Genomic DNA, 57,251 nt, shown 5'->3' on the forward strand with positions numbered 1-57,251 from the left:
TATATGTTTGTATAGTCAGTAAATTTCTAATAAGCTCTTAGCCTCTATGTTATCGTCAGTATTAGCTTAGATTTAATATTTTTAATTTGAATGGGTCGCTATAAGTTTCGTGTTCCACTTTTCTATTTCGATTATATTCATTTCCACCAATACTTGTAGTCTTGCACATGCTACGTTAATACTATGTATTAAATTCATTACTTAAACTAACCATCACGAAAGTTTTATCAGTTCTTTACCCAGTAGGAAATGAATATGACAGTTTTCAAAGTTAATGAAACGTGAAGTACAAAAAATCTAAGTGCTATCATTAAAAGTATACTGCATCTTGACTTATCGCATGTTTTAGCTATCTGCAATTTTTTACGATTGTTTTTGATCTTTAAAATTCTAAATGCGATGAATGTATTTACTTTCCTAAACTTCACAACACAATTGCGTCTGAGAACCATTTCCTGTAAAACTGCAGCCTCGGCATCCGATTGTGACGATTGGGAAATGCGAGGTTATCTGGTTAGTCACGGATGGCAGAGAACTATTCGCTTGAAGGACTCGTTCGCGAGATTAGTTCTGTTGATGACCTCTCAGTAGGAACAGTGCGGAGTTGTTGACACATCAAGATGGTTCAAGTGGGATTATTGTTAGTGATGGTAATTTCTGTTGTGGCTTACAGGGAAATCGAGTTTAAAAACTGCAAAACTGCTACCGGTAAGTCCAATAGCTACAGATAAATACTGGCTTGTGAAAAAAGCAAGTCTCATGACATTTGCGAAACTTTGAAATATTATTAGGCAATGATTCAGTTTAACAAAACTATCAGTATTAATATAACTCATGTGATTCTAAGAGTATGAAAAACTTAAGCCAAAGTCTATCACGATTTTACGTAAAACTCAAAGTCTAAGACATAATTTCTGGATTAAACTAAGGAGTTATAAATGTATAAAAATATCACTTAGAAATAAGCAATATAAAAAATAACATGCATAACCTAAAAACAATTAAAACAAGTAGAATTGTCATCCCATTGTACATTTTGAAGCACGTTTTTCGTGTCTAGTTCATGTACGGTGACTGGCTCGCGCTAGTGTCGTCAAAATTTTGTTTCTATTATTGTAGGGTTAATTTCTTGATTTGTGCTTTACTGTTTGGTTATTTAACTAGGAAACAAGTTATTGTTTATGATTAGATCGTATTATTTGGTTAAACGAGGTTTTAAATGACTGTAATAACGGGAAACAAATTGTAAACAAAACACGACCTCTACATAAACTGTACAGAACTAACAATAAAATTTTCTTCAGCTGTTCCATAAGGATGAGAAATCTACTTTGGGGGAGTATGTTTTATCTATGGTTATACTAGCTGGCCCGACAGACGTCGTCCCGTCCTAATGTGGTTTTATGTCAATGATCGTTCATTTTCAAGATGAGCTCGTTCGCATGGCTCAATCATGTCCTGGTTGAAGTTCGTTTTTGCTACACTCACTCACCTTTTGGTTGCAAATTATCTGTTGTCATAAATAAAAAAATAATAATAGTGCTGCACCCTGATGGTAAACCTATTAACTTTTTAATGCTATTGAACATCACAGATTCAAATTGTTTTGTTGAACCAGCTGTGAAGATTCTTTAATTCTATTTAAATATGAGTACTTATAAGGTTAACATTGGAAACTCCAGAGCCACTGGAGCGGAGCCCTTTTGACAGATCTGCACCAAACTTCACACAAACCATCCTTGAATAATGCTTAATAATGCCTGAAAGTTTCATTACAATCTGTCGAGCGGTTTCGACAGGACAAACAAACAAAGAAACAAACATACATTGGATTATATATATATATCGACAGGGTATATAAAGGGTACATATATAGCTTTTTAAAATATGATTTTAAAATGCTATGATTGCTGAAATAATATTTTTTTTACAGGATCACTCACATGTAAGGTGAAAAATGTGAAGATAAATGGTTGCATGGAGCCTTCTACATGGGTTGGTGAGTTAATATTTTTATTTACAAAAATAGAATATTCTAGACTTTCTGTCACATATTTTTGTTATCTTCAATGTATATATATATTCACGGGGTGTCCCGTAGGCAATCTGCCAAACTCTGGGAAATCGTCCTACGGGTCAAAATAAAGAGAACCCCAAGTACAACATTTTTTTCCAAAACTGCTTTGTTATCAGGTATCCGCCATTTTGTTTTTTGCACATAAACATTTTAATATTTGAATGTTTTTAAGAAAACATTATGAAACTTGGTACTTATGTTTAACCACTACACGCCAATGTTAGAAAAAAATATCTTAATCGAATACAAAATTTCAAAGTGGCGATCATTTTAATTTTTCAAATTGAAATTTCTAAAAAATTTCTAATTTTATGAACAATATTTTAGAACACTTTTATTTTACATTTAAAACTTCCTATCAAACGACACAAAGTTCAAAATCGTCGAATAAAAATAGTATTTTTTCTAGTTTGTTGTAAATAGTCTTAGTACTTATTTATTATAGATAAACTTATTTCAGACAAGGATGGCTTTGTTATCGAATATGTATCTGGAAACGTGAAGAACCCATGCGGAATCGACACTACTTCTACACTCAACTTCAGCATAACATTTGAACCAGGTAAAATCTTTAGATTAAAATCTTCAAGTGGATTTTTGTGGAGAAGGGGTGAGAGAGAAATTTCAATAAAAAAAAAATAGTGAACAAGTTTTCTCCACCTTAAAGAGGGGTCCTGGGCCTTATTAACGCATAGATAGGTAGATCGGCTATATATCTGATTTGTCACAGATATATAGCCTAGTGATAACATAAAATGTATGAGTAAGGCTAACAATTCTATGCACAATAGACATTGAAGATCACTTGTAAGATACAATATTTTATCATGAATCTCCAAGACCTGGTGTCAAGTACACTGGTTACTATACTAGATCGGTTCAACACTCGGGTTTCACTTGTACTTGGACCATCAATTCATGATGCTAGGCCCTATCCAATAAAAAGCTTACGATACGCAACCAGAAGAATGTAAGAAATCTCAATAGTGAAAAAAGGTATAATATTGCCACAGCAAACCTGCTGACTAAGTGAATTTCCATTTGAATGATTTGATTTTCAATTAAATCTATTTAAATAACACTAGGTTTAACAAATACCTAGGTTTGCTGCTACAAGAAACCAATAAAGTGTGTTTATAAGTATAGTATTAATAGCTTAGTACAAAATAAATAAATTTGCCAAGTTTGATCAAAATATTTTCATAAACAAGCAAAATATAACATTTTACAATATTCTCCATAAGAATAACATAGGAATTTAACATGTTTTTATTTTCTCCGTTACCAATAACAAAAACACCAATATGCTAAATTATTTGCTTTTTAAGCTCTTTAAAAAGTTCCAGAGAGAAATTGGGAACTTTTGTGTTTTGAGGGTCAGAAATGAGAAAAACCAATGCAATGTCTGTTTTTATGGTCCGAACTCATTCAAGTTCATCACGCCTTACACCTTTAAACCAAATTTCATCAAAATCGGTTGATTACTCAAGTTATCGCGCTCACGGACTAATATATATAAGATTTGAACGAATTGTGTTTTTGGCCTTTGGGGACATCAAGATGAAAACGTTAATCGGTCCCGGGCCTAGGTCTTAGCGTGCCGCCTACGGGAATAGCTACTTCCCTGTAGGGAAATCCGATAAAAATATTGTGTTAACATTCAGAAGGTTGGTTTAGAGACTATTTCGAAAAGAACTTCTAGTTCACATTTTGTAGTGCAGGGTGAGGCAGTGAGAACACCCCAATTTTCTTTTGTTGTCACACTATAAGTAAAGCAACAATGAATGAACAGCTGTGCTTATGACATCAATTAAACTATGCTATTTTAGTAAATATTATGCCTGATGCTATTAACACTGAGATTTTGATTTAGAAACCTATTTTTAAAATAGTGATCCTTTTGCGAAAACCCAGAGATTGTTTGGACCGCATTCCATCCTTGGTCAACATGGCACTGTTCCAGATTGGAAAACAATGGTGAACTGGGTAAAATTATTTAGGATAAACGCTTAAACCTTAAAAATAATCGGTGGATGTCGCAAAACCCTTTGTACACCAGCAAATGTTGAAAGAGTGTGAGTCGCAGTGACTCGGCAAGTCCAAAGAGATTTACCAGGAAGCTTTTGTTGTTGAAAGCTTACGTTCACTCTTTATTTATATATATTGTTTTTTTTTTTTTTTTTTGGGGGGGGGTTATTCTAATAAGCTACTTGAAGTTCAAGGTTTTTAAAAGCCACCCCACAGATTTGCTTGAACCGAAGCTAAGAATTGCACAAAAACTAAAGTGATTCCTGAAGAAATGCTGGAGGAGTATTTTATGGGGTTTTCAAGTGACTAAAAAGGAATGTCTAGTAGGACAAGAACGTCACTTGCAGGACTTTGTTTTTAAGAAATGGAAAAATGACTTTGTTAAATTAAAATGACAAAATATAAGCTGTGTTTTGATGTGCTATTTATATCCATAGGGTGAATATTATTGAGTTTGTACTACTTATACATTTGGGTGCTTTCATTGCCCCACCCTGTACTTACTATAACTATTTTTACCCCTGTTAGGCTACAACATCGACACAGTCCGGTCCCAGTTCACCGTGCCGGACATGCAAGACTGTTGGCGTATCCAGGACGATGCCAAGTGTCCTGTTGACATCGGTCCGGAATCCGGATGCTCTCACACCAAATGTCCCCTACAGTCCGGACGGCAACAACGGTACGAGACCTCCTTGTTCGTCAATCCAGAAGTTGCCAAGAGACCCATCAACGACAGGGTGAGTTATAGAGGTTGGCATTATTTAGCGTAACATGATAAATAGAAGTGCGACACCCTTCATAGATAGAATTAATGTCTTGACAATAGAGTTCTGAAAATACCTCGTGATTTTGTAACGTTTAAATAAGGGAATGAATTAAATAATCATGCTTATCGTGTACTCGTACCACTAAATACACTTTTCTAGGTGAAAGATTAATGAGCATATCGTATAATTTTTGTAACGTATTCTGAACTGTCAAAACAAGCGAATGATATAGCAGGGATGTTTATATCTTATTGACAGACACCAGCTGAAATTTACTGGACGTATTTTTTGTATATTATTGTACTTATTTGTTGTATATTATCTGGAATTTATTGTTAGGTGATGGTATTACCCATCTAAAGGTGAGCTACGTACGATATCCTGCGAATATTTGTACGGAATCCTATTGTTCCCTTATTAAATAGCATTTGCAGTCCGCATGACATCATCGCATTTTGTTACATTATTATATTGTAACTTTACTAATAGTATAATTGTTTATTTTTTTGCTCTTGTTATATTTTAACTAAAGGCAATCATTTTATGAAATGTTCTTGCACACTAGAATACACTAATGTCTTCTGTTTTAATGTTTTGTAAATTTGAAAAATATTAGTCCAGATATCGATATTCTTAAACTGTTGTTTATCTATGAATTATTGTAACTAAAATGTAAGTCAAACCCTGTTCAATTCACTATGAAAATCAATATGTGCGAAATATGAATTACGCAAAAATAAGCTTCGGACTTGTAGATAGGATGAGAAGAATGTGTTAATATACAAAATATATTATCGTTTATAACGTGTATTAAATAATTTTTGTCGCTGATATTTTCCAGAAGATTTATCAGCTGAGGTGGAAACTCTGGAACAACAAGGACAAGAAACACAGCTGCTGTTTCAACATCCCAATACAGTACTAACATTGAGTGGACCATTGTAAATCTGCTGTTTCTCAAACATGTTATCATGGATATACAAATTAAATATATTTGAAATAAATACTCATTTAATTATATGTTTACGTTTATTTTAATGTCTGCAAAAATCGAACATATTGCACAAATTTGGTGAAGCTCTTTCCACACTTCTCCTCGGAGTATGACACATTTGTTATCTTCCACACTCTCAATTATAAAATGTAATACAGTTTATATAATCAACGGTACACCACATGAAAAATAAACATTCTAAATCAAATAATATTTACATTTAAAACTTAGGGACATTTCCAATAGTACTTTTTTTGTGTTCAAAGATCCAAAACAATACCTTCTGTAACATTAAACGAAACCTTTTTAAGCCAGGGCCGGTACATCGGTTGACAACAACCCCGTATAAGAACATAGTAATTGTTTGTACCTAGGCACAGTTCATCTTTGTTTAGTTTGTCTTCTTTTTTTGTTGCTTAACAGTGCAGTTTTTATTGAAAGAATCACAAACGCCTTTGAAGGAAAGCGGTCCAAACCCCTACAATTCCTATGAATATTCCAGGACTCGAACTTACTCTTTTTCGCTTTGAAGTCCAAGAGGCTAGCCATTAGGCTGGCAAATAACCCAAAATTAAATAATTTAATCCAACTTGTCATCAAACCTTTAATGAATCATTGCACAATGTTTTATTTGATTTTTTAAAGAGTTTTTAGCATTAGACATAATCAGACATAAAATACGCCAAAGCCAGCTTCAAATTTCAAACTTGCAATATCTTAAATCAATGGTAAAACATCTTTAAGACAGCTGCATTATATTTTTTTCGACACACGCTCAAAATGTTGCCTAACCATTCATTAGAGTGCAACGACCCTAACCAATTCAAGTCAGCTGATAATGATATCAGCTGCTGCGAAGCGAAATACATGTCTGCTTCCTACTACGTCAGCGAGTCGATATAACATTTTTTGGGTCAAGTGACAATCGTTTTAACTATTACAAATATTAAAAATTTACTAGTATTTATGTGTAGAGTAAATTGTCACTTTAATTTAAACCAGACATAATAGATATAATAAGTATATTGATGTCATATACAATTAAATTATTTTAAATAAATATTATCACTTTATAAATTGTGTCGATCGCAGTTTTAGTACCTATAATATGGTGACAATATGCTACAATCCTCGCAGAATGTTACATATTTTTTGTTGGGTGACAGTAACTATTATAAACAGTTATCAGTTTATAAAAATCCTAGTCACCTCGTAAGCAACTTGATACATATTAACAACAAAATCATTCTCTATTTCTCCAACACTATGGGGTTGCGAATTTTGTCAAACCTTTATACAAGAATCAATTAACACATGATACAATATACTTAACACACGTTTTATCATGATTAGTCTGATGGTTATAGAGTTCCTAAATTGGTTGCTTAGTTCTTATAGTAAAAAAAAAAACACAATAAAAACAGATCTATGATTTTCAGCCTCATATGCATCCATACGCACAGTATAAAAAATGCATTAATTGCATTAACAGCAAACATCTGTTTGGTTTGTTGTTTGTTCGTGTTTTATCATACTTTTAGTATTATTGTCCCTAATGAAGTGTACAAATTGTATTTACTAGCATATTATGGTGATGGAGTTTAATTAATGCAAACTAGAGTATTCGAAACATATCAACGTTCATTCATTCATGATTTTTATAGCAAACATGAAGGCTACATGAGATTTTCATCAACATTTCGATCAACATATTAATACTTCAAAAGTTTTTAATGTACCAGTACAAATGTATAAAATACATTGCACCAGCAACATTACTAGACAAATATTTGGCCTAATGCAATTAGCACCATTATCATCTGTTATGTACGATTGGTAATCGGACATCGGATATTGGAGGCCGTGGTCGGAAATTAACCAATAATGTTCCTCTACCGTTCGACTTGCTAGATCTTGTTAGCATTGTGTCCATTGTTGACTTCTGTGGCAGTGTTCATTACTCTTATAAATATTTCACAACTATTAAATGGATACGAAAATCGTCGTACTCTTACCAAACCAACTTTTAACAGGGATCAATGCAAAACTACTTTCAATTTCAATCATGAAATAATAGAGCTCATTTAAATATTATACCCTCTAGAGTCTCGAGGTTTTTGTTTCAAAGCATGTCCAAACCAATAAACTTCATTTAAACATATTATAAAAAACACACACACACAAACACCAAGTTGTTATATAATAATGCAGGTAAAAGTATGATTAATCAGCATAATACGTGTTACTGTAATAATTTTACGGATAATAATTAAAAATGCGTCTAATAGCACTTGAAACATATATTTACACTTAAGACGGTAAATATATAGAAACGATGGTAATGGTGATCGATTTCGATTGGGCACTCCTATCATCATCAGACCCAATAGGCGAGTGACAAAATTAAGTAAGGTAATTAATATTCTCATCGTATGATGTGCAAGTAAGTAACAAGAACTAATAATAGACAATGTTATCGGTTTCCAAAATAAATAGACATTGATTGGTACCTTAGTTCCAACGTTGAAAAAATAAAAATTATTGTTAATCTTAACAAATTTAAATGTGTTATGTAGTTTTAAATTGTATTTTTGTGCAACTCTCTCGTTTGATACAATTCTTTGGATGTTGAAGATATGCAGTGTTGTTAAATGAGGTACACTATACTGCTGGTGGACTAAAAAAAATCTAGTCATCGGCATTGGTAACTCATTGCAAGGTAGAAGTGGAAACATTGGTTGTAAGCCTATCTATAATATTAAAATAAATTGTTCAAACATTTCTAAAATCTACCGAAAGCATCGATCTGTATTATTACTACAGAGAGATCGATGACCAAAAGAAGGCAACCAAATGTGTCAAGACAATGTTTGCACAAAAGACTACACCAATAAACAGTCTAGTGAGGAATGTTTAAACTAGAAACATTTGGAAGGACTGATTGATTTGATCTGTTAAGATATTTAGGGTTAACAAGGAACATCACTCTTTCTTTATATTGAGTTCGTTGGGCCAAGATGATGAATGATGTAACTTACTTATGCAAGCGGATTTTGCTCTCTTGAACATAGTTTGTTTATTTATTAAAGTTTAATAAATATTGCTATAAATTGGCTAAAATATTGTGTACTCTTGGTTTTGAAGATTCTTTACAGTTGTTTAACAATTCGTAAGATTTTATAGTGCTACACTCTTTTATCACCAGCATTTCCTTATTGAATTATAAACGTAATACTCTTGAATAATCATTAGGTAAAACTCAACAAGCTAAATATAACTTGTCATTGTAAATGTTATACTTGTTAACCAGACTTGGTAAGAAGGCGAGTAGGGACGAACGGTCCCAAGAAATATTGTAAAGGATCTAAATAATAAATGTTTAAAAATGAGATATACTCGTTTTGTAAAACGAATATTTGTTCCATATTTGAATATCATAAACAACTAGGCCTATATGAAACTCCTAATTTCATTGCCATGATATCATCCAAATGTATCGCTATGTTTAGTATATGTATTAAACTGGAGAACATCACTTTCCCGACTCATTGGAATTAAGTTTGTAGGGTTTTATTGTTTTTGAGTAATAAAGTAGCAAATACCAGATAGTAAATACACGTTAATTGCCTTTGAACATTATACTAATAACATAAAACATGCAAAACATTTAAAATTAGAGTTATAAAAAGTGTTATTTCTTAACACTTTATAATGCTTAAATATTTTGTTTATATTCATATCGTTAAAAATACTTACAAGGGTTATGCAATTGAAATCTTATGCTTAAAAAGCGTGTGTTCTTCTTATTTTAACCTTAAACTAATTTCGATCTACAAGATAATTTTATTTTAGTATTTAGTTATGCTCTAAGTAGAAAGTTACAATATTTTACAGTAAATATGTATGTTTGACTTATAACATTTAAATCTTCAATCATGTCATCATAGTGATAAGAAACAACACTCGTTACAAATAAAATTCGTACACATTTTTATTGTAGTTAAATTTGATTATCAAGTGCTCAGACATTCTTTCGCGCTCTCAGAAGTAACGGAGCTTAAATACGAAGCAACAATTTTCCTTTTTGTTTGACTTGTTCCACAGCTTCCACTGAACGTTGTACGCTTTCTGAAACACAAACAAACTCGATTAAAACCGAAATTGAATTGTACTCAAACCAGACTGGGTAGAAACTCACGTTAAACATGTGAAAGTATTTTGAAATAACTTACTTATTGACTTGTGCATTAGAAACTGTTTGATTGCAATACATTTCAACCTATAGTACAGCAACTATCCATCTATTAATAGGCAAGCATGTTTCTTTAAAACCTTTTTCCTCAGCTCGTGTGCATCGCAGGGAAAATCTACGCACACTGTTGGAAATATATTTTCCTGTAGATGTACAGAATCCCTTTATAAATTAAAATAGGCTCAAAAATAAGCACAAAAAATGAATTTAAATTAAATAAAAAATGCATGGACCTTATGGGATGCCATGCTGGTGAAGAAATAACAACACACAAAATAAATAAATGAATGTATCAAAGATTGCCAGGTTATTTACATCATAATAAATTGAAATTCCACTGAAACTTAAATGTTAAAAGCCAAAATTAGTTGTAAACAAAACGTGAGTTTCCTTTGAATTGCTATTACAATAAAAATAAAGTACACCAAGCTGTGGCTTGGTCCCCAGGTACTATAGTCTGACGTCTATGTAGTCTTTATATAATCAAGACTATTGTATACCACTATACGAGGGTGTTTTTTTTTTTTTTTTTACTAACTGAGTAACGTTTTTGCGTATAAATCAGTAGTATACTTGGGCGCGGCAACGAGGATCCTTACCTCACTTCTACACTTCGCTGTGTGTTTTAAAATTGCTTCAACCATTGAATCCACCCGGTAGGTGAATCGACGGTTTAAAAATGTCAAAAACACAAAGCGAAGCGTACATGTCAGCTACAGAGCTGCATATGGTGTCGGTGTCGTTATGTTCAAAAATGATACCAGAAAGTGGCAAGGCACCCCGAACTTCGGATTTATAAGCACAAACAGCTCTTAGTTTAAAATGCCCCCTCCGCAGCAAACCTGCCGACTACGTGAATTTCCATTTTTCAGAGTATAAATAACATTAGGTTTAACTAGTACCTAGGTTTGTTGCTACAAGGAAACTTATGAAGTGTGTTATTTAGTAAAACATTAATATCTTGGTATAAAAAATATTTCCAAGTTTGATCAAAATATATCCATAAACAAGCAAACAACAACATTACAATATTCTCCATAAGAATAACATGGGTATTTTAATTTAAATTGTTTATGAACTTTCTCCATTACTCTAATAACCGTACAAAACACTTTGATATAGTAAATTATTTGTTTTTTAAACTCTTTAATAAGGTCTAGAGATAAATTGGGAAATTCTGTGTTGTGAGGGTCAAAAATTAGAAAACCCATTTTTACCCCACAAAACCCCCCGTAAAACCCCGTTCCCATGCTAGTTCGCGAACTCCTTCAAGTTTATCCCACCTTCGACTGTAATCCAAATTTCAACAAAATCGGACAAAAATTACTCAAGTTAAGCATGTTCACGGACGTTTACGGACGTGTATATATACAGGGTGATTTGTACTCAGTGTGACAAAATTTGTTTGATGTAAGTACAAAGTAAATGAAGTGTGATGATGCATATCAAATGTTCCAAGTCTCAAAATTAGCATCCCGAAAAATTATTTTATGTTTTTCAAAAATAACCATGCTTTTAAACTTAATACAGCGATTTCTCAATTACCTGTATATGGACTTGAGTAGATAATGTCATTTTCGTGTTCTACATAAAATTTTGAACAAGAATAATACAAAATGACAGAGGATCAGTTGTAAAAACTCCATTTTAAATAGATTCAAAGATAAAAATTAAAATGTTTGATAAAAAGTTAAAAAAACAATGGTCTATTGCATTTTTCATACCCTGTATACAAGAAAGTGTCGGAATATGTTAAAAACTGCGCCATTTTATAAGCTTTCCAACCATAACCTACGTTATTGAGGTTTAGATATTTTTTTGTTTGTAAGAGTGGTTTGAATACCAGAAAACAGGGAACTTTTTACTGTTTTTACTGTTCAAGCTGAATCAAAAATACAACTTTTGCTTAATACATGCCGACTTTCTATGTTTTAAATGTTAAATACACCATGCTTTGCAGTCTTCAAACCATTAAAGCGCACATAAGCAGACATAAACCTCAATAGTGTAGCATATCGTTGGAAAGCTTATAAAATGGCGCAGTTTTTAACATATTCCGACACTTTCTTGTATACAGGGTGTGAAAAATGCAATAAACCATTGTTTTTTAAAATTTTTATCAAACATCTTAATTTTTATCTTTGAATCTATTTACAATGGAGTTTTTACGACTGATCCTCCGTCATTTTCTATTATTCTTGTTCAAAATTTAATGTAGAACACGAAAATGACATTATCTACTCAAATCCATATACAGGTAATTGAGAAATCGCTGTATTAAGTTTAAAAACATGGTTATTTTTGAAAAACATAAAATAATTTTTTGGGACGCTAATTTTGAGACTTGGAACATTTGATATGCATCATCACACTTCATTTACTTTGTACTTACGCCAAAAAAATTTTGTCACACTGAGTACAAATCACCCTGTATAAATTTGAGTGAATGGTGTTTTTGGCCTCTGGGGACATAAAATGAAAAAGTAAATTGGTCCCGGGCCTAGGTCTTACCGTGCCACTCACGGTGATAGCTACTTCCTAGGGAATAGGGAAATACGCTAAAAACCGCCCTTGTAGTTAGAAATCACCTTGTGGGTAAATCTTTTAGGCACCGACATTGCATGAACTCGTGTAGAACAACGTGAAAATATCGTCAACATTTATTTTATGACATTCAATGTGTCAAATAGTTGTTAATACGAACAGTCTTGCCAGACAGCACATGACTTGCATAAAGTTTAAGCTTCAAAGCTCAAAACTACGGAAGCAATTTCAACGTAAAAAATCGTAATACCTTAGCAATACTAGAGTCCGGGTTGATCTTGATGTAGTCAGTGACCTCCTGGGTGATGTCGACTCCTATAGGACATGTGTTGCCTCGACAGCCGTTCCTCACATACTCTCGGAACAGGCAGTGGCTCGCACCACCCTCTGGGGTACAGTCTGGTCGAGGAGTGTCTGCTAGGGTGAACTGACTGTACAGCCGGTCTGTCGAGAAACCTGGAACGTCGTGTGGTTAGATTTTAAACACTAGTCAAGTTAATAATAAAAGTTACCAGATAATGTGTGAAATTCATTCTTTTAGATCACAAGTTTTTGTAATTTGAGGGATTATTGTCAAATTTTCCATCACGAATTTGATTAAGCTAAAAAGGTAAGCTTTACGATAAGGACAATGCATAATTACACTGCCAATAATTATTTACTTAGTTGTCACATAGTTAAGTGTGTTATTTATTTCAGACTTCTTAAAGCATTTAGTGATGTTGATGTGACAAAATAACAGAGTGCTTTATCATTAAATTAAACGAAGAAAAGAGTCATCATCACATATAATCACATACAGCCAATTAAAATTAGAACTCAACTGGGTTCGTGGTTCGTTCAACCCACATATGAGTTCGAGAATGAGTGAGGAATAGAGTGAGATGCCTTGTTTAGCTTTATCACAGAAAACGACCAGCTGTTTCATTAGTCAAGATCATCATTGAGGCTCGTGACAATCAAAAGCCCAACCATCAATTGACCAGCTGGTAAACTGTAGTTAAGATCCATGAATGGGTCTTTGGCGTAATATTTCTGTTACACATCTTAGAGGTTAACAGTTTACATACCAGAATGTATCGCGATTGTGAAGTTGAGTTGTGTTTTCTTGTTTACATCGCAGGTAGATTTTCTGAGTCCTCTTCTCCAGTTTTCTGCATTAGTCTCTGCTCTAGGAATATCTAAACATCAATAGAATATGGATAATATTGTGTAATTCTTCATCCTGCGTTTGGCATAAAGAAAATGTTAGGTTGTTGAATGAAATTTCACGGCAATTTTCTTGTTAAAATCATGGACAAAAGTTACAGGACTAAAACAAAAATAACAAAAAGAGCACACAGTCGAGTATTTAACATCAACCGTTTCATATTTATTTATTTCTTAAAAGATAATATATATCAGCAACTATATACTTATCTGCATTTTATATCACCAAATGAAAAAAAAACATCGTACTATATTACCATACGAGTTACGTAGTTTTTTTTATTTGTGTCCGGTATAAATAGGTGTCTATTTATTAATTTGGATTTGTTTAGAGATAGTGTTAAAAAATTAGTTCTTTACCTTTAATTACCAAAATTATTTAAACAGTCCAATAATTTGATTTTAGATCATTCAATGGTTTAAAGCTAAGGGAAAGCAAGTATTTGTCATTAGATAGCAAAGTTTAGGGGTAGTTATATAAATCATAACCGTTACGTTTTTACTTCCAAACACAAAATATTTGAATTGTGTAGAATTTTTTTGATTGTGAATATGGAATATTTTCCCATGCAATAAATACTAAAGGTGCTTATGGTTTATAACATAAAAACTATCATTTGTACGATATTTAAATATTTAAATTTCTATATATTTAGAATGAGATGCACTGTTACCCTAATCATAAGTGCAACCAGTTACAATCAGTAATCTCATCATCTCTATACTACTACTTACGATTCATGTCATGGGTTCTTTCTTTTTGACATCCCTCGACGAAGACAGTCTTGACCTTGCATTTTGGAATCCCTGCAAAATACGAAAAGGTTCGTAAAAAAGTATAATCTCTTAAAAGTTATTTATGTTGAAACTATGTAACGTTTTAAAAATTTAAATAAATTTTTTAAGGGAATGCATTGCAATAATTTTACTTTACTGGGGTAACACAATATGTGGAGATAACGTAAATGATAATTGCCCCTTTTTTCTATATCGTACCTTTTCAACTCGAAATACATTAGACGATTGAAGTATACTAAATGTTAAGAGATACGTTTACCATAATTGCCATATTGAAATCTATTTGCACTAAAAAATAAGCACTCCGAAATCAACTTATCCAGTTTTTATTTCTATGCAACTGCAATCGCTAATACTGTGTAGTTTACATAACTTGATTGCCATTTGATTAGGTTTTCAGAAAGATTACTTAAAATATCAAGTACACTGTACTATTTTAGAGCTGACGTAATTAATTTATAATAAGAGTAAAGAAAACTCAAATTTATAATCATAGGTATATTGATATGTCCCCATCAAGTGAAACTTTATTTTTAATAGCAGTTTTGACTGAAGTGTAAAAAAAATAGATTTCAGTAATAAACTAAACGTAGAATGGCCATTGTGTGCATGACACTATAGTCAGTTATCAGCAAAAAAGTTACAACACAACAAAACAGAATCATATAGTAGGCTACGATAGAAATATAAATTCTAGATTTTCCTAGATATAATCCACACAACGGACTTGTACCTCAATTCAAGTCAATACAGAGACAATATTTTCTCAGAAGGAAGTTTCAAGTGACTACTACAAAGCAAACTCTTATTTCATCTTCAAGGGACTCAAGGTTAACAAGTACTAAGCAGTGCAGATTACTCTCGCTTCGTGTGCAAAGAACTCACCAGAAGGAGTCTTGCAGGATTTGAAGGCTATCTCAGCTCTGTCGACGCCCCATACTGCGGTGATCACAACAGATAACACTAACAGCTGTAGCACTCGTCCGTCCATGGCTCTGGTATTACTGTACTGACCCTCTCGCTCAATTGTCAACCAATTTTGTCTCCCTCCTAGCCCAGTTCCCCTTCCAGCGGTAGAAAAGTGTGCATTCAAGCACAAAGCATTGTAATCAGCAAGCAAAGAATCGTATGGCAAATCCCAATTAGATAAGCACGATTTCTGATTTGAAACAGTACTTTTTGACCAATAAACGAATCATTTTAGAGTATCCACATTTAATTGTGTACTTCAGGTTATGTACAGTACGAACCGTCGAATAAGGACTCGACCCAATTGTAAAAGACTATCGGTGCTTTTGAAGTGGACATAGATTTCTTAACAGAAGTCTTGCCCTTGGCAAAGCGGTCATCTTTAATTATTTACTATGATTAAACCATTACATTACAATTTGAAAAAACATTTTTGTGACCTTAAACCCCTCAAAATACGACAAATATTTTACTGAAATTAAAACATTAACCATACCAGTTGCACGTGTACGTCAGTCGGTTGATAGTTGCAGGGCTGTTTGTGTTTTACGTTTGTAGCTCTGTTTAGTCAGGACAAACATTGAAAAATGTGCCATTTACAATTGTATACGCTCATTCCTTGATACAGATTTCAAAACATATACAACATGGTGAATAATTTTACAATTTGACACCATGAGGTCTAGGATACATGATTAGACAACGTTTGAACTACAAACGAATGTGTCATGACCACATACAATATTAACATTTAATGTACGTATACATTGAGTTTTGTAAACAAATGTATAAACATTATTAGTTTTTCGTTTCAGTATAGAAAAACTAATATTAGCCTAAAGTAGTTAAGAACTCGTGTTTGTGCACTATCGTATAATCTTGTGGTAGACGATTGGTTTTGGTAATAGTATACGTAAAAGTTCAGTAAGTTGAACTAAAATATTGTTCTTACGTGCAGGTAGTCTCAATAAATATTTTCAAAAGAAAACTTCTTGCATAATATGCATAATGGTATATTATACCATTCTCTCAGCTAATAAAAATGTATTTATGTAAAAAAAGAACCAACCTTTTACATATATATAACTTCTAAATTGATTATATTACTTGGAATTGAATCGAAATACAGATTAATTAATGGCCGAGCTTTTACGGATGATTAAGTCTGGCAAAACGCTGAATAAGCCGCTGACCCCCTCCGATTATTGCTTCAGCACTTTAGTTGAATTAGTTACCACTGATTGAATCATTCACCAATTTATAATGAAGACTAGTCTTTGCTGTTAAGTCAAATATATTCGGATTCATGTTCTCGGTATGTTCAGAAAGATGAAGATATGTAATAATTTTAATAAATGTAATTATATTACGATTTCCAAGAGAGATTTTGAGAAATGATATATTCTTTACCTACGACCGTTTTTTAAAGTAGCCATTTCAGTTCAGTTCTTAGAATTGAAAAGTTTCACTTAACAGCGGTTTACTTTCATATCAGCATAGTTTCATTTCATATCAGCATAGTTTTTCTCATATCAACACGGGTAACGGACCAATGAGGTTCAAGTATTGAGAGAAAAGAATTAAAATTGTAATGCTTCGAACGTCAACTAATCAGCTGATCAGCTGATCAGTTGACCAATTTAATTGTTGATCTGACTTGTTCCTGTTGATACTCGCGTATTCTTAACGTAAGTTTGTGGAAGTTAAAGGAAGGTAGATTAAACTGATTTAATAATGTCAGTTAGTGAAGGTGAAGTTAACGAGATGGAAATGAGAGAACAAACTGTTTATAATATTCTATAATATTCGATGCTGAGATCTAACTGTTTCACTATAATCATTCAGTTGTCAAAAACAAAATACAAAATTTTCCTAATTGTACCTGAAGCAGTATTTATGTTAAGAATGCTGCTAGCAGAACACATTCCCTGAAAAAGGTAACGTATTTTTTTAACGAAGTTTTACAAACACGTAATTACAGGAAATCAGCTGATTATACAATAAGTCGTTGCATCACTTTCCTTTCATTGGCACTGACAATAAACGAAAACATAACCTCTCTAAGAAGTAATGAGTAGTGATTTTTAGTAATTAAAACCAGATTATTAGTAATTAAAAACTGGCGTAGGTAAAGTAGTGTACGCAACTCGCGTTAATAGTCTTTACGACACTCGTAGAAGTTTTTAAATTTAAATTTTCTACTCGTGTCGTAAAGACTAACTTAACTTGCGTAAACTACTATTTCAGGCTTTATATTTATCAACAGCTGTCTTCTTTTATTGTCTATTGCTCATATCCGCTATGGTTATATGATTTGGTTGTTGTGTGTTTTATTCTGTGTATACGTAGACTACCAATTTCGTCAATCTAAAGGTAAACCTTGAGAATGAAAGACAATTCTATTATGGAATGATGATCAAATTGCGTGGGTCATTCACATTAGACTGTGTCATTTCTTGAAGTATCTTCTCGGGAAGAACCTGCCATTAGAATCTCTTAACCTGGAGGCAAAATCACTGAAAAATTTTCTTTAACACTCTAATACCATTTGGGTAGTACTTAATGTTCTTCAATAAGATAATTTGTGAAGAAATTGTTATTGGTCCAGGAAAAAGATAGAATGACTAGGGCTTAACGATGTATCACAGAAAAAAAAACGTGTTTTATATTTTAACAAAATCTCAATAACAGCAACATTAAAACTAAAACTAAGTTTCTATAGCCTACTAGCATTGACTTTATATCTACATACAGGGTGAATAAAAAGTCAAGACCCCCCCTCTAATATTTTTTCATGTAGATATACAGAGATATCCTTTTGGTGGTCGAGCAATTTTAGCAGGATGTTTCATTTTATCATTTTGAAATTTTTGAGTGTCCCCCCAAAAGGGGGGATTTGGGGGGCAGCTCAAATATTTTACATGTAAACCCCCTTCAAGTGACACCTCATTTTGAAGTGTTTACAAAAACGTAAAGAATGGTGAAAACTAGAGGTTGCTATCTCTTCTCTATCTAAAATGGTAGCCCGTCAAATGTTGTGGAAAGTCAATGGTAAAATTGTTAATATTGGTTGCCATTTTGGAAAGAGAAGAGATAGCGAGCTCTGGTTTTCACCATTCCTTAAGTTTTTGTAAACACTTCAAAATGAGGTGTCACTTGAAGGGGGTTTACATTTAAAATTTTTGAGTGTCCCCCCAAAAGGGGGGATTCGGAGGACAACTAAAAATGTTTCAATAGAAACCCCTATCAAGTGACACCTCATTAGATGTAGATCATTAGTGTAGATATAAAGTCAATGATGCTACTAAGCACAGCTTTTAAACACACATACAATTATGCTTGTCTCTCCTGTAAACCTAAAGATCTATAAGGGTAAAATAAAAACAAAACATTTACCTACTCCGGCAAGTAATCCAGGAATGTTTGGGAGACAAATCGTAGTCATGTATCTTGAGGGCGGCGGAGTTTATGTACAATCTCGCTTTTAAAACCCACCTGAGACTACCAAGGGACTAATGTGGACTACACTTTACAATTGTTCCTGTGTATTCTCCAAACTATTGTGTGTGTCAAACTAGAGGCACGTTACATTTTCAGAACCATATCAATGTCTTAGATTAAAGATGCTTCCTTGATATGTTTTAGCGAATTTCCCACATTAGGGAATAATTTAGTATTCACACGGATTAGTTACGCTCATATAAAACCGAAAAAACTACTTACATTTTTCGTAAATTTTTCAGATGAAACCTAGAAGATATGACTCAGGATTGGATTATTTTGAATTTACCTTGGGAAGCCCTAGACTACAGAAAGACCAAATTTTCTTCTGCCACATTACCAACAAATATGTTAAAAAATATCTTGCAAACAATTCGACTTCCAATAATTACTATAAGCTTTGCGATTCTCTTTTTTAGATGATTCTATGATGAGTTTCAGATGAGTATCAGATGACGTTAAGTGTTATAAGATGTTTTAGAGATGAAGATAATTAAAAAAATAATAAAATTCTTATTTAGTTTTGATATTAGAGTTTACGGGTTTAACAAATATACTGTCGATGGTTTCAAGTCTTAATCTCTTAAATTATAAAATAACTACCAAACTATCAGTAGCTTAAATACACAATACTCCTATTAATCACTATATTTTAAAGGGATAACTCATTATAAGTTGATAAAATAGAATATCCACTGAACTAAATTTTAAGGTCTTTGCAAAGTTTACATGTCTATTTGTCATCCATAATAGGAAATTCCTCAAATCGTTTTTTGAAGGTTTAATAGTAATTGGTAAATACATGTTTTTATGTCTGATAGTGTAAAGAAATGTTGTATAAATTATATTTATATTTTACATTGTAAGGAGGCTTTAAATTTCTTGAACTGAGGTCAAATACAATTTTATAAAAAGAAGGATGCAGTAAATATTTTGTGTTGGTAGCCAGAGAATATTTAAGGCTATAAAAGACGCCTTATGATTAGGCTATGTCGAACACCATTGCAATGCGGGTAGTATCCAGTTGGTAACCGGCGTTTTATGCGTATTTTAACTCATACCAGTTGCATTTGTTATGACTATTGAGCATATTATAATAGTCCAATATAAGCATGAAAGTAGCAACTGTATAGGAAGAACCTAAATGGTTCACACTATTTCATTATCAACCAGTTACTTATTCAAAGATAAACAACAACAACAACAACAAACTGAGACCTTTTTGTGACAAAAAACATAGAATAAAAAACACAGTTGCAGCAAGAACAAATAAATATCAAAATATAAAATATAAGTTTGTTTGTATGACTAATTTTGATTGAAACATGTTTACAGTTTTATAATAATTTCTTGAATAAAACATGTAACCAATAAACCAATCTGCAAAACGTATCAAATTCAATGACCTCACTCACTCATTTAATGATTAAGTACTTGGGGGCCGAGCTTTGATCAAAGGAATATCATTAATATACTGTATCATCACACTTACAGCAGTATTTGCTCAATTTAATTTATTCAAATATTTTTTTAATCCATCTTAAATCTCTCATACTAGATATATTGTAGTTTTTATTGATAGCTGCAGTTATGGTTCTTATGAGTGTTGTATATTATGTTGTTATTTTTGTAACTAACAAATTTAATAATATAAATATTTAAACTTATATTAAAAAATTATTTTTTGGTACAATATAATATTTAACTTGCCAAAAGACCCTTTTGGAATTTATTTTTGAAGCAAAGTTAAGGTGCTTTTTCAAGAGAGTCAGTGTATTATGTTGCAGCCAACAAAATCTTTACACTATGAATAAATGCTCCTGAAAGGATAAGTTAATTTCTTGTTGGGCATTGTAGTTCATTTGTTGCAACTATTCTAGGTAAATCTTTTCACTGATGATTGGTTATTGATCGCCTAGTCCTGAGTTAGACATTCAAAGGGTTTCAATTTCCCTGTTCAGTTATTAATGAACTAAAAATGTACTGAAAAAATGAAAGGCTGAAACTCACTATACTCATTCTTAAGTACTATAATAGGAAAGTCAAACAGTTTTCATAATGATTTTACCAAAAGGTTGTGCTCTACAAGCCTTTAAAGTTTTAATGTTATTCTTGTGGACGACAAATCTTGAACTGATTTGTTTGAAAACTCCAGGTAAAACATGAATAAACCAGAAAGTAGATAGAGATTATTGTAATAAATATACGGTATAAGCAACATAATTGTCCATTTTACATCATTAAACTAATACTGCAACAGAAACTGCATCTTCTCAACAACAGGATTATCAATGTTTCAAATGGTTTACGCCGGATATATTCACACATGGAGGGTAGAGGGACATAGTTTTAGCCCGAGAGACCAATCCATCGTACTCTTGCGACTCAGTTACAGTTTGTGGCAGGAACTAAGATGGATTTTGAACGATCTCCTAACTTTTTCCCCTCTTATTCAAATTACGGCTGCCTATTAATTACTCATGTAGCAGTTGAATGGAATTTTCAACATGAGAATAGAACATTAAGTTTGACTTTATTGCACTATGTTTTTAATGAAACAGTTTAAGCGTGGTCATGAGTAGAAGTGTATTTCTACTAGGCTATACATTTGTTGGATAAATATTTTATTGTAATACAGAAATAGTGAAACCTGTCAGAAAGCTTTTAACTTATAAGCCCAATTTTTTTTATTAACAAAACAGAAGAAGTTGATGTAATATAAAAATATGTTTATGGCGAATAGATAATGATGACCATACAAATTTTAGATTATAAAATAAGTGTATGGTTTACGTTTTTTTTATGATAAATAATATTTATCGTCAATACGCAAACGAATTACATGAATATAAATAATTATACGCGTCAGGGATTATTTCTTTGTGTGTAGCCTTAACAATATTGTTAAAAAGTCGATTATCATATCAACTTACATCATTAAAACTAAAACAAACATCCATTTGAATGTAAAATTTACCATAATATATTTTTGTAGAATAAATATAATTGTTTAATACTTTGAAGACAACCTTCTTCCATTTGTCTATAAAGAAACGCTTTACTGAAACGTTTATTTTATTCTGGAACGCACATTATAAAAACAAATAGCTCTCATGAATCGTTGGCACTTCCCATTTCCAGGGAGCTCAAGTGAAAAGTTTAATGGGGTACCTCTCAGGATCAAGATGTTGTTTATTGTTAAGAACTGCGGACTCAAAACGCACGCATCTTTATGTTGCGTACATATATTATAACAAAGTCGTAGAGAGCAACTATTTACCTGTTAAAACCATTTTAAAACTTGTCTGTTGTAAAATAAATACTAAAATTCTTGGATTCAAGATTGAAGAATGTAATAATTTACAGCGCACAGCGAGGTTACTTGTGCCTAAATAAAAACCAATCTATTTTCATTAGAAATCTTATCCATAAATTATTTTTAGAGATATGGTTGAAACAAATATTCCAATAATTAAATTAAATTAAATCACAAAAATTCAGTTATAACTTTACAATCAAAAGGTTTTAATTTTCAGGATGCCATACTGGCGTGGCCTAGTTCTATTCTCTAATAGAAACTCGTCTGTGGAGAGATAGAAATTTATGATCATAAATAATAAATACATAAACTATTAGAATTTGCCATAACAATTCATTGTAAATTATTGTTGGCTAATCAGAATAGTAGTAAAGATTCTCAAAAAGGTTTATCAAGTTATCAAGAGACAAGATTGCGCAATTTAAAGGGGCCACAACTTGTTTCCGAAAATGAACTAAGCACAATACCCATTTACCTTATAAGATAGTGTTAGTTGAAACAGTTTTTGATGAGGGGAACTAGTAATTTACAATAAATTTGTTGATTTTAGATCTACAATATGCAAAATGATTTAGGCCTACCTACGTTAATTAATAAGGTCAGAGTTGTCAGAAAAGTAGTGTGTTAAAAATACATGTTCATAAACTGTTCAGTCTCTTGTTGAGAATCTGACTGTGGGTAAACATTACACTGAAGGAATTGATGTAAAAATCGGTTAAGTTTGACGGCTAAAAGGGTGTACCAGGAAACCCCCTTCGTTGTGTTAAGAATATAGATGATCAATTATTACATTTTAAATTATAAACAAAATTATTTTAGTACTATTCTAACCTCCAATAATTTACCTCTGCAGAATTTGTATGAATAAATATTTAATGTCTACAACTAGAACCACGGACATAGGGCCCTTCACGGGATCCCATAAATTGAAAGGGTTACATCCACCAGCTGTTACCAAGTAAAAATAGTTCTACAAAAAGAGCCTCTTGGCATTATTGAAGTGTTTATCAATTTGAAATAAACTGTAAAATATTCACACAGATCCAAACTATGTCCTGGATGAACTGCAACTTCGTAATTGTTTCTTTAAGTATTTACCTAATAATTTTAGAGAGCTTGTACCGTAGAGGCATGTTTATAAACATTATCATGTTTAGCCGCCACCTTGGATTGACCGGGTAGAACCTAATCATTTTAGAGAGCTTGTACCGTAGAGGCATGTTTATAAACATTATCATGTTTAGCCGCCACCTTGGATTGACCGGGTAGAACCTAATCATTTTAGAGAGCTTGTACCGTAGAGGCATGTTTATAAACATTATCATGTTTAGCCGCCACCTTGGATTGACCTGGTAGAACCTAATCATTTTAGAGAGCTTGTACCGTAGAGGCATGTTTATAAACATTATCATGTTTAGCCGCCACCTTGGATTGACCGGGTAGAACCTAATCATTTTAGAGAGCTTGTACCGTAGAGGCATGTTTATAATAAACATTATCATGTTTAGCCACCACCTTGGATTGACCGGGTAGAACCCTCTTAAAGAAATACAAATTACCTCCGGTAGTGCAAAAATTATCATAGGTGCCACTGTACAAATAATGGTTAATAAACAAATAATGGCAGGAATTACAATTTTGTATATTTATTCTTATAAACAAACTTGTACACTCGATTGCTCATGCGCTGAAGACAAGAAGCCGTAAAGTTTGCAGATTGTAATTTAATACCTGGCAAAGTTCGCAAGAGTGTTTAAGCTTCTTATGCAAGTTCGATAGGCAGCTGGGATTAATTAAAACCAACACTTGATTCTCATTAAACATTCATTTACAAGTTAGATGAGAAACGGTTCAAGGCTGCATGAATATACTTTCCTATGAAAGTAAATAACGTTAATAATTTGTTTATCCAATGAACATAAAATATTTGAAACCATGAAGAAATTAAAATATTTGAATACTTAGAGTGCATAGGTGCAACAAGTATTTACTGTGTGTATGTGCAAATACTCAATTAAACAACAAGATACTTAAAACAATTTAAGCACAAAGAAATAATGGTAATCGTTAATAAATGTAACAATGCAAAATTGGTACTTTTATAGTAGGTAATTTAAGAAATCTGAACAAGCTTATTAACACAAGCTGCCTTTTAAATTAAATACTGATTTTTAGTTCACTGTAAAATATTGAGTTACTTGTAAAACAGCTAGCCTATTTTTTTTAACACAGTATACTATACACTGTGTAATTATCGATGTGAAACGAAACTTTTCCGTAAACAGCATTGATTGTTTTTATTTGTTGGAGACCTAGACATGAACTGGCCTTTATATATATATATATATATTTCATTTAAATAAAAAAAAACCCTTATAAGGAAAACTTATTACGAAAACCAATTAAACTTAATTGCTCTTGTTTAGAATGAATAAGCTTAGGCCTACTATTTGTCTTTATTTTCTTCTCGATATTGAGACTAAAAACTAATATAAAATCAAACAAATATCATACTTGAATGTAAATGTAAGTAAACTTTCTTACATACTTGAAACCATAAGAGAAAATACTTATAACTTGCACAACAATAAATGTTTTATTTCCTTGTCAATTTATAATAAGTTCAAGGTATAATCTGACTAAGAAATAAACAAGATATAGGGAATACAATGACTGTAAGAAAAAAAACAATATCTCAATCTGTCTACTTAAGGATTGGCTGATCCCAGTGGTATATAATGATGTATTTCTCAAATAACATAAAATAGTTGATTATACTAACATAGTTTAAAATATCTAAAGATTGTTCCCTTAAAACGTTAACAAGTTGATTCATATAGTAGTCGTATTCTTTTTGGTGGGTTTACATCTATGGATAAACAGATGTTTCTGTCACATGTTCAATGATTTGTGACTAACACATATGGCATCAGGGTGAGGCACTGTTGGGCTCAGTGTAAAAAATAAATTAATATGTTGGGGTCATTATAGCAACGAATTAAAATAACTGCCTATTGTGACAACATGAATCAGTTAATATATTTTTATCTTTTACATTGGGCCCCCAAGAAGCGTAAAGTAGTACTGAACTGTGTTATTTTCATTTATATACCACATGTAATTTATAAATTTATATTTTTATGTAAAAGTTTAAAAGTAAACATTTTATCCAAACATACTTGTTTAAAGTACGGAGTATTTTACATATCGAGTTATTGTTCGTTAAAGCTAATAGCTATCTTTGTATTAAAGCGCAATGTACAACATGCTCGAGAACGACAATGTCGGATCGTGTAAAAAAATATTAAAAAAAATCTTGCCGATTGGAAAGTCTGAAAAATACACAGCAAATGTCTTTTACTCTAGTTGATTATAATAGCCTCCTCACTCTCTGGGAGTAAAAACAACTTATTTAGTATCCCAACGCATGTATTGAAACCATACGGTTTTGCTGCATTATGACAAAAATAATATTAGCTATCTATTAATTTCAGAAAAAGTTTGCCTTCCAGTTTATAAAAACAACCCTTATACTTTTGTTGGGCTCTTGCCATAATATTGCATGTGGACATACATTTGAACAACTCAAGTGTGCATTAGGGGAATGGAACTGGCGCAGGTGTTCTACAAGTGTAACCTGTGTATAAACTGATCCTCTCAAAGATGCATGACCACTGTACTGTATGTTGGAGTTGGATGATATTTCTTCTGCAACACTTCTCAAATCATATGACTTTGTAGACAAATGTTTAGGTATTGCGTGAAACCTAAAAGTATTTACATGTCCTTTGTAGTTTTATTTGTTCAATGGACACAGTAAAACCTTTGCACAATATATATTATTTTTCAATTCAGAGTTTGTTAATATGTACTGTTATCTACATTTTGATTAAGTGTTAGTGTTACAACGAAAATAATAGGCATTACTGGAATTTAAAAGAATTGCCAAATTAAAGAGCATTATTTTGAAATATTTGCGTAAGAACAGAACTGTTTCTAAAGTACCCAAATGTGCTCACACGTACGCAATTTGACGTTTATCAAGTAATGATAAAGATTAATTCATATGACAATATTAGTCCGTACAATTGTTTTGGAAACTCTTTGCTGTAAAGTATAAGACTTAGCTATAATACATCACCAATGTTCAAGTACATTATTACAATTTGTAATTAATTATTTAAAATATACATAAAATGTTATTGCAATTTACCATGAAATCACTGTACATCAGTGGCACGGGTTGTTACTTTGAAATGAGAATTTTTAATAGTATAAATGCGTTTAATAACAACCTATGCATTATACCATTAAATATTTTATTATATTAAAGTCGGTTGTACGATTTTTCTAAGTAGTATAGCAATTGAATGAAGGAATCTCTAGAATATAAATCACTGTATTGTTGCTTTTTACACACTAATCTTGTCCATCCCAAAAATGTTTTGCTTCAGTAAAAACATATACCATTATTCAGAACCAGCGAGAGAAATAATATACTGTAAATAAAGTGTTGAATTGGCCTATTTAAAATATTACATAGAACATAAAATTTAATAAACCATGACGTCAACAATCAAGATTGAAAACAAAAAACCGTTTAGTCACATTAGTTTTTTACTCACATTCAAAACAATTCAACAAAAATTAGTATAGAAAACATCATACTATATCTTATATTACAGATACACGAATATTACCCACTAGGTTTGTTCGTTATGGTTATCATTTTATAACTAATCACACCATCTGCATTCTCCGTCCACTCTACACTCATTTTCTGGACAATCTCGCTCAGGGACGTCCATAAGAAATTTTGTATCGATAATTCCTTCTAAATTATCCGCAGGAGAAGGAGTCGTAGACGTAGACTTTGTAACACTATGTTCATCTAAGATCAAGTTATTGTCAGGACTACATTGCGGTAAACTGTTAAGTTTACTTTGCTCCATTTTCCTAACATTCTTAAGAAGGTAAGTCAATGAGCAATTGGATTTAATGGTTTCTGCAGGTTTTAATCTATTCAGTGCGTTCACATTTCTTGATTCATTTATAAAGACTCGTGCATTTGCTGTAGTGGTTGTAGGGTGGGAAAACATTGACTTGTTATCTTGACCTGGGAACACTATAGGCACATAAACGTTTGACCCGTGAACTTGATCTGGGAACACTATAGTACCACCAACGTCAACGTAAGACTGATTCGCTGACACTTTAATGCTAAGCCCAGGAAGATCAATAAAATACACCACGATAAGCAATGTTTCCAAACAAGGCATTGTCCATAGTGGCATTCTTTGCACCTTCGTGTTCTGAAACAAAAATGATTGTTTAAATACATATGTAGAAAGCTATTTTGTAATTATATAGGCTTACTACTAGCTGCTATACCAGTGCTTTACAACGGAGTGGGGACGTGGAAGAAAAATAATCGATCCTTAAAGTTACAAAACCATCATAACTTTTTGAAACAAAATTGTACTCTGCCATTTTAAATTGATATATATATATGCAAATCTAAAGAAAATATTAATATAATTTAAATCATTATAAAAGTTCTATATAGATAAGATGCATCATATAGTTTTATACGTGCGTCAGTGATACTCTATTCGCACTAGGTAGATGAATTAATTTTCACCACCTAATTCGAAATCATATATATATATTACTAAGTATATCAAAATACCACAGTACCCTAAAAAACATTTTATTTTATATTACTTACTTACATGTTTCGGACATTAATGCCATGATCACAGTATACTTAGTAACATTTAAATTAGCCCTCATTGGTGTATACAATAACAATATATATAGTCATACTCGTGCATTGCGTTTGCAATGGGAGAGGACACGTACGTTATAAGAAAATTTGGTTTACTATAATTTACTGTATACTATAATATAGAGCACATCAACCATAGCCATAAAGTTCTACCACCGCACCTAAGCAATAAAAAAAATAAAAGATCTCACAACTTTTTGTTGCTGCTTGGTTCAAATTAGAAGTTGTCATAAATGCAATAAGAATTAATAGTGCTGCACCCTGTTGGTAAACCTTATAACCTTTTAATGCAGTTGAATTCATAGAAACAACTTGTGTAGTTAAAACAGCTAAACAATTTATTTAATTCCTTTTAAATATGAATACTCATTAGGTTAACATGGGAAATTCTAGAGCCACTGGGCCGGAGCCAGAAAGGAGTTTTGAGATAAGAATATGTCTATATGTTAATCAGGAATGTGAGCTATCAGCCACCAATTATCAGCCCAATCCGACTAGTAGTTAATGCGTGATTGAACTTCAAACAAACAAACAAATAAACAAACAAACAAATGCACAAACTTTCACATTTATGATATTAGTAAGATATATATCTTGTAATAATATATAAAGCTAAAGCTTAAGCCAATTATCAATTATTTAAGATGAAGACGCCACTATGTGCGTATTTTAACTCAAATATGAGTGAAGGATGAGTGTAGGATGAGTGGCGCAATCTTGTAGTCTTGTTAGTGACTAAAGCCGACTTAATATGTTCCTTAGACACAGCTGTTAATTAATAGCCCATGACAACTAAGGGACTTACAGTTTGTAGTGGAGTTCAAAAAAATTTTCTCCTTGTAATTAACGAGTTTGTCTTATTTTCAGAATAGGACTGTGGATAGTCATAGTACTCACTTTACTTTACTCCACATCAGGGAATATAGCATCCATAGCCAAAGCCCCAGACAGATAACCACTTACTACTGTAGTGGTAGGTAAGACATGAGTTAGTTCTAGATTAATTAGGTTAGGAATTTCCAAGTTTAAGCAGGAGGTACCATGAAGGAAGGAGGGTGTAATTACATGCTTTGCAAAGTTGAAAAAGCCTTAAAGCTTCTTGTGTAAGCTCCAGTTACACATGGTTTATATTTTACTTATTAAATATTAAGAATGATGCCTAATGATGCATTTTATTTAGATTTTTTGTTACTGTACCTATGTCGCCTATAAACTTGGTACAGTATACAACTATTTAGTTTATCTACATTAAAGTTTAAAAGTACATGAAGAAGTAGCAAAGGTTAATATATATTTGGATATATATTCGGTTGTTCGATGTGTATAGAAATATGTATAACGGTTAAAAACATCAAATTTTTTCTACAAATTTTTAATCTCTAACAAATTAGCAATTACAAATAAGGTATATTTTATATATATATTTTTTAATAGATTGTGTGGATTTCCACGTCTTTAATCGGTCTGATTTTGGCACCATGGATAATCTAATTGTGTTTTCAGATATTCAATCTGTAGTTTATTTTTACCCAGAGTTCAACGACGTTGAATAATCACAGCTGTTTGACTTAAGTTGGGGTTTTATACAAGTTAAAATATAAAACTCACCAGTTACTGAGGAGGAGAATCTACAAGTAATGGAGAACACCGATACGATGCGATATACGTATTAGTTGTGGCATTGAACAAAACTCTTCTAAAAAAACAAAGGGTATCCGAGTTGTCTGTATCACTATTGTCATCTTCAACAGATCTTCGAACTAAATTTGGCTCACTACTTTGTCCCTTTACTTGGTGGAGAACACCACAACAAACAATACACCATACTAAGGAAAACATAAATAAATGCAACAATAGTAGCCTCATCGTATTGACTGAGGAATTGGAAATCATGAGTTCTGATAATGGTTAGTATCAGTCAACCCAATGACCTGTGTCTGACCCAGCTGATAAAAGATGTTGAAAATTTAGTTCCTCAGCTCCGAAAATCTTCATGTTTGCTGCAAACAATTTTGTTAAGCGAAATGTGTGGTTCTTATGTACTTACAAGTTAATGCAACTTTTGCAAATCATATCATAACCTTATATTGCAGAGAATGACCTGAAATCAAATGTCTTCCTAAAGGCATATGTACGGTTAAAAATAATAATAAGCATTATAAGTATATAAGTAAGCACAAATAGTAAGCATAATAAATTATCCATACTAAAATGCATTTTTATAAAATTTTCTTAATTTTAGTAATGATTTGGTCAGATAAGGTTTGAAATTAGTTTTCATTTAATGTAATTAACGTGTTTATGTATATTAATTTCACAAACTAAGTTTAAATGTTTAAAAGTATCCCTTTGCTTATATGTCATTAAAAAAAATAAATGATACTAGCAGCAAAATGCTGCTTTGCCTGGGTAAAAATATACAATATACAATAAGTGGTGATAGGATTTATTTTTGCTGACAGAGCCCAAGGTACTTTAAAAAAATTTAAGGTCAGTTTGTATGTCTACACACCTAGAATTCGGTATATACTATGGGGTGTTAAATATGAAAAAAGGCCTTTTTGTTCAAAAAGTTTCTTGTTGTGTATTAATAATGTAAATAGAAAGATTATAGAAAGTTAAAATAAAATCTATCGACAATTTGCGACCAGGTGAAAAGGTATCCATGTACTGAACTTGTCATTAATTTAGAAGTCTACAAACATGACATTGTAATTATTCATTAAGTTTACATACATAGAATTTGTGACATAAGACCACATCTAAGCTTCATTAACTGCCTACAAATCGTAAACTTAATTTGCTCATCTTCAATCATGGTTTGTGTGGTATTTGCATAACATAGAGTAATTGAAAATATTTCTTTATTTATCAACATATTCCTCAAACCTAGAATCCCACATCTGTTTTGATTAGTAATTATAATAAATATTATTCATAGTTAACATCGTCCTAAGAATAGTATTCAGTTGGGTGTCAAAATTGTTGTGTACAGTGTAGACATATTTATCATGAGAATGTCGACTGTGCTGAATCACAATATTTTGTTTTATTTTAAAAAAGGTTACTGCGTTTGGTCACTCAATGATATCCTAATTACAATTAGATGAACAAAGAATGTAAGAATCAGAGTAGCAAAGAAACTAATGTTGAGGGATTTTATGAATAAAACCCATGTTTATACACTGTTCATAGATTGTGCAAAAAGATACAAACTCATACAAAATACAAATCTACATAAAAATAATTGACCACACAAAAATATTACGTTACATATAATTCCTGAATGGTAGATTACATAAGGAAGTGTCGGGTAACGAATATATTCATTATATTTTTACATATCTGAAGCCTTTCATCATAAATACGGTTACGATCAATTTAAAACGTGCATAGCGGAAAACGTCCAATTTAGTATTTTATTCCTGAGATAATGTCATACAGTGTACACAATTATTTTATTTTAAGGAAACAAGAGGTGGTGATAAAAAGCGTTTCCAAGGATTCCAGCTTTATTTGACTGTGATGAAGAATTGTTTTGTTACGGAATGAAATGAAGCTGAAAATTACCTGTCTAGGGACGAAAGCCTGACATATAGAACTGACCGATGTATGGAGATGGATATAATATTTATCTTCAGTCATTTTCTTTTAATATTCCTTACATGAAAATGGTTAGCCGTATGTTTTGCGTATGGATTGTCACTCTATGAGCAATAATAACCGATGCGATTTCAAGTACGTAAATACGTTGTTTATCGATGCATTCAAACGTAATGTACATTAAATAAGATTCTTCAACTACGGCTCATAATAAACATTATGCTAAAAAATACACAACTGCACCATTACACCAATTATGCACATTACACCATTTTTGACTACTCAATGTTATCGAATTATATAGTGTAGTCTACATAAGTTTAGTTTGTGGAAGTGGAAAAGTGGATTTCGAAAAAAAAAATACCCGATGTGTACCAATGGTTTCTTTCTCTTCAATTGTTGATATTTCAAAGAATATTTGGGATATTTGTATTTTTGTGTAAATTAATTTCTCGAACAATAAATACTGTCCAGAATTTTACTTAATATAACAATTTTGGATACATATATGTTGTAAGAACGAGTTTTAAATTTGACACGATTCTAATGAAGTACTATTAATTAAAACATTGTTACTTTTTGGCTATTAAACCAAAGAAATTATGGTTTCATAATTATTTAAATTTATTGATATATTATAATTTGTTTTTTTTAAACAAATATAAACAACTATAAAACAACAACTAACTAAGAAAACAATTATTTTATAATTTCAATAGTTAGGATAGTACACTATAAAAAGGAGAACCTTGAAAAATCAACTTGAACTCAAACAGAGATAAATAATTTTATTGCAATAAATAAATGAGTATAAATTAATATATAAAACACAATAATTTTTTTTTTAGTAGCAAATCACAATGAAACCTTTCCAAAATTAGGTTAAACATTTTGTAGCCTAACAAACTCAGGTTAAACCAGTAGTAGTACAAAATGTCTTGCCAGTCGATACGTTTGATTCATGGACACATATAGTTAAGCATTTATGTTATAGCATATGTTTGTATATAAAGGGAATAAATACTCGTCTATTAACCTAATATTTTTCGTTCATAACAGCTAGGCTTCATCCTAATGATACCAACGAACTGAAAAGTTAATAAATTTCCTAGGTACTTTCCTGTTAAAGGGAACAATCATTATTATCGATGATTTTTTTCTCGATTTATCGATGTTTTTGTTTTCCGATCCATTACAAATTGACAACAACTGATCTTGTTTAGGCCAAAATAGTCTATTATATGGATTAAGAAATGAAACTGTTATAAGCTAACCTAACATAACCAACCAAACTTGCTGTACCATTAAAAAAAATCGTTTGGGTTTGAATATAAAAGGCAAGTTATGAACACGGAATTTTCAAATGTTACAGCGAGTTTGTTTAGTTATGTTAGGTTATTTTTTTAACAGTTTCATTTCATTAATGTTTGTCGATACTGAACAATATTTTTCGTAGTTGTCAGCTGATATGTTTCGATTTGTTGATATCGATATATCGAGAAAAAAATCATCGATAATAATGAATGTTCCCTTTAACAGGAAAGTACCATTTCCGATTATTTGCATATGGAGTTAAATGGTAACATACAGAAAAAGTTTCTAATATAACCTTTACTAGACTGGTTTCCAACGTGAAACTTAAACACGTATGCATTAACGCAAAGGACATTATCAAAGCTGTAAACTAGGATTGATGGTGAATAAATAACAATTAAGAGGCAGTTGGAATTAATTATTATACTGCGTGACGTCACGGACAAACTGTCATTTACACATACTCGTATTACTTTTGGGACAGAAATTTGCTGAGGTAAGGTTTGAGTCTGTCAATAGTGCTAAAATGTCTTTTATATCATGGTATCGATTGGATTTTGTGAGGAATATAACTGTTTTGACAATTATTTTACAGTAATGTTACAACTATTGTAGGTTTAACTTTGTACCCCTATACATGGAAAAGGTGGTTAATTACCTATGTATATCTTTGTATATATCTTCGTAATTTTCGAGTTAGAGTTTTTTTTTGTGGTATGAAATGTATGTTTTGAATTTCATTGAACTTAAAAGTGTTTTTTAGGTGGTGTGTGTGTTTGAAGAATACTGTTTGACAATTTATTTATTTATACTGGCCTTGTTTGGAACATAGGCCATTACATATATACATTCCCACACTATACCAGACTTAGGAAATTAGTACATGCATAGCTTGTAATTCAGTTCTGGCTTTGCAACTTAAATCACCTTAAAACTAAAAGAATATTACATTTGCAAATTTAAACCAAAATAACAACAGTTTATCCTAAAACAAATCGTGTTTTTTTTAAAACTATAAACTTTTTGATGAGAGGTACTAACTTTATACTGGTTTTATATTGTTTTTTGGTATGCTCAACATTTTTGGTTGTAGCAGTTTAAATGGATAAACTTAAAATCTTAACAAAAGGTTTTGATTTAACATTCCATTAAAATAATGCACTCATTGCAGAATCTGTTAGGCTGTCACTCATTCTGTTGGTTAGTTGTATTGTTTGAACATTAAATTAATTGTCCGATTTGTTATAAGTTGTTGTCCAATTTACAGGTATTATCATGGTGTTATCAAGTATTATCAATGGTGTATAGTACACTAAAGAAACAAAAGTGGCCTAACACGTAATGTTGTAAAAATTACTGTTAAAATGCATTTAACGTACCTTTGTGGGTTTCCTCATAAAAGCCGCTTATCCATTTTAATTGTTTTCTATCATTAAAGTTTTAGGATATTCAATTCTAATTTTGCGCTAAGGGGAGATAGTTTACTTATACCGTTTATTTAATTTAAAACACAAATACTATTTAAGGTTTTAGTTTAATAATCGCCTGTATATTCTTCACCTATTGAATTATTTATGCCTATAAACAGGTATAGTAGATGTTACTTCCTTTACTATAACTATTTAAGACACAGGATGATTACATCTCTTAGTTTTGTGCTTTGATCCAACCTTTATTACTTCCGCAGTGACAACTTCCTTCCTACAGAAACTCCCTTACTTCCGGTTCCTCTGAGGTGAAAGATATTGCTCTGTTAACTTCAGCTTTGAACATTCACTTCGTTATGGAACTACGTTAGTTTCTTTGTAAAAAAAACAAACTAGAATCAAAATATTTGTCAAATTATGCTGATAAATCTGTTATGGAGGCTGTAATGTGTTGCTGTATTGTGGACCCTCACTATATACAGGGTGACAAAAAAGTCTGGAAACGGTTTAATATCTTTTTAACTAAACCCGTTAGAAAATTCAAACCTTTCACATCAACTTACATTTATTAAAACTACTTTTTCCAAGCATTCTCATTTTTTTACCTCTACCAGGGGACGACCCATGAGGAGTAGGGACATAATCTTTAATGTAAGCATAGGTTGATATGCACATCATTTTAAAGGTCTGGTCAAATGGAGTTCACTGCCGGAAACCGCGTCAAAAAAAGGTTCATCCGTTACAAAATGGCAGCTGTCCAAAGTTCTTGTGAAATGTACCTGCACAGGCCTTAGTATGGGCAAATACTCGTATTAAACATTACCTTGAGAGCTTTAACTGTATTTTAAAGTCAAATAGCTCATAGACTAATAGTTTTCAATCTTCAAAACAAATTTAACCGCGTTTCAGATTTCCCTGCTAATGCTGACTATGAGTATTTACCAATACTAAGGCCTCTGCAGGTATATTCCGCAAGAACTTTGAACTGCCGCCATTTTGTAACGGATGAACCTTTTTTGACGCGGTTTCCGGCAATGAACTCTATTTGACCAGACCTTTAAAATGATGTGCATATCAACCTATGCTTACATTAAAGATTATGTACCTACTCCTCGTGGGCCGTCCCCTGGTGAAGGTCAAATAATGGCAATGATTGCAAAAAAGTAGTTTTCATACATATAAGTTGGTTTGAAAGGTTTGAATTTTCTAACGAATTTAGTTAAATAGATATTAAACCGTTTCCAGACTTTTTTGTCACCCTTGTATATACAACAACAACACACTAGGACACATCCTCAAGGAAATTAAATTATCTAAACACATATTTCACGTTGAATACCCATTTTTAATTTAATCGATTAGGGGTCCTTTCTAGGTTTTGGCAATCGTTTACCAGATAGGTTTTATAAAAGAAACACATAAATATATCAAATAAACCTATTAGGTTATTATAATGTATTACCAAAAAAATATGATATTATGATTCGAAAATTTATTAGTTTCTATTTCTTTTTAAACGAAATTATGATTAATGTTCAGCTAAAATAAATCTCAAAATCAATCGGGGTTTATTTAAAGCTTGTCAAAAGTGAGCTGAAACCACTTGACCCAAGCTGCAGATCAAAGTACAAACTTTTTCAATCAATTTTCCAGCCTACACAGATGTTAAAACGACTGCTGGGGTTGTTTTTACTCTAGTAACGATAATCGAGTAGGCCTAATCAGGAAACTAGTTTATATAAAATGTATAAATGTATATATTTGAGTGTATGTGTGTGTGTTTATTTGATACTTTTTAGTTTAGTTAGCTTTTTCATTTATTCCTGTCTGATTTTAAATTTCAAAAACAAAAAATACTGACTGGAAAAATGTTTTGTACGTAACAAACTAATATATTTCAGTTTTATTTTCAAATCAACCTTCAATTTTATATTTACTTGATATTATAAATTTGCAAAACACAGGTAGCACGTTTCGTAACTTTTTTTTACATTGGTCAAATCTGATAACAACTTACGAGGATATCTTTATCACACGCATTCAGTAATGCGTTCCTACCCTATATGCAAAAGCTATTTTGTTTGGTAATTAAGAATAAAATAAATCTTTTTACTATAATCCATTTTCTATAATTTCTTTATCAGTCAAAGACGTTTACAATAGTTAAAGTAATATAAAATGGTTGACTAACTAAAATTAGGCGTAATCAATCTTCTTTTTGCAATGGTTAATCATTTGGTAGTTTTGAAAGTCACATCTTTATTGAAAACATTTATTTTTATATTCATGATTGCCTTTTTTGGCGTAGAATTAAACATGCGATTTCTTTCAGCTTGTTTTATCGATCACATTAGTAACCTAAAGTTTCCAAACTCCTTTAACTCGCCTTCGTAGATCCAAATCAAGATATTCTAATTTTGTGTTAAAAGAACTTAATCTGAAGTTTGAAAAATATTGGACACTATCAGTAAAATACTTGTGTTTAGATTTTTTTAGGATTCTTATTTTTGTATACATTTTATTTTGTTACTTTAGTTATTTAATCATAGCGGCAAATTAGATAGTTGTTATACTATTTAAATTAACTGGTGACATAACTCTCCTAAATACTGAATATTTATATCAGTAAAAATGTATGCCGGGTACAATCTAAATAGTCATATTTTACTCTAAACGACTTATATAACCTTGTATTTTAGTTACTGATGCTTTCAGTACTGTTTGCAATACGAGTCCATAACCACGGTAAAAGAATATTATGATTTTTAGCGTGCATAGCACATTAGCAAGTTTACATGGAATTTTGTTGTTGAATCGTATAATGAGGAGAGATGGCATATTTAGATTTACATATCGTACGCACAACTGTTTTAAATAATAAGGCTACACCACAAGACTCGTGCTAAGGTAAGATACACATAGTGATCACACATGTTACTTTGAAACCAGTAATATGTAGGTAGTTACATTGAAACGGGTCTAAGATAATGCAAAAACACCAATACATTTGAGTGACATAAAAATTAACATGCTTTGTGTAATAGTTTTATTAAATTATGATTAATCTTTGTTGAAATCAACTTTTTGCTCTCACATAATATATATTTTTCGCTGAAAAATCATAATCCACGAGAGGACCCATGCTGCTCTGCAGCGTTAAAATAAATATAATATCCGAGAAATAATCAAATTTATGATTTTTTATTAAATAATGCAGTATCTTGAGCTTAACTGATTTAAACGATTAATAGTTCAAATTGACGCCAATAATTTACTGATTATTTTGAGTCTAAAACATATGGAAAAACATGAACAATACTGAAGCTGTGTATTTTCAATCATATTAAAACCTTACGAAAAATAATTTTTATGTTGGGTGTTCGCCTTGCGTTTACTTGAAACTCGTCCGATTTGAATAACTAATAGCTTAAATGATAGCCAGTATTTCACTGAAGGTTCTTAGACCAAAATATATATAGGGTTATAAAATCATAACTGGTGAAGGTACATCTTAAATTGAAGTAAACATTATAAAATAAATCAAATTATTTGTTTTGGTCGAGTAATAAGGTGATAAATATTTGCCGATGCTTTATGTGAAAACTTGGTGCGCATGCCTTAAATTTGAGTCCTCAATCATGAAAATTAGTCAGGTAGAAGAGCCAAACGAACTTGGAAAAGGAAAACCAAATTTAACTCCCATAAGAAATAAATGGGAAGTGAATTTCGTTTGTGTATACACCAACAAACGATTATAGGCAAATATATAATATAAATATAAAATAAATATAAATAATAAATATAATACAAATAATATAATAATAATTATAAATATATATAATAATAAATATAAATATAATATATAATATAATATATATATAAATACATAGGTAAATAGGGATTATAGACATATATATGCCGATGCTTGATGGCAAATCTGTGCGTGCATACCTTCAATTTTAGACCTCAATCATGAAAATGTCGGTCGGGTAGAAGAGCCAAACGAACTCGGAAAAGAAAAACCAAATTTTTTAATAGATACGATTTTCTAGTAATAAATACTTGGATACGTTGTTACTAAATAGAGTTCCGTCGTATCCGCATACAACCTGTATCGGTTTGTCCCGCGTTTAAATGTGGCCAGCCTAGTAAAAATAAATGATTTAGCATCGTTAATAAATGTGTTTTGTGCATAACTGTGAACTTTAAGTGTCTCATTGTATCTATGTATTGACAAACACTTCTGTCGAATTCATGGATTAGCCAATTTGATGCGGATTTGAAAATGGGTCTTTGACCCGAAACTAGTTATTCAGAGACTGTTTTTAAAGACTGAAGACGGACAAAACGTAATCAAGTCAAATGAAATCTAAATATCTTTATTCATACAAGACAAGTACATCTGAATAGTGTTAACTGTCAACTTAGCTATTTAAAATTTACATAATGCTTAAGTAATTATCAATATACCTGGTACTCTTCTATTGAATATATTACTTTGCAAATCAAGTAAGATTTTAGTTTTAATTTAAATTTGAAAATTTTTATTTGAAATTTCAACCCCTACAAGCGGTTTGTTGTAAGTAACGTATATTCTTTAGGTAATACTTTAAACAAATAATATTAATAGACATGTATCACTGTACAAATTCTTTCTTAAATATAAAAGATTAGTGGAAAATAAAGTTGTGTTTTCAAAATATATTCCAGTCCTACATTATAATCGGATATAAATATTGGAAAACGTTTTCAGTCCTCTGAGTACACACAGGTGCAAGAGATGAGGCTGAGGCTCCGCACACTACGGCCATAGCTCATCGAACACTCAAACAATTCGCCGTGTCTTATTGAAGTTCCAAGGTTAATTTCTGCATTGTAGAAATATGGCAATGCATTTTTTAAACATAAATTTACCTTGATTAGTTACCAATACTGAAGTGTGTGAATCAAATCAAATTAAAATCATCAGGAAAGTATTATACAGTGTTACAATACCTTGTCAGCAAAATTTAACAGTTATGTTAAATTCAAGGATCAAGGAGTCAAGGATATACTATAGATCAAGTAAGTATCGTATTGCGTTTGAACAATATTTTTTTTTAAATAACAATGATGTATTGAAGGAACCCTTGTATGAATTCCGGGTTATACTAAGGCAAGTTGTGTAAAAGTTGTTGGGGTGTTATGGTTGTGAACGATGTGTGGAAAATAAAGGCTTTCCCACCAACATAGAACCAACATAACTAGATTTGATTGGAAAAGTTGCTCTTTGATCAGTTTTTTTGTATAATATTGACTTTTCACTTTCAGATTGCTAATATGTTTCGAGCTAAACGTGAACGGATTTTATTTCAAAGCTTATTAAATAAGTTGAAATCACAATGTATTGATTAAGTTAACCGTATCACACTAAACGTATAGAGTGAGTATAAAGCAGAACCTTACCTATTAAGTTTTTAAAATTGTGTTATAACTAGACACAATCTTTCATTCACTATTGATCAAAATTGTACTATAGAATACAATACCTGCACTCGAAAAAACTTTCCACACTCACCTGTGTGACTCGTGCATTCACATTTATCTCGTGTGCAACAAAGTGCCACTTCACACACTAGTTACACAATGGTTATTTGTTTAAGTAATGCGCAAAGTTGCACTTGGCTGCACACGAGATAAATGTAGAGCAAAGGCCATTTGCACTTGCGTGACACATTGTATTTTTCCTACAGTCACTATAAAGCATATAAATAATTAGTCTTTCAAACACTATACAACACTCCTTTAGGTTAGGTTAAACCCAAGCATTGAACGGAATGGGAAACACTGCACCAGCTCATTGTAGTCGTAGTATCTTAAAGTGTTACTTATATTCAAGAGTACACATATAAACAGTAATAATCAATATAAACAGAATACACAAGTAATTTTGTAACTTTCTTACTTACGACCAAGAAGAAAACAGTTCGTATGCTAGTTTATACTTCTTCCTTGATTTTTCAGGAAACACGTCTAATGAAACATGTTTTGCAGTTTCTGCTACATATTTCTTCCAAGTGTACACATATATTCACAATCACTGAGTTCATTATTCTCAAACGTGTTAGGCCTACTTATAATTATTCTTTCAAATACTACACTTTAGGTTATGTTCAAACTACGCGTTAAACAAAAATAGAATATAAACACGAAATTACAGGTTAAATCGTATTATCAATAGTCAATCAGCTGATCATTGTAATAGTATCTTTAAGTGTTGCCAACCTATTTCCAAGCGTATTCGGATTACGTGCATAATTGAACCACGCTACTTTGTGTTGTTTGGTTGGAATACTGGTGTGCGCCAAAGTATAAACCTTGCAACAAAGTATAAACGGTGCGACAAAGTAAGTGAATGCAGCAATTAGCAGCTTTCTGTATTATAATCGGTGCAAGGAAGCCAACAATGTCAGGTGACTGTAGGAAAACAACTATTGTGTCACGTGAATGGTCAAATTTCGATAACTACATAACATGGTCAAACCAACCTTTACCAAAGCACACTTTGTAAGCATTTCGTTCAGCTCTGTCAAATTTAAATACAATTTTGACAACTGCTAATCTATATTGATGGGATGTCTCCTCTAATATATCAAGGAAATAGTATAGCATAAGGCCATCAAGTGGACCTGTAACAACTGTATTACCAACGGTCTTACTCAATTACCACGACAAAATAGATTGTACTATGTTGAAATTGTTTGTAATTTTACTTGGCTAGCTGATTGCTATGTCAATTATTTACTTTCTATAGTAAAACGTTGTAACAAAATTATTGCTACATGTATTTTAAACTTATGCTAAATAGTGTGTGCTATGTTTTTTTGTTTTCCTTTAACAATTAGTGTTGCATGTGAAGAGTCCATTTCTAGACATGATACACAAACAACACAACTCAGCTGGTCTTATCACCAGACATATCTAGGGGATGGTCTGTAACCACTGGTTGTGAGGCTTCCTGTTTAACTGAAAACACATTGTATGATGTGCCTAGGTTGTGTTGCGTAAAATAATACCAGTTCACAATATTTTTTTTTATATTTGGCAACGGCATTATCTTTAAATATTTAAAAAATATTATATTCATTGTTTTGTGCTATATCCGTTTCATTTAGTGGTATACTCATTACTACGTTACTAATATAGCATTTGTGTAGTTGTTTTCACGTACTTTCACCTTTATTCCTAGAGTATTGTATAAATATGGGGTTAAAAAAAAGAATCGTTACTCTTACATTTAAACAGATTTCGCAAGAAACAATATTTTATGGTTGCAACAACGTTATTGATCATTGTATTTGTAAATAGTTAATTTAATTCATAATTGAGTTAAGAGTCCTTGCTTTCCATTGAAAAATAAAACACGAAAATCTGATGTTTTTTAGCGTTTTAAAACTAAACATTATGGCCAAGCAGTTCAAAATAAATTCTTTGGAAGTATAATATAGTTCCTATTCACCAGTAAGACATTGTTGAAGTCAAAATGGTTATCCTTGAAGGAAAAAATGTCTTACTTTCGAAAGGTAATTTTATGAGGTGTTCTAACCATAGGAGTGTAGATTTTTTTTATAGCTGTATTCCTGAGGAATTTTAACCCAAGACAAAAGGAAGCGCAAGGACAAGATAAAGAGCTGCAAGTGATTCATGTTGACAGGTGAATACACCTGCACTCCTTCCGTCTGTAGGTAGAGGCTTTAAGAGGATGTTCCGTAAAAATTATCGTTCTTAAGAAATTCCACAACGTTTTCAAACAAAATAAAAATACCCTCGCCACAGCAAACCTGCAGACTAAGTGGATTTCCCCATTTGCCTGATTAGATTTACTCTAAAATAACTCCTAAAAATATACAAATACATATACAAATATACAAAAAAATATACATTTATTCTATATTTAAATAGCATTCGTTTAACGAGTACTTAGGTTTGCTGCAACAGGGAGAATTAACAAGTGATTTGTTTGTGTGTGAAATGTTAATAGTTTAGTTTGAAATGAATTCATTTTCCAAAATAGATCAAAATATATTCATAAACAGGCAAATTACAACAGTTTACTTATTCTCCATAAGCACATGGGAATTTTTTATTTAAAACTTTTTTTTATCCTTAAACATTAGGCGCATAATAAATCTCCAATAAACTAAATTATTTGTTTTTTAAGCTGTACAAAATGGTTTGTCAACAAATTGCAAAATGTTATGTTTTAGAATCAAAAATAGGGAAAAAACAATTTCCACCCCCAAAACCCCCATGAACCTTTGTCCGATCATGCTGATTAGCGAACTCGTTCGAATAAATGTAGGTTTTCCTACAGTCACCCGACAAAGTTAGCTTCCTTGTACTGTTTGTAGTACAGAACGCTGCTAAATGCTGCATATTTATACTTTGCCGTACGGTTTATACTTTGTCGTACGGTTTATACTTTGCCGCACATCAGGATTCCAACGAAACAACACAAAACAGCTTGGTTCTATTATGCACGTAATCCGTGTACGCTTGGAAATAGGTTGGCAACACTTAAAGATAATAATACTATGAGCAGCTGATTGACTATTATAACTACGATTTAACCTGTCATTTCGTGTTTATAGTTTCGGTATTTCTGAACTTTCTGGACTTCTCTTTTAAACATTTTTAAAACATTCCTACGATCTTAATAAACAAGAAAATAACTTTAAAGCATTTTTTTTTGGCCCGGAAACCACTTAAAATTACGAAAACATACGGAACTATATTCTCAAAACGCGGAGCACATTTCTTGCCGAGAAAAAAATAGCGGAGTGATACGGACCGGGTACTACTTTCTCTAGGGCACCTACTTGTGTTGCCAGCTGAACCTATAAACTTGTTGTATAGTGTTTGAAAGACTAATTATTTATATGCTTTATAGTGACTGTAGGAAAAATATAATGTGCAACACGAGTGAAAAAGGCCTTTGCTGCACTCGAGATAATTCCACACTCGCCTGCGGCTCGTGCGTAAACATTGCTCTCGTGTGCAGCAAAGTGCCACTTTCACTACTAGTTACACAAATAACTATTACACGTTTGTACCACATTAGGATTAAATTAAGAGATAAGATGTGATATTTGTTGAACAAATTTAAGGACGTTCCACCGTCAATGATCTGGAGCCTGTTAGTTAATATCAGTAGCTCAATTTATTAAGTACCAACACATTCTATAAATAGTGTTACTGGATTTTGTAGACTCCCTTATTTGGTTTGTAGTTTTATGATATGAGGTATTAAAACTCAATTAGCAATGTGTTTTAATAGTTATTTGTGTAACTAGTGGGCGAAGTGGCACTTTGCTGCACACGAGAGAAATGTTTATGCACGAGCCGCAGGTGAGTCTGAAATGTTTCTCGAGTGCAACATAGGCAGTTTGCAATGGTGTTACACATTTTAATTCTCCTACAGTTACTACAAATCATATAATTTTTTTAGTCTTTCAAACCCTGTAAACATGTTTTTAGGTTAGATTAAATCCAAACATTGATAGTCAAAGATTGAACGAAATGGGAAGCGCTGCACCAGGTCGTAATCTTTAAGTGTATCTTTAATTGTTGCAAAGTTATTTTCAAGCGTACACCGATTACGTGCATAATAAAATCACGCTGTTTAGTGTTGTTTGGTTGGAATACTGGTGTGCGCCAAAGTGAAAACTGTGCGCCAAAGGTTTTTGTACTATGATATGTGCATGGAAGCCCACTTGGTCGAGTGACTGTAGGAAAACATAATTGTTCAACTACAAAATGAATATTCAATGATAATTAACTGGCACAAGCAAGGTAAAAAACCATTAACAAACGGAGAACAAGAAATACACTTATAAAAAAAAAATATTGACTTTTCCTTCCTAAACTGTTAGATTGACACTAAAGTACATTGTAGACTTAAACATTTGCTAGTTTAAAAATTTTAATAACCTGTTTTCATTTATTATTTTTCATAAAATTAGTTCTATAGAAGTAGACCTAGAGAGTTCCATTCTTCTGGAAGCATTTTATCTGACATTTTTCCAATTTAATACAAAAATCGCAGCAAATTCTGAATTGGGTATCGTTTTTTTAGATTGACAGGAAAACAATTTGGAAGAGTTTGATTTTGCTGCTGACTCAAATGTTTCAATACAAAAGCTTGTCACGAGGGTTAAATTGTTCTTTTGTCAGGTACATGACAAATGGTTGTTTCAATCCTTGCCAATTGTACGCGATAGTTTTTTTTCGGCGTTGCGTTTGAGACTTTTTGTACACCTGATTCAAAGCTATGTTTTAAGCTTGGTTATATAATTTTAATAAACCAATTAGTAATAAATCCATTATGTAAGAGAGGTCTATAGAAGCTAGATATCGTATGTTATTGATAATTATATACATTATGTTCAATGAGGTTTAAATATGTATTCCTGCTAACATATTACTTTTAACTAAGAACAATTTTCAACATTAAAATACACATTTTTATTAACATTTGAATAATAAACCTTAGGTAGAAAATAACCTATGTGTATAATATAAACATTTAAGCTTTTCAAATTTAAAATGTTATCTGCTAGTTGTTGCAATGTTTGTTCAAAATAAGAACGAAAATGTAGTCAATAGAATCATACATATGCTTATAAACAAGCCATCTATGGTTGCCTATTACAAATTCAGTACAAGAGATAAAATAATCGGATTAGTACCAGCTATTCAATATTTATCAAATGTTTGTATGTGTGCTTGATCTTGTTATAATTTGCATATAATTTTTGTCAAAGCTAAACTAATTTAAACCTTGATGAACCCGTAGTAGACTACACATGCTAGTTTCATTGCGGATTTCATTTATCACGCCAATGAATACAAAATTAGAGGGATAAAAGGACAGTTTTAACGTCAGGGCTTCTTATTGTCGATTAATGTCGACAGCTTGTTTCTTCAATTGCCATTTACATGCCATCACGCATATTTCATGAAGTCGGTGCCTTAAGCATTGTCAAGGTTTCGTAGTTCAATAACGTGTTTTGCACAATTCTTTATATCTATCAGAAATTAAGGTTTTTATTGTGTTTTCAACCTGAAGATACGAGGTCGAAAGGTATATTTGTAGCACTAAAATTAACATAGGTCTACATTGTTCTTTACCACGTATTAACTATGGAAAACTTTTTTTAAAGCTCGATGATCAATGACAGCTGGGCTAAGTTTCAAATGTTCACTTTTCTCAGGATCGAACTGACGGCCTTTTCATTATAGGTGAGCCCAGCTAGTTTGAAAATTGTAAATTTTATTAAGTAGTTTACAAATGAGTAGAACGAATCTATAATGTTTGACTGGAAGGATTATGGTTCGTCAAAAATGATAATTTTTTAATGTAGTAAAAGAGATAACATGTCTTCTCAAATAATTTAACATGTATTGAATGTATTTCTGTTACAACTACAACATTTATTTAATCTTCCTGTGAAGCCGATCTTTATTTGTTTGCGATGAAGAATTGTTTGGCCTCTGAATGAAATGAAGCTCAAAATTACCTGTCTAGAGATGAAAGCCTGACATATAGAACTGACCGTCGCAGGGTGATGGATACAATTTATCTTTTCCCATTTCATTTTAAACATGAGGATAAATATTACGATTGCATTGTTTTTCCTAAGGTATTTTCTAATCATTCGTATATTTCATACAGTTTCAAGTATCATGAATGGTTATTTTATTAATTTACCCATTACATGATTTACTAATTAGCAAAATTTACATTTTCCTATTGGTTTTTGAACTCTAGATAAATAAATGTGCTTGGATTTCACTATGTTAGCAATACAAATATATAAATAGATTTTGCTATTAAATAATTATAAATGAAACATTTCATTGAAAAATACTAAAATATATACTGCATAATGCCAATATATCTTTGAAACATAAATACTTTTTTGGAGATGATTTAGATGAACTTATATGACGTTTGGAAAACAACTAAGCAGTGATACGTAACTAATACTCCGAATATTACGTACTAATATCCTGAAATGTCATCATTACGACAGCAAAACAATTTGTTGAGGGTTTGTATTTGGGTTTAAATTGTATCTTTGTATTTGCTGTCAATCTACATATACTATTTAAATTAAAGGAAAATTCCTGACATTTTAAAACGGTTTTAACTTTCTTGTCTCAGTACAGAAACATACTAAATTCCTTACATTTTTGGAACCATCAGTTTAATCCAACAAATAACAGTAAACAGGCAGTTGTACAAAAAATATTATAGGTAATGATAGTTTTTTTTTGTCCTAGGCACGAGCCCGGCACCCGGAATCGTTTTTCACATTACTTCAGGCTAGACCTAGGGGTTACGGCATTATCAATTAGATAAAATCCATTGGTGATTTGGCGGGATTTGAACTCGAGACCTCGGAACCGGAGTCCCGCGCTCTAACCACTAGACCAGCTCGCTCCCCCATAGGTAATGATAGGTAATGATAGGTGTGAGTATATTGAACAATTTAGCTGTGTGAGGGACCGCTGATTAATCTATAGACCTTTAAGGAAGAAAAGAAAAAAATATCATTATGAACGCTGTAATCTAGATTTGATGGTTAATAAATAACAATTAAGAGACCAGTTAAAATCATTGCCTACGCGTGACTTGCTAGATAGAGGGGCATGTACCCATTTTATTTTATGACTTGAAATAATTTTTTAGCGTAGGCTGGCGAGTCGAAGTATTTGTGAAATTTCATATGCAAGTATGTGAAAAGTAAGTGTGTATAAGTGATGTTGCATAAGTTTCAGCAAAGTTAAAATACAATTGTAAAACAGAAAAATAACGTGTAATCTTATTCTATAAAATTTTAAAAGATAATTTTATATTTTTTTTTTCAAAAACTTATTTGGTGACAGAATATTTACAATATGATTTAGCAAAGTATTTTGACCTTAGCAGTGAACTATTTTTTTTTTAATTATATAAAATTTCATTGGAATAGTGTACTTTGAAAGCATTACAAAATGAAGTGAAAGTAGAAAAAAAATTGCTGATTCCCAATTCCCTATTCTATGTGAAATAATTGATGTCCGTTTCAATATAGTAATTTACTAATAGAGTGTTTTAATAATATTAGGTAAAAATCTATTCTACGAAACGTCTTCACCGGTTTTACGAAATAAATATATATATCCTTAGGTTTCTATTGTTATATGGTTCATGAACCAAACATAACTTACTCTTCTTCGTTTGAAGTTCATTGTTGGTGATGGTGAGTTAATTCGTTTAAAGGTTTATTGCGGACATTTTCCATCACGATTGTAAACAATACACAACCTCTGTAGTACAATTTAACCTCTGTAGTGTATTCCAACTTAGGTTGGGCGTTTGTTTATTGTTAGTTGTAATGTGTTAGTTAAGTGTTCTCACCTGAGGACGGGATCAGATTCCAGATCCCGAACGTTGTGTATTGTTTTTTACATTCGTGATGGAAAATGTCCGCAATAAACCTTTGAACAACATGAGTTACTCTGTTTCGAAATTTGATGTGACATGTATTACTTCCGCAGTGACGACTTCCTACACTTTTAAACTTCCTTTAGCAGTTCCTTTGAGGTATTATTTATTACTATGTTAGCATTATGTTTGGCTATTACCTTATACTCTGTATGCAGTATATTAAGTCTGGTCATAATTTCTTTTTGGTTCTTATTTATTTATTTTGTATCGAATAACTATTTTACATATATTATACAAAGCAGATTTTTGTTCTAAAGTTTTTGATGCAAATACAATAGTAATAGCAAAATATAGCTTTGCACAATGATAACCAATGTAATAAAAAACAAAGAGAAACCATTAAGAACGACGAGAAAATATGTTTTAAAACAGGTGTGTGTGCACATGCAAGAATGAATTTCAATATGGCAAGAATTAATACATATCGTTAATATGCATAATTACATTAAATACAGTAACAAAATAGAAATAACAATGCAGTAACCAAATGTAAATAGCAATACAGTAACAAAATGTAATAAAAACACAGTAACAATTGTAAATAACGATGCTGTAATGATGACAATGAGGCAATAGTGAACATATTATAACGATCATAAATAGGAACGCAGACACGGTGTATAAAGACATGATGGTGACATATTAATTTAAGAGATTTGGGTGTTTTTTTGTTGTTTTTTTTTTTTAAGAGGTTGGAGGCCTCTTTTAACCTTGCATTTTGCCCGTCCACATAGACTACAGATCTGTGCGTGGAACGTATCCAGCAAAGCAAGGGGTGAGCCGGTACAGTACGAAGGTGAACTGTACTGATAAAAGTTAGTGGCAGTGACCAGGATCCGAACCCACGACACTACTGCCTTGGGCCCGAAGTCCGCGATGCTACCGACTGAGCCACCGACTCACCTCGGGGTTTGCTTGGGAGGAAGGATAACCAGCCTGTATTGCACACTTATTGTAACCCTTTAAAGGCACCACCTAATTCTCCACTGACACTAAACCAGAAAGGCTCTTCTTGAATGAAGATGGGGAACCGTGGAAAAAGTCGACCTTAGAAGCCACCTCGCTACCACTCCTGCAACTCTGGAAGACTGAGCCTGAGCGTGTGCCGCGGGGTGTCACTACATTTACTTCACTAAGTAATGTAGTCTGGGCACAAGAACACAAGATTTTCCATTAAAAATGAAATAATAACACCAATTTATTCAGGGTATTTTTTTACTATACATTATGTACATAAAGACTATATTCTAAGCAAGGTGTTTATTAAAATTATAGCAACAGCTTATTCATCGCGGTTAATTATTTCTCAGTAGGTACTTTTTAATTATATACATTTTTAGATTTAATAATTTTAAATAATTTTATAATGTTTAAATAAGTATTTATAATAAGATCATAATTACGATTTCGTTTATTTAAAAAAAAATATTCAACACGGAATGAAACGGAGTTTGTTTGAATCTTATAAAATTGCATGTCAAAACTGAGATTAAATCCCTTGACCGAAACTGGAGATCAAAGTAAAAATGTTTCTTATTTTCCTGTAAAAGGTTATCATTACTTTCAGCAGCATTTAATCCACGTTTTTCGAGTACATAATAATAACTGTACATAAATTTCAGTATTGGTAATTTTGAGCAACCTTATTCTCCAGTTATTTACTTTTGACTACAACTACAGATAAATGCTTCTGATATAGACTGAGATTTTCTGTAAAGATACACTTTGGAAATAATATTCATAAGCATTTGCTTCCATATTTTTCCACTCTGCATTTGCGTAAAAGAGTTTAATAACTTGGGATAAGGTCTTGTGCAATCATATGCAGCTTTTCTCAATCGTATCTATTAAACTTCGCATACTTTTTTCTAGTTTATTGTCTATTGCAAACTAATTATGTAGTATAAGTTCCATGTTTAGTTTAATAGAAAGGCAGGTTTTTACTCATCATTAACTTTTACGTCAATCCTCAGGTAAAAGAATATTATTATACGTATTTTCCAAAACTTTTGTTTGATCGTATCTTTAATTTCAAGCAAGTCCTCGTAAAGTGAGGGAGTGTTTGTGGGTTTGGGTTTCATCCTGAGTCCTCTGAGAACCACGCTTTTTACGTTAACCAATTAATATAATTGCACTGTTCCATGGTATATTTTCATTTTGGTAAACAGGGCTCAAAATGTGCCATAAAAGTACAAGATTAGAAAATATTAAGTAAAACGGATTATCGTTTTATCCAACTTAAACCCTTCTTTCTGTAAATTAATACAATCAAACAAAACTTATTACGGCGTGTAAAAATACTTAATTTGTTTTTTCAGGTTTCGGTTCTACAACCATGATTTATTGTTTCTATAACACTCTTGTAAAATTGTAAAAAACTAAGACCAGTGAAACAGCGATGAATAATATTGTCAACTTATTTTATCTATTAAGATGTTTTAAGCCTTGCTCAAAATTGTTGAATAAATAGTTGAATAAATAGGTAGTCTGTAATCTAATTATAAACAGTTGATTACATCTCAAATGATCCTAAATTAGAAACTATTTTACCAACAATTTTGGGTTTAATGTGTAGAATTGGGTCTTGCATTGCACGCTAAGCACGGTTGTTGAAGTCCTGTATATCTGATTCAGCTAATTAAAACAAATATGCAAACTGCTTAAACAACACGCAAAGCTGCGTGCTTACGAAGGTACTTGACACTTCCAGGGATTGACACATAAGTTTCCTTAGTGGTAAACTTGATAGATTCAATGTTTTATAACGAATGTTTGAATGATGCGGCATGATGGAGCATAAAATTGGAAAACGTTTTCAATACATGTAAGTGTCTGCAGGTGCGGTAGATGGGACTGAGACATCCGCATGCTAAGACCGGCGTTAGAAAAACTGTTTAGAGAGTTTTGTATGTAAGATATGGTGCCAATCCTTCATTAAAGTTTATTTCATAACTATTTAGTGATATTTTTAATTAAATCCCTTTAATAATATTTTATATAATATAGTATAATTGAATGTAGTTCTTTCCTTGAAATACTAAATTTTTTTATTCATTTGACAATAATTGGTTTTGAAGTTAGTTTTTGTAATATTGCAACATTGCAACCATATTTTAAATTACAATACATACATTTTTTCCTTTTTCGTATAACCGTTTATTAGTGTTTAATTGCATGATGTAGTTTTTGGTTTAACATAAACTTGCAACAATATTTTAGTAAATTATGTGGATTTCGCTTTGAGTGTCGTCCTTCTGCCTTAGCTGTGGTGATTTGTTGAGATGATTCATACGATTTCCCTACGATTTTTCTAGCGTCTTAAAGCATGGAACAGTAAACATAGAAGAGCTATAACGGAGAGGATTGATGTAATACTAGGTTGTACGTTAGGCCAAGAACCTAGCTCAGAAGGCTAAAATATGGCCTATTTATTGCTATATACTTTTGTAGTTGTAAACAAAAATCGTGAATATAATAAACAATCTTTAACCCTTTCAAATGCACTTTTGTTGATTTATTAATAGCTTGCGCCACCTCATTATCACTAGGTAAATACCACTGGTAATTCGCACTAAGCAACTAATCATTGTTTTTGACTTCAAACTATTATTTTTGAAAATGTTATTCGGCTACGTTAACTTCAAACTAATGCTAGACACTGTACGGCAATGGTCGTGCTGTTTGTATTCAGTTATTTAATTAGTGTTGCATGTGAAGAGTCCATTTCCAGACATGATGCACAGACAACACAACTCAGCTGGTCTTATCACCAGACATATCTAGGGGATGGTCTGTAACCACTGGGTAGAAAGCAATATAACTTCCTGTTGTATAGTTTAGTCATCTCGCATTATTTAAATTCATATTCTAATAATTTGCCTTTTTATCCATACAATAAAACGTAAATGTTTGGGAAATATCATAATAAATATTTTTTGCTTCAGAAAATAATAAAAACTTACATTTTTTAACGATCTAGCTATTACATTTATTTATGGTATAGGACTACTCATTGAAAACTCTAACAGTATCATTTACCCTATTACAAAGTAATAGGCTACTACTCATACTCAAAATGAGTTTCCTCTTTAAATTTTAAACTGTGACAGATGTATTTTCATGTTTTATTCAATAAATTCTTATACAGTTGTATTCCCAGTACAATATGTTTTGTGCAACTAAGACATGTCTAATAATTATTGTAATGACACATTAGAAGTTTTAAAGTGGTCCTTTTGCCTCGGATCATTTACACAAGACATTGTTACCACACCATTGCCGAAAGGAAGTCACGTCCCAAAAGAAGAGGCACTTCACTTTAAAGTTAACAGTCTGAGATTCCTTAATACAGTTTCAGTTTGGGGATTCCATATAGCTACTATTTAATTTATATAAATAAACTTCACAAGGATATGTTTTATAATCGTACACATTAAATTTAAATTAATATTTCATCGTTGGGCTAAAATATAAGTTATATTTACTAAATTATATACAACACATTTTGAATTAGTAGGTTTACATTACCTTTTATCAGTTCCAAAATATAGGTAAAATAAGGTAATGTAAAACTAAATATTTTATATATCACAGTTCCAGGGCTACAACAATGAATTTTAACAAATTTTGATTAGGTCCGACCAAATAATATTTGTACTTTTTGTTAACACTTGTAATAGAATTAAAATATATTTTATGGAGTAAATATAAAAACTTACATCATTATTATAATCATTCAGGGTTTAAAAAGTATAAACGATGCACAAAATGTGATTTGATCATGAACATCTAACTTACTGTATTACCGAATTGGTATAGAAACTGTTTTAAAGTAACTATTTTTCAACATAGTAGTAGAACAACTGTAAACTTTTTAAAAAGTGTAAAAGTATAACCTGAGACGGTTTAGCACCTTATAAAATATAATATAAATTTATAATATGATCTGGATATACAGATTGTTCAACCAGTTTAATAATTAATACCAACGTAATTTATGAAATATTTCCACTATCACTGAAGAAGAACTTAATGTTTTATGAATACATCTAATAATAACACATAAATAATTATCATATTATGTTATATTTTACTATATTTTATGTACTTGTTTTTTCGAGGAACTATGGCAATTAAGGAAATTGTATGAATAAAGCAATCAACAATAATTGCTCTACGTATTTTTTCACAGTCAAATTTAAATTGTTTAGTTGTTTGTAATTTTATTTTCTTACCAAATTTTGCATGTTTTAAACTCTGTATTTGGAGCTACCATACCTCATGTAAAGCTTATAAAATCTATGCATGGATAGCAGCAGAGGTCCAGTTCTATAATAGTTGGCTAGAGGACAAGAGTACTTTATTACATACAGATACTTGGACAAACTTAACGATCTTGGTCAACGTCGTAGCTATTGTCGTATTGTCCCATTGACAGACATTTATTTTGCCAGTACATAAATTTTGAAGAGATTATATAAAAAATGTCGAGTCTATTATTTAAGGAGGTTCATGTTTTTAACTGTATACTATTATAATTTCATTTAACTCGTGATTAAGTAAATTTTTTTAGGAAATACAATATACACATCCAAAGCATATAGTTTAGTTTCTTCGTAATACTATGAAACGGCTGTCCATTATATATATACAAAAAAAAACTATTTAAACACTTTTAACAATCAATATCACTATATATTTCGGTAGGCCTATAAGCCTTCTTTAGGAAAAAAACCAAACAAATAATGGGTTTACCATTCAGTATCAGATATAAAATTTGACCAGTTAATAATTTACTCTTACTACTGACCGTTATCAGTACAGTTAGTCGGTGTGATTAATCGATCTAGAAAATGGAAAAAAAAAAATTAAATATTCATACGCACTTCAAATTATACAAAATTATAAAAACAAATAACATAATTCTCAATGTTTTTAAATTTTTGTTCATTATGAACGACGAAAAAATATTTCTAAGTTGTTTTAAACCAACTCATATAGCGTTTTACCTTTAAACTTTCTTGTATAAAACGAATTTCAAAGAAAAGCCATTTAAAATTTGTTTAACTTAGTGTAAGTTGTTTGAAGATAAAATAAAACCAAGATAAGATCAACCCGGTTTTAATACCAATTTCCAAAAACTCATCACATAAACAAAAACAAACAAAAAGTCAGCTGATAAATATTACAATTAAATATGGTATTTAAAGACAGTACACTTAGTGATATACTGTAGGCCTAATTGGAATTGATTGAGGAATAGTAACAAATACCTAATTTTACTAGATGAATATTATACTTCAACATCTTAACTGTGGATGAGTATGTAATACGGTTGTTTAAAAGTAGATAAATGAATCGGTTGATACATTTATCCCATTTGAATTCATGATATTTTTATTAATGTTATGACCGACTTTCGTTTAACCCACTCTTTCAATCTATACAGATTTATGGTTTCTTACATCAATATTCAAACATATTTTGTTTTTGCTTTTCTTGTTTAGGTCTTAACTACATATTAAATAATGTAGATCGAATGTATGCTAGTTATAAAACCTTTACCCTTTTGTTTATTAAACCTCGCACCTACATACAGAAGGAGTGCAGGTGTATTCTCCTGTCATCATGAATCACTCACAGCTCTTTATCTTGTCCTTGCGTTTCCTTTGCTATCTTACTTGTAAATCTTAGAATTTTGTTGTTAGCCCTACATTTTTGTGTATTTTTACAGGCTAAGAACTGTTTGTACATTTTATATACAACTGCTAATTTACCAAAAGATAGCATACCATCTTGTTAAATCACAAAACTAGCAATTATGTTGATTATTAATCGCTAAGTCTAAGTTTAAACTATGGCAACAGAGTAGATGGGGATTTTCTTATTCTGTAGTATTAAACCAACATTATCTTAAATTTGGTCAGAGACATCAAAATATTTGAATTGTTTATTATGAAATATTGTTTACAGGCCATAGGAGCTAATGCTATGGTTTTAGCTACATGGAATGAAATTATTCTACTGGCACAAAACCAGTGGTTACAGGCCATCCCCTAGATATGTCTGGTGATAAGACCAACTGTGTTGTGTTGTCTGTGTATCATGTCTGGAAATGGACTCTTCACATGCAACACTAATTGTCCGATTACGACAATGTACTACAGGAAAGTTATTGTGTAAAAAAATTATATCCCAAACTTAAAATGGAAGTTAATAATGAGAAATGTATATAGATTTACAGATGTGTGAGCTTAAACTGGAGATTGAATGAGATACAATTTTATATTAACGTAAGATAGAAAATGTGCAAGACACAAGTAGCTGGTTGTAGCGTGTTGTAGCGTGCGTGTAGCGTGTTGTAGCGTGCGTGTAGCGTTCACACATTTGTTTACATTTGTCAAATCAGATAACAACTTTTAAGGAAATCTCTATCATACACCTTCCAACTGTTAACACCTATCAATCATCATTTTTTCACTCTTAAAATCGCTCTGTCTTTCTCTATCAATAAAATTATTCAAACTGACCAGGTTGTACACAAAAAGGAACTTTCATTGAAGGAGTTTAACTGAATAAGGTTAATGAACTAATAAAATAATTTTACAATGCTTCGTTAAGGCACGAACTTCATAAACTATGCGTGATGGCAAGTAAATAACAATTGAATCAAGCTGCTGACATTAATCGGCAATAAAGACGCCAGTTGACGACATTTAGCTTCCCCTTATCTTACTAATTCTTTATTACTAGACTTGATGAATACAAAACGTACATTAGAAAGTGTAGGCAGTAGACGCATTTTTTGTTTTATGTATTGTTTTTCAGTTCTGAAAGATGTATAGTAATCTTAAATAGTATTATTTTGATTGTTTTAGTTTTGGAAGAAGGGGTTGATTCAAGGGGCTGCTAGTGATGCTGCTTAAACGAGATAATGGGTTCTCTACTAGACAAAATACTATAAAACACAACCAAAATTTAAAGTATTATGAGACAATATTTTAAACGTGAAAACAAGCACATAGTTGGTATCTCTGCTTTGGTTATTTCATTTCTAATCAGCCGATATCAATTTTTGCATAGTTATTTGTGAGGTTTAGTGTGATGGGAACTTATTGTGAATGCAACCAAACAAGATGTTTTCGAACCCTCAAAAAGTAGGTACTGTTAATAGAATAATTTTCAAGGTAAATCATTAATTTCATGTCAATAAAGATAATAAAACTTCCAGGTATGATCCTAGTACCCAATAAGTCGACTGTTTACTGCCTTGTCAAAATACAAGGAAGCCAGATCTGTGAAAACTAAAAAAGTTTGATCTGCAACACATACTTTATTTGAACTTGTGAAAACACCTTGTTGAGAAAAGGAGAAAACTGAGCAACAATGCATATTAGCTGATCGGCAATGAAGTAAAGAAAACCGGTATTCCAGACCAAAATATAATGATTAAAAATTTTCTTACAGTACTTATAATTTGGGTTGCGTATAATAAAACACCTTGTATTAACAGTTACATCGAGATGTTTCTAACTTTTCGGATATCCATTAGCGCCGGTAACGTGACTAGTTTCTTACGGTGACTATACTGTAGTTTCGGTAGAAGTAAAGATACTTACAGTAGCTAAATTAATGTTTGTTAACAGTAATATCCACAACTCCTTAAAAAAATCACGCATGTAAAACTACTGCCTTAGATTTTTGGTAATTAGAATCTCCTAAAGAGAAACTAAAAGAATCACTTAATATCATAGCATTTATTTGCAAGATACATAAATTAAATAGCTAACGCAAAAAGATAAATTAATCATAGCCTACTTACTTGTTCATAACAAGAAAAAGCGTTGATTTTCACAATATCAGAAAATCTAATCTCTTTGATAAGAATATTTGTGGAATAAAACTTACCACCTAACAAACAACATATGACACATTAACTTAGCGCCTAACGAATAATAGCTTGCTGATAAACACAATAACGTCAAAACGCAACAGATTAAAATCGTATCATTTTAAAATACAGAACTGAGGAAAATATTAAACATATTGCCTACGGTTCTGGAATCAGGCTTAAGTGTACTTTATTAGAAGGACAGATGCTTGAAAAATTTGGAATAAAATGTAC

At 31.6% G+C, this 57,251-nt stretch overlaps 2 protein-coding genes and 1 long non-coding RNA gene across 3 annotated transcripts; 1 reads left to right on the forward strand and 2 right to left on the reverse strand.

Moving 5' to 3' along the window:
- Positions 1–580: 580 nt before the first annotated feature.
- Positions 581–5,895, forward strand: LOC128990616 (MD-2-related lipid-recognition protein-like). The gene is made up of 5 exons (XM_054413087.1): positions 581–708; positions 1,934–1,999; positions 2,538–2,639; positions 4,634–4,845; positions 5,717–5,895. Exons 1-5 carry the CDS (start codon positions 621–623, stop codon positions 5,798–5,800), a joined length of 552 nt encoding a protein of 183 aa, XP_054269062.1. The 5' UTR covers positions 581–620; the 3' UTR covers positions 5,801–5,895.
- Positions 5,896–9,842: 3,947 nt separating this feature from the next.
- Positions 9,843–15,694, reverse strand: LOC128990653 (uncharacterized). The gene is made up of 5 exons (XM_054413139.1): positions 15,558–15,694; positions 14,610–14,681; positions 13,736–13,846; positions 12,916–13,121; positions 9,843–9,997 (listed from the first exon to the last, which is right to left on the reverse strand). The coding sequence occupies exons 1-5, from the start codon at positions 15,661–15,663 to the stop codon at positions 9,911–9,913; spliced, it is 582 nt and encodes a 193-aa protein (XP_054269114.1). The 5' UTR covers positions 15,664–15,694; the 3' UTR covers positions 9,843–9,910.
- Positions 15,695–25,038: 9,344 nt separating this feature from the next.
- On the reverse strand, positions 25,039–30,123 carry LOC128990185 (uncharacterized). The gene is made up of 2 exons (XR_008490503.1): positions 29,858–30,123; positions 25,039–27,773 (listed from the first exon to the last, which is right to left on the reverse strand). It is a non-coding gene; the product is annotated as an uncharacterized LOC128990185 (long non-coding RNA).
- Positions 30,124–57,251: the final 27,128 nt, after the last annotated feature.

The sequence above is a fragment of the Macrosteles quadrilineatus genome, unplaced genomic scaffold, assembly GCF_028750875.1.
Source record: "Macrosteles quadrilineatus isolate MER2022 unplaced genomic scaffold, UCM_ALF_1.0 Scaffold_3__2_contigs__length_128488019, whole genome shotgun sequence".
Taxonomy (NCBI): Eukaryota; Metazoa; Arthropoda; class Insecta; order Hemiptera; family Cicadellidae; genus Macrosteles; species Macrosteles quadrilineatus.

What these genes read in the sequence shown, in the direction of transcription:
- LOC128990616 (XM_054413087.1), top strand. Translation starts at nt 621, where the DNA reads ATGGTTCAAGTGGGATTATTGTTAGTGATGGTAATTTCTGTTGTGGCT. An exon ending in AAACTGCAAAACTGCTACCG is followed by an intron (nt 709 to 1,933) that starts GTAAGTCCAATA and finishes TTTTTTTTACAG; the next exon opens with GATCACTCACATGTAAGGTG. An exon ending in AGAGACCCATCAACGACAGG is followed by an intron (nt 4,846 to 5,716) that starts GTGAGTTATAGA and finishes GATATTTTCCAG; the next exon opens with AAGATTTATCAGCTGAGGTG.
- LOC128990653 (XM_054413139.1), bottom strand. Translation starts at nt 15,663, where the DNA reads ATGGACGGACGAGTGCTACAGCTGTTAGTGTTATCTGTTGTGATCACC. An exon ending in AAGAACCCATGACATGAATC is followed by an intron (nt 13,847 to 14,609) that starts GTAAGTAGTAGT and finishes ATTGATGTTTAG; the next exon opens with ATATTCCTAGAGCAGAGACT. An exon ending in CACAATCGCGATACATTCTG is followed by an intron (nt 13,122 to 13,735) that starts GTATGTAAACTG and finishes ACGACGTTCCAG; the next exon opens with GTTTCTCGACAGACCGGCTG.